This window comes from Pseudonaja textilis, chromosome 1, assembly GCF_049901715.1.
Source record: "Pseudonaja textilis isolate UNSWEBS1 chromosome 1, rPseTex1.2, whole genome shotgun sequence".
Lineage (NCBI taxonomy): Eukaryota > Metazoa > Chordata > Lepidosauria > Squamata > Elapidae > Pseudonaja > Pseudonaja textilis.
In genome coordinates, this window is record NC_141990.1 from 862,407 (window position 1) to 914,418 (window position 52,012).

Below are 52,012 nucleotides of genomic sequence, written 5' to 3' on the forward strand. Positions count from 1 at the left end.
GGGCAAGGGCTGGGGTGGGGTGGGGGCGCCTCCTGTGCCAGCGAGCTGAGAGAGGCCGGGAGCGGGGAGGCCCGGTTGGCATTTCCAGGGGGGACAAAGCCTCCCCAGCCGGTGGGGAGCGAAGGGGCGGATTTCCTGGGGCTCAGACCCCCCACCCCCACCCAAGTAGGTTGGGCCGAGGCCTGGCGCCCGGCCTTGGACCCAGAAGGCAGAGGGCGCAACTCAAGATATTCCTGGCATCCCGCTTGCCTGTCCCAGTTTCACAACTCCTTGGCGTCCTCTGGCCGGCCCTCCCCCCCCTCTTCCCCTCCCCCCTCTTCCCCTCCCCCAATTTGACTTCCCAGAATCTGAAGGCGGCTTTTGCATCCAGGACGCAACACATCAGCCCGGCTAGGCTAGCTGGAGCCAGCCGGGAACAACATCTGGGGAGATGGGTTGGGAAAAAGGGTCAAAGCAGAACCCCATTTGAGGGAGGGGGGACAGGGGGAAGGGGGCCCCTAAAAGATGGAGATGGGGGTGGGAGACCCCGGGGGTGAGTCCCTTTCTCCCCCCTCCCCAAAAGGTTTCTGGCAAGGCGGTGGGGTTAAAAGGGGCAGCTAGGTGGGGGCTGACCCCCTCAGGACCCCCCCAAGCAACTCCCGGGCCTTATTTTGGGGTCTGTCGGGAGCCAAGTAACGGGGGGGGTCCTGTGTCCCAGCTGGCCCACTGACCTCTTTCAGGGAGACGCCCTTCCCCCCCGCCCCAGGCCCAAAGGATTTTGGAAAACAGACGGGGTGGAGGGCACCAGTGCATAGTTAAATCCACTTTTATTCCTTCTCCATCCAGGCCAACCAAGCAGGTCTGGTCTTTTGCATCGGGCCTCCTGCTCAAACGGGGTTGGACTAGAAGACCTCCAAGGGTCCCTTCCCACTCTCTCGTCTAACAGAGATTCTCCCGGTCGTCCCAAAGGGTTTTTTCCCACAAGGCAACTTTTGGACTTTCTTGGCCCTTTTTTTCCCCTCCCCTTGACAACGTTTCGCTTCTCAGCCAAGAAGCTTCCTCGGTTCGCGAACGAGCTTCTTCCTGAACCGAGGAAGCTTCTTGGCTGAGAAGCGAAACGTTGTCAAGGGGAGGAAAAAAAGTCCAAAAGTTGCCTTGTGGGAAAAGCCCCTTTGGGACGGGAGTCTCTCTCCTTTCGGTCATCGCAGGGTCCTTCTGCCCAGCATTTTTGGGGGAGGGGGCGCTTTGCTCCTCCTTTACGCTGCCCCCTCCCTCCTCCAAGTCTCTGCCAGGCATGGAGAGCTTCTGGCGTCGTGGCGAGCTTTCCTCCTCCTTCTGCAGCTTCCCCCTCCTCTTCCTCCTCCCCCTCTTCGTCTTCCTCACCCCGGATGGGCCGGTGGTGGGGTGGCCCTTTGGCGGGACCGTCTGCATGCTCTCAGGCAGACCAGCAGCAGCAGCAGCAGCAGCATCCGTCTGGCTCCCCCCTCGGCCAGGCTCGTCGCTCAAGATGGCATTGAAAGAGTCCCCCTGCCCCGTGGGGGGGGCCTGGGCGCCCCCCTTCCCCAGTCCCCGCACAGCCAGCTGCTTGGGGGGGTGTCCCTCCCCAGTGGGGGGGTGCTGGGGGGCGAGCGGGGTTCGCACCCGGTCCCAGGGGCCTTTTTTCTTCCTCCGCTTCTTCGCCCCCTTCCCCTGCTGGCCTCGGCCTCCCTGCTTCCCTTTGCCCTTCCGAAGCCTGGGGGGCGAGGGGCTCCCCCTGGCCCGGCTGGGCTGCCAGGGGGGAGGGGGAAGAGGGGTCCCCCAGGGTCGGGAGGGGGTCTGGGGGGGCGGAGTGGTGGTGGTGGAAGAGGCCGGTTGGGGCCGGCGGGTGGCAGGGACGTCGATGCGCTCTCCTCCGTAGTCAAACATCACCGGCTCCTTCAGAACCGCCACGGCCGTCCGGCTGTAGTTCCTGCACCTAGGAAGGAAACAGCCAAGTAGCCGTGGGGTCCTTTGCAAAGGGGGGGGGAGGATACGGGGGGGGGGCTTTAAAGCGGGGGTGGGGGGGTCCAACCTTGCAACTTTGAGGCTTGTGGCAACTTCCAACTCCCAGAATTCCCCAGCCAGCGGAGCTCCCGGGACTGTGGGATTCTGGGAGTCGAAGTCTTTCAGGTTGCCAAGATTGGCCGCCCAGAACAGGGAGTCCTTGACTTACAACCACCTGCTCAGTGACTCGAGTTGCAACCGCACCGAAGAAAAGCGACTTAGCCCTGTTTTCACACTTAACAACCGCCGTGACTCTTGAATTGGTCTCACAGTTGTGACCATCGTTGCAATGTCCTGGGGGAGGGTGGGGGGTTTCCCAGGATCCGCTTCGGCGACCTTCCGACACCCAAAGGAAGCCAGATCCACTTCACGACCATGTGACTCACTTCAAGACTGCAGCAACTCACTTAATGACCGTGGCAAGGACGGTCGTGAATGGGGCAAAACTCCCTTAACTTTCCGTAAGCGGTGGAAAATTTGGTTGTAAGTCGAGGATCGCCTGGAGCCTTCCACACCCCCTTTTTAACAGCGTAACCAAGTCAGAAGGGACCTTGGAGGTCATCCAGTCCAACCCCCCTGCTTCCAAGGCAGGAAACCCAATCGCATTTCAGACAAAATGTCCGTGCTGCTTGCTAGTGGTGGGGCCTTGGCTTCTGCAGAGGAGACCTGGGGTGGAGTGGGGGCCAAGGGGGGGGCAGGGGCGGGAGACCCCCCCACTCACCAGACATAGAGGTAAGATTCCACGCAGGCTTCCTGGTAGACCAGCTCAAAACACGGCACCTGGATGATGTTGAAGAAGGCCTGTCCCACCACGCGGGAAGCGGTGCTGTTCACGGCGCTCAGACAGTCTTTCAGCCTGGAAGAGACCCGGCAGGAGATGGGGGTGGGGGGTACATTGGAGGTGGGGGGTCTCATCCTGGAACGGACTCTGCACCCAGCATGCACCGCGGTGCGATTCCCACGCTCCCGAGGCCTTCCGGTGAAAGCCTCCATTCAGACGACAGATTGGCAGGCGGGTTTCAGGGGGGGGGGGCCTGGGGGGGGGCAGGAGGGAGGGGGGTTGGTACTTTCTTTTATTAGCCCAAAGAAGGCCGGCAAATTATTTGAGCGTTTACACCAAGGGTGTGCCCCTTTAAGGCTTGTGGACTCCAACTCCCAGAATGCTGGCTGGGGAATTCTGGGAGTTGAAGTCTTCTGGTCTTAAAAAGTTGGATGCCCCTGGTTTTACTCTTTGCCATTGTTGGCCCCTCCCTTGAAGCAGGCCGTTGCAACAGAGCTGAGCCTGGATGGGCTTCGGAGTCACCTCGCCTGCCCTTTGAGTGGTGGCCTTGGGAGCCAAGCCAGGGCCCTCCCAGGCATGCTACTGGGGGGGCTGGATTGGGGCCTGATTTGCAAGGGGGAGGGTGTGTGTGTGGGATGGGGGGGTGTTTGATATTTGCACCTGGCTATTCCAGGCCAAGGAACACAGCTGACCTCAGATACCCTCCAGGGACAAACATGTTCAGCCACCATTCATGGCTTATTGCGCAAGCCCTGTTTTGTGCAGGATCTCAACTCCATACTGCAAGCAAAGAGGGATGATTGAATGGGCCCCAAACCCACCCACCCCTAAAACCATCTTGGGGGAAAGACTTAGGGGGGCCCAACCTAGGATGAGCTCCCAAGACATCCTGAAACCTGCTTGAAGGCTGACCAGGTTTGCTAAACCATAGTTGAGCTGAAGTGGGGGGACGACAAGAACTGGATCAGAGAGTTTGCCTGGTTCAAAGCCGACTTCTGGGGCCCCTCCATCCCTACCTCGTAGCCCCCCCAGCGATCATGGCTGATTCCCCCCTCCCCAAACCAAGAGGATTGAATCTGGTTATTAGGATGGGAGGCCACAAGGAGATCCCAAGGGTATAGAATCTCCCGGGAAAAGCCCCTCTGTGGGTGAAAGGAAGAGCTGAAGTATGGTTGCCATGGTGATGGTGGGGATGCATCCAGGCATCTTCCCTTTAGCCAAGAGGAGGGGAGGAGAGGGATGGGGAGGATTAAGAAGAGGAGAGGAGAGATAATAAAAGAATAGACTTAAGAAAATAGAGGAGGGGAGAATTACGAGAGAAGAATAGAAATGAGAATATAAAATGAGAGGAGAATTAAGAGAGAATAGAATAAAACAAGAAGAAAGAAGAGATGGAAGAATAGAATTAAGAAAAAGAAAAAGAAGAAGAATAGAACTGAGAAGATAAGAGAAGACAAGAGAAATAGAGTGGAATTAAGAAAGATAATAGAAGAATAGAATTAAGAAGAAAATAAGAGGAGAGGAGAATTAAGGGAGAAAAATAGAAATAATATAAAACAAGAAGAGAATTAAGAAGAGATAATAGAATAATAAGAAGAGATAAAAGAATAGAATTAAGATGAAAATAAAGGAGGAGAGAAAAGAGAAGAACAGAATTGAGAAGATACTAAGAGGATTAAGAGAAATAGAGTAGAATTAAGAAAGATAATAAAAGAATTAAGAAAATAGAATTGAGAAGATAATAAAATTTAGAATAGAATAATAATGAAATAGAATGGAATGGAATAGAATAAAATAAGGAATAAAAATTTAGAATAGAATGGAATAAGGAATAAGAATTAAGACTAGAATAGAATAGAATAAATAAGGAAAAAAGAATTAAAAAAATAAAGAAATTGGAATAGAACGGAATACTGTACAATGTGACAGAATGCTTTATTTGGCCAAGTGTGATTAGACACACAAGGAATTTGTCTCTGGTGTAGAAACTCGCAGTGTACTTGCAAAACAACAGAGAAAAACAGTGACACTGAAAGCCAGCAACCAGTAGAAAGGGGGAACCCAGAGGTCATAAAAGAATAAATAATATCAACAGCTGTGTTTTTATGGTCTGTTTTTCATTGCAGAGGGGCGGGGGCAGGGGGAGTTGCTGATTCCTTGGGGGGGGTCTCTCCTCCCTCCCTCTCCCTCTCCCCCCCCCACTCACCTCCTGTCGCAGTCGCAGTGGCTGATGGTGTGCCAGCGCAGGTTACGGTGGCCGTACTTGTAGGTGAAGGGATGGATGAGGTGCTGGCAATGGTCGTGTTCCCGGCAACACCTGTCCGTCTCCTGGTGTTCTCCTGCAATGGGGGGGGGGGGAGTGCTTAGATGGGGTGGGGAGCAGCCCCCAGACCCTTCCTCCTCCTGGCCACAATGCCCCTCCCCCAGGCAGCTCCGTTGCTGGCGATAAAAACACGTATTGATCAAAATGTACAATGCAAAAACACAAAAGAAAAACGAGGAGAATAATAGGAAAACAGGAGAAGGAGGAGAAGAGGAAAGAATGAAGGATAAAAGGGAAAAGCAAAGAAGTGACTTCCGGCTCTTTTTGGCCCAAGAAGAATAAAATAATAATGGGGCAACCTCAACCTTTTACTTCCGCACAATATATACGTGGAGTCCTCCGCTTATGGCAGGTCACTTAACATCCGAAGTTACAATGGCTCCGAAAAACGTCCATTATTCACACTTAATGACCATCGTAGCATTCCCCACGGTCCTGGGTATTTACCTTCGAAGGCTTGGCAACCGACTCGTATTTACGATGGTTGCAGCGACCGGGGGTGGGGGGGGGGGGGAGGAGTCACGTGATCCCCGTTTGCAACCTTTTGACAAACAAGTCAAGGAAGGAAGCCAGATTCACTTAACAACAATTAGGTTACTTAACAAGCTGTAAGGATTCGCTTAACAACGGTGGCAAGAAAGATCATGAAAAGGGGCAAAATTTACTTAGCAAATGTCTCCCTTAGCAGCATCCGTTTCAGACTCCACTGTGGGCATAAGTCGAGGACTCCGGGTCCTAGCCGTTTATGTAATAACCAAACCTACCTAAGCAGCAAAACCCAAAATCAACGTTTAATTTTTTTTTTTCCCCTCCCATCCGGACCACAAAGTCCAGAAACGGTTTCCGGGTGAAACAAAATTCACGGTGTCCTTTTCCTAAATCCAAGCTGACAATTTTGCCAACTCTGAACAACTTCACCAACTCCAGCAGCCTTTCGCCCCTTGTGGGAGTTGGAGAAACTTTCCGGGTTTTGCGCACAGAGCATTTTCAACATCCAAAACTCCCATTTTTTTCTCTCTCAAGTTCCTTACACACACACACACACACACACACACACACACACCCTTTCCCCCTTGTTATTAAGATTGTTGGCTGGACTTTATTTTATTTTATTTCTCAGGATTTGTCAAACAAAAACGAGAATCGGAGAAATAAAAATACAACGACGAGGACGACAGGCACGGCCCCTCTACTAGCCCCTTAAGTACGAAGTAAGGTCCACGGAAGTCCATGTGGGACTGAAATTGGGAAAAATCTGTAGTTGAAACAACCAGGTAGGGAATTCCAGATTTTGACAACTCTCTTACAGAAACCGTATTTTTTACTTTAGAGTTTAGGACGAAGTTTAGACTTTACAACGTTGTGGGTTTGTGTGTGTGTGTGTGTGTGTGTGTGGAGGACAGTAAAGGCAGTCTGTCGCCCCCCCAGAGCAGCCCCTGGCAGTTTTTCCCCTCCTCCTTGAAAAACCTGGCTTGTGTGACCTTGATAGCAGAGAATCGGAAGGGACCTTCTAGGTCATCTAGTCCAACCCCGCTCCCACCGCCTCATTTCTCAGCAGAGCCCTTCGCTCCGGCCACCAACTTCCCCCGGCGATTCCCCGAGGGAACTCCCCGCCACAAGGGACCCCTTCGCCTACCCAGCTGCTCGTAATCCTCCGCCATGTCTCCGGCGCCGCACCAGAGGGTCCCCGGGTAGGTGAAGCCTCGCTTGGCCCGACGACGACCCCCGGCCCAGCCCACATCTCGAGGCCGCTCCGAGGCGTCCCGGCTGCGCAGCAGCTCCAAAGCCGCCGGGCCGGTTTCCGCGCAGAGCCGCCCGTCGCTGCCCGGGCTGTCCAGCGAGCAAGGAGGCAGGCCGGCTCCGGACACCGCCAGTAGCGCCGCCGCCGCCGCCGCCAGCACCACCAAGCCCATGGTGCGCGGCGCCTACTGCTGCTCCCCTCCTGCCGGCCGCCGGACGACCCTCCTTCAGCACCACCGCGCAGAGACAGCGACCGCGGCCCCAGCCGCCTTTTGAGGCCCGCCGGGCGGTGGCCTGATTCCAGGGGGCGGGGGAGGAGCCCCTGCCGCCCCCTCCCCTCCCTTGGGGTGGGGGCTGTCCCAGCTCTGGGGGCTTGATGGGCGGCCTTGGTGACGGCAGGGAACTTTCCCAAAGGCAGAACAGCCGGAGGAAGACTTTCCAGGAAAAGCCGGCTCAGGGGGAGCCTCCAGGTCCAGCTGCAGTCTACCTGCAACTGCCAGCCAAGCAACCCACGAATCCGCTCAATGCATTCCCATCGTTTCAGGGCTCTTTGCGGGCTCCCGAAGGGGCAGAGCTTCCCTCCCACCGACCTGCCTGGCTTTGGAGAGGTGGGTGCCCACCGACCCCCCTTTCAGGGCACTCCGGGCCCATGTGGCTGCCGGCCAGTCCGAAAGATGTCACAGTGTTTGATCAAACCAGCGTCATCTTTCATTGGGGGTGGGGAAGTTTGGCAACGCCTGGACTTGGATCCGGCAAGGTCAGGAGTTGGCAAGGTCCAGATCTGCCAAGGACCGACAGATCTTTTAAGTCTCGCGACTCTTCTTCCGACCTCCCGGCCTTCCTTGTAACCAGCCTTGGCACCATCGTATCTTCGGCTTTGGCGTTTCCAGCCATTTACACACTTCTAAATGACGGGCATAAGTTTGAAAGCTGTTGGAAACCTGTTGAACACTTTGGAAAACTTTCAAACGCTTGTTGAACACTTTTAAAACAACCCCTATCAGTTTGAAAGCTGGTAAAAACTTTCTGAAAACTTTTTGAGAACTTTCCAAAACTGGTTGAAAACTTTTAAAACAACTTGTATCAAATTTAAAGCTGGTAAAAACTTTTTGAGAACTTTCCAAAACTGGTTGAAAACTTTTAAAACAACTCGTATCAGTTTGAAAGCTGGTAAAAACTTTCTGAAAACTTTTTGAGAACTTTCATAAACTGGTTGAAAACTTTTAAAACAACTTGTATCAAATTTAAAGCTGGTAAAAACTTTCTGAAAACTTTTTGAGAACTTTCATAAACTGGTTGAAAACTTTTAAAACAAGTTGTATCAAATTTAAAGCTGGTAAAAACTTTTTGAGAACTTTCCAAAACTGGTTGAAAACTTTTAAAACAACTTGTATCAGTTTGAAAGCTGGTAAAAACTTTCTGAAAACTTTTTGAGAACTTTCCAAAACTGGTTGAAAACTTTTAAAACAACTCGTATCAAATTTCGTGCTGGTAAAAACTTTTTGAAAACTTTCCAAAACTTTTTCAACAAACTTAAAAAAAAAAAAGCAAATTCCCTTAGTTGGCCAACCAGAAAGTTTTTCACCTGTTGCAAAGTTGGCACACACACACACACACACACACACACAAACACACACACACAAACACACCAAAAATCCCTCCCCAGCTGAAACCTGGCTTCAAATCGCCTCTTATGTAGCTATAAAACTCAGGCAAGGAGTCAGGAGAAAGGGGGGGGCATTTTCCTCTACTCCCCCCTCCCCGACCCCCCCACCCACCCCCAATAGATCCCCTTTTCTCCCTTCCCGCCTGTGCTACACAGAGTAGGAAAGGGCTAGTAAGGCTTCTGCCCGCTTTCCCTGCCTGACCGAGAGTTACCCCTTCCTCCCCCTCACGCCCCCCAGCCATCCCATCTCTTGAATTCATGCCTGCCTTCCAAGGCGGTGGGCTGAGGCCGGTTGCCACGGCAACCGCGGTGGGGTGATCTCGCTGGGCCCATAGGACGCAGCCTCCGATCAGAGAGAGTTCTCCCCCAAGGGCGGGGGGTCCTTTTCTTTGCTTGCCGGCAATGGAGTGCTTTGTCCCAGGATGGGGGCCTGTCCGTCATCGTCCCTCCCCCGGGTTCTACGGGGTGTGTGTCCCCTCTTGCCCCGGAGACTGACAGCTGTCAGGGAAGATGGAGGATTTTTGTGGACCATCTGCAGGGTGGGGGGCGCTTCGGGCGACGGATGCTGAAATATGCAGCCATTGATGTCGATGAGCGGAGTTGGAAGGGACCTTGGAGGTCATCTAGCCCAACCCCCCGCCCAAGCGGGAGACCCTACACCATTTCTGACCGATGGCAGTAGTCCAGTCTCTTCTTGAAAACCTCCAGTGATAGAGCACCCATGATTTCTGGTGGCCAGCAGTTCCACTGGTTAATTGTCCTCCCTGTTAGGAAATTCCTCCTTAGTTCCAGGTTGAATGTCTCCTGGGTCAGTTTCCATCCATTCTTCCTTGTCTGGCCTTCGGGTGCCTTGGAGAATCGCTTGCCCCACCCTCTTCTTTGGGGCAGCCCCCACCCCAGATACTGGAACACGCCTGTCCTGCCCCCCCCTCCACCAGTCCTTCTTTCCTCTGGACTGGCCAAACCCAAATCCTGCAGCTGTTTTTCGTATGTTTTGCTCTCCAGACCTTGTTGTGGTTCGCCGGCAGCAGGTGAGGACGGCTGAGGCCTCGTAGGGCGAGGACTCAGGTGAGGGGCCTGCCTGTGAGGCAGGGATGGGGCCAGGACCCTCAGGGGGTGGAGTGCTGCCTTCAGAGCTTGTGGGGGCTGCCAGCAGTGAGGAAGAGGACCCCGAGGAGCCTGTGCGCATGCACACAGGGCTGCTCGAAGGAAAGAGCAGCTGCAGCAGCCTGGGCGACTCGGGAGTAAGGCTGCAAGGTCATGGCCCCTCCCTTAAGAGATAAAAGCCAGCTGAGAATCGGGAGTTCTTTGCAGGAAGCAAAGAAGTTTTTGCACTCAAGTCTTGTGGACGTTCGGACTTAGTTTGCGTTTGGAGACTTTTTGTGTGTTTGAAATAGTTCTTGGCAACTTTGTCAAGTGTTCTTGGCAGCCTTGCACCAACTTGGCCAGGCTCGCTCTTATCAGAGATGATGAGTTCGAAACAGCCTTTGAACCGTGTATTCGCGGGATTTGCAGAGAAGCCTTAAAAGGTTTTGCTTTTATCTCTGTTTGGCGTTTGCTTCCTTGGAAGAAGGTTTGGGTCAGAACAGGCCTTTGATCCTCTTAGTTGCTCCCCTTCGCACTTTTCCCAAAGTCTCAACATCTTTTTTGTGATGTGGGGGACCAAAACAGGATGTTGTCATCCTCACACACACGCACACACACACACCGCCACCAAACTGGGTCGCAGGCAGAAGTGCCCGATCAGTTGCTTTAGGGCAGTGATGGCGACCCTTTTTCGGCACTGAATGCCCAAACTCGAAAACACACCTGCACACACGCCAGAGCGGTGGAAACTCAGACCCTGCGGCCACGGAGATGTGGCCACCACCTCTGGCACACAGCTTTGGGGTGTCAGCCCCCCTTTTGCCAAGAGATGACCAACAGAAGAGCCAACGGCTGCAGCGGAAGCCAAGAGAGGCCCAGCTGGTACCAGTGGTCGGGTTCAAATTTTCTTACTACCGGTTCTGTTGGGCGTGACTTGGTGGGCGTGGCAGGGGAAGGATATACTGCCAAATCCCCCTTCCCTCCCCACCCCACTAACCTGCTTTCCAGCTCTGTTCTCCTCTGCAGGGCAACGCAAGGAGACCCAACCGATCAACTGGGATTTGGGAGGCAGAGAATAGATGGGGGGGGGGCAGTCCGGGGTGGGATTTGCCAGTTCTCCCAACTACTCAAAATGTCCACTACCGGTTCTCCAGAACTGGTCAGAACCGTCTGAACGCCACCTCTGCAGCTCACCCCGTCAGCCCTAATGCAGGAGTCGGCAACCCGTGGCTCCAGAGCCCCATGTGGCTCTTTGGGCCTTCCACTGCGGTTCCCTGTCCTGTCAGTGGCTGGCCCCGCCCCTCCCACTCCCTCACCTGGCCTGAGAAGGTAAGGGCCGCAATGGAGAAGTGGGCGGGGCTGATTATTGGGCCCCTCCCTCTTGCTGGAGCTTCTTCCGGCCCTTATTGGTGAGAATGAGTGACAAGGAGTTGGCCGTGCCCGCCCAGGTTTTGTGGCTCATGGTGGGGTTTTTTTGGGTGCAAATGGCTCTTGGGAGTGTTTAAGGGTTGCCTGCCCGGCGCAAAGGGGTCTCCCCATTACCTTTGGGGGGAAAAGGCTGCTCCTGACCCCCCCCACCCCAGGGAGGCCCAGCCTCTCATCTCAGAGCCGCTGAGTGTCCAGGGGAGGGGTCAGCCAAGGGGTGAGGGGCCCTATGCAGAGATGGGCAGCCCCCACGGTGGCCCCTCCAAACTGGCTGGGGAGCCTCCCTCACGTTGCCCAGAGAACGGGGACCCCGCCTCCGCTGGTGGGGGGGGGTGGCGTCTTTACGCTGCCCTGGGAAGGAAGCCACTGGCGGCGCATGGAAGACGGCCAGAGCTAAAGCAGAGGGGGCATGTGGGGGAGGGGAGGGCAGGCAGGGTCCCCCTCCCCTCCCCAGTCCAAGGAAGAGGGAAGGCTGTGAGATGGGGCTCAGAGAGGACATCCAGCCTTCCTCTTTCCTTCCCTCTCCTCTCCTTCAAGAAAGGCCCAGCCTGGAAACGGAGGAGAAACTTCTTCACAGTGAGGACAACCAACCAGTGGAACTACTTGCCACCAGAAGTTGTGGGGGGGGGGCTCCATCCCCGGAGGTGTTTGAGGAAAAGATGGCAAGGGTGTATAGAGAGGGGGGCTGGGCTAGATGACCTCGGAGGCCCCTTCCCCTGCGGTCATTCCCTCGTTCCTTTCTTTCTCGCCTGCGCTGACCTCCTGCTACCTTCCGCCCGGGGCAACTGAGTCAGCAGCCGCGGAGGGGGAGGCCGGCCCGGCCCCGAGCCCACCTTCCCTCGCCTGGCAAGGACAGTGGGGAACATCGCCGCACGTCGGGAGGAAGGACGGCGCTGCCGCCTCGCTTCCTCCGAGTAGGAGGAGGAGGAGGAGGAGGCCTTGGTCCTTATCTCCTCGCCCGATAGCGGGGCACGCAAGCCGGGAAGAGGAGGAGGAGGACGGGGGGGTTGTTTCTAAGAGGGCACCCGCATCCGGGGTGGGCTGGGTGTTCCCACCAGGCCAAGGCCAAGGGGGGAGGGAGAGCAAGGAGGACGCCTGGCCTCCCACGGAAAATGCGGCTCCCGCGGCCTCTTCACAGCCTCCGATCTGGGTTGGGGGGCGCCGCCTCGCTCGCGGGAGCTGCTCCTGCTGGCGCCCCTTCTATTTGGGGGGGGGGTTGAGGAAGAAGAGCAGCCGCACCCCAAAGCCGAGTCCTTTGAACGCTGCTTTCATCCGCTTTCCAAACTCCGAAACTCCCCTTTGGTCCGTGAGAACGCGGACAGAGGGATGAATAGACTTGGAAGGGACCTTGGAGGTCATCTAGTCCAACCCTCCCCCCCTCCCCAAAAGCAGGAGACCCTCCACCATGGTTGACCGAGGGCAGTCCAGTCTCTTGTCGAAAGCCTCCAGGGCTGAAGCTCCCACCGCTTTAATTCATTCAGAATAGAGCCGGGAGGGGCCTTGGAGGTCATCTAGCCCAACCCCACGCCCAAGCAGGAGGAACCCACCCCCCCACGCCATTTCTGACACATAGTAGTGAAAGCCTCCAGGGACGAAGCTCCTCCTTAAGACGAGAATTAACCAGCGGGAGAGTTTTGTCTCCAGAAGTGGGGGCGGGGGCTCCATCCCTGGAGGTTTCCAAGGAGAGATGGGCCAGGGGGTTGGACTAGAAGACCTCCAAGGTCCCTTCCAACTCAGTTATTCTGTTAATTCACCAGGGGAACCGCTTGCCACCAGAGGGTGTGGGGGGGGGGCTCCATCCCTGGAGGTTTCCAAGAAAGAGATGGGGCAGCCAGCACTGCAATAGGGGGTCCCCAACATCTCTCTTCGGCTGGGGAACGGTTGGATGTCCCCCCCAACCCCCCGGTTCTCCGGCACACGAAGGAGGGACCTTGCTCTGAGCTAGCTTGGCAAAGTCACAGGCTGCCCAATTGAGAGCCAGTTCGCTTTTGTAGTTAAAGTCGTCGTGTTTCCCCCCACGCTCCCCGACGAGAAGGCAGGAGGCGGCGAGTTCTAGTCCTGCCTTAGGCATGATAGCCAGCTGGGTGACTTTGGGCCAATCTGTCTGTCTGTCTCTCTCTCTCTCCCTCTCAGGCCAGCCCACTTCACAGGGTTGTTGTTGTGGGGAAAATAGGAGGAGGAAGCAGCGCCGGTTGTTTGCCAACCTCGAGTTATTTGTAAAAATAATCAAATCAATCGATCAATCATTCAATAAGCCAGCAGAGCGAGTCCCTTTGCCCATGGAGGCACTTGGGGGGCACAAGAGGTGGGGGCTCCGGAGGCTGGATTTGGCTCTAGCTTGTTGTGCGACAAAGCTCCGAATTCACACATCAGGCTGAGCCACACACACACACACACACACGCACCCCGATGCCAAACAGCCGCCATGTTTATTTTATACCATTCCTGGGTTTATTGCATGTACGGCTTCTCCTCTGGGAGTTGCAGGCCGAGTTAAAAGGAGGGAGGGGGGCGTGATTTTTTTTGCCTAAATTGAATCATAGAATCACGGGGTTGGAAGGGACCCTGTGGGGTCATCTAGTCCAACCCCCTGCTCAAGGCAGAAGACCTTACAGCCGTCCCGGTCAAATAGTTGTCCCGCTTATTTCTGAAAATCCCTTTCGGGGGCGGACCGTCCACACCTCACCCTGGACCCTCTGAAACACAAGGGGTCCCCCTTTATGACTGGGGGCTTCAAGGCCCAGAATCCCCCCAGCCAACCTCCCCATCCTCTCTTGGATGCTAGGAGTTGGTTTCCTCCCTCACCCGGGAACTCAGAGGCCCCCGAGAGGAGAAGAGGAATTACCGCAGGGGCAGGATCCCAAGTTTTTAAAAACTGTGGGCAGTTTTTTTTATTTCTTAGCACCCCTTTGGCATTTTGGGGGGCCTCCTGGGCCTCAGGGAAGCCTCCTGGGGTGGGGGGCGTTTTTCTCCCAGGGAGCTTCCTGGGGCCCAGGAAGGCAAAAAACAGAGCACAGGAGGGGGCACAGGGGGGCCTCCTGGGGAAGCAGTAAGACAGCAGGGGATCCCGGCACAGCTGATCATCCTCTCTTTCCTTCCTTCCTTCCATCCTTCCTCCTCTCCTTCCTTCCTTCCTTCCTTCCTAACTTTCTTCCTTGCTTCCTCCTCTCCTTCCTTCCTTCCTTCCTAACTTTCTTCCTTCCTTCCTTCCTTCCTTCCTTCCTTCCTCCTCTCCTTCCTTGCTTCCTCCTCTCCTTCCTTCCTTCCTTCCTTACTTACTTTCTTCCTTCCTTCCTCCTCTCCCCCTTCCTCCTCTCCTCTCCTTCCTTCCTTCCTTCCTCCTCCTCTCCTTCCTTCCTTCCTCCTCTCTTTCCTTCCTTCCTTCCTTCCTTCCTTCCTTCCTTCCTTCCTTCCTTCCTTCCTTCCTCCTCTCCTCTCCTTCCTTCCTTCCTTCCTAACTTTCTTCCTTCCTTCCTTCCTTCCTTCCTCCTCTCCTTCCTTGCTTCCTCCTCTCCTTCCTTCCTTCCTCCTCTCCTTCCTTCCTTCCTTCCTTCCTTACTTTCTTCCTTCCTTCCTCCTCTCCCCCTTCCTCCTCTCCTCTCCTTCCTTCCTTCCTTCGTCCTCCTCTCCTTGAAGCTACAAGAGCACTGAAAACCCCGACTTATGACCGTTTTCCACACTGTTGCAACATCCCCACTGTCACCTGATCAAAATTCAGGTGCTTGGCAACTGACTCATACTTATGACGGTTGCAGTGTCCGGAAGTCACGTGATCCCCTTTGGCGACCTTCGGGGAAGCCAGATTCACTCAACAACCGTGTGGCCCACTTAACGACTGCTGCGATTCACTTAGCCCCAGCGGCAAGAAAGCTCCTAAAACGGGACAAAACTCACTTAACCGTCCTGCTTGGACACAGACCTTTGGGTGGGGGGGCGCCCAGTGGCCGTCGTAAGTCAGGGACTGCCTGGTGGTTCTTTTGCACAGCCAGCTCGCCTGACAGGAGCCGTTCCCAGCCTCCCTCTCGGAGCCAAAGCGTTTCTCCCTGCAGGAAGCCAAGGGGGTTCAAGGCCTCGGCCCTGGGGGCCGAATTCCTTGTGGCCAAAGGAGATAGCCAGGAGTTGCTTTTCTTCCGCTAACATCATGCCCCCCCCAAAAGAATTCTTTGTCCTCCAAACGGCTCTGACGAAGGACGTGACGAAGGGCGAGTCCAGCAATGCCAAGCGCAGAGCGATACGCTGTGTTCCTGAGGTCCAGGACACTCTGGCGGTGGGAGCGGGCGGGGTCTGCCCCTCCCCTGCTGGGAAGGCCGTTTTGCAGACTCCAAATTGAAACACACACACACACACACACACACAAACACACGGGAGAAGGGAGGGCTCTGCGCTACGAACCGGGGTGGTTTAAGGTCTCCAGCCTTGAAAGGGGGCTGGGCTAGATGACCTCTGAGGTCCCTTCCAGCCCTAGGGTTCAAAGTTCACAACCAGGGATCTCCACACTTTTGTAACTTTTTGTGGATTTAAACTCCCAGAATTCCCCAGACAGTATAACACTGATGACGTTACCTAGTTGGGTCATGAAATGTCTGCAAGAAACCTACCAAGCTCAGAGAGCATCCACGATAGTCCTCCTCCTCCTGCTCCTCTTCCTCTTCCTCCTCCTCTCCTCCTCCTTTCTGCAAACCCCACTCCCTTCTAGTAATGATAACATTACCTAGCTGGGTCACAAAATGTCTATAAGAAAACCACCAAGCTCAGAGAGCATCAAGGACCCCACATCATCTTCTTCTTCCTCCTCCTCCTCCTCCTCCTCCTCCTCCTCCTCCCTCCTCCTCCTCCTCCTCCTCCTCCTCCTCCTCTTCTTCTTCTTCTTCTTCTTCTTCTTCTTCTTCTTCTTCTATTTCTTCTTCTTCTTCCTCCTCTTCTTCCTCTTCTTCTTCTTCTTTTACTTCCTCTTCTTCTTCTCCTCCTCCTCTCCTCCTCCTCCTTTTCTTCTCTTCTTTCTCCTGCTCTTCCTGCTTTTCCTCCTCCCCTCCCCCTCCTCCTCCTCCTCTTCCTCTTCCTCTTCCCCTTCTCCTTCTCCTTCTCCTCCTTCTTCTTCTTCTTCCTCTTCCTCTTCTTCTTTTACTTCCTCTTCTTCCTCTTCTTCTTCTCCTCCTCCTCTCCTCGTTTTCTTCTCTTCTTTCTCCTGCTCCTCCTGCTCCTCTTCCTCCTCCCCTCCCCCTCCCCTCCTCCTCCTCTTCCTCTTCCCCTTCTCCTTCTCCTTCTCCTTCTCCTTCTCCTTCTCCTTCTTCTTCTTCTTCTTCCTCTTCTTCTTCTTCTTTTACTTCCTCTTCTTCCTCTTCTTCTTCTCCTCCTCCTCTCCTCCTTTTCTTCTCTTCTTTCTCCTGCTCCTCCTGCTCCTCTTCCTCCTCCCCCTCCCCTCCCCCCTCCTCCTCCTCTTCCTCTTCCTCTTCCCCTTCCCCTTCTCCTTCTCCTTCTCCTTCTCCTCCTCCTCCTTCTTCTTCTTCTTCCTCCTCTTCTTCCTCTTCTTCTTCTTCTTGTTTTACTTCCTCTTCTTCTCCTCCTCCTCCTCTCCTTTTCTTCTCTTCTTTCTCCTGCTCCTCCTGCTCCTCTTCTCCTCCTCCTCTTCTCCTTCTCCTTCTCCTTCTCCTCCTCCCTCCTCCTCCTCCTCCTCCTCCTCCTCCTCCTCCTCCTCCTCCTCCTCCTCCTCCTCCTCCTCTTCTCCTTCTCCTCCTCCTCCCTTCATAGCTGGCTAGGGAATTCTGAGAGAAGGTGCCGTGTTTGGAGACCCCCGCTCTATACTTTCTCCCTGGGACCCCAATAAACGAGGAAACACACTCGATAGGGAAGCAGAGGAACCCCCCAAATGCAGAGGGGGTGCTGGTGAAAAGGGCAGAGTAGGCCCAGGGAGGTAACTCGTGGATGTGCTACTACTCGGGGGGAGATTAAGCCTTCGGAGCCGTTTCTTCCAGGCCAACTCAGCCGTGCAGGATGCCCTCCGGAAGGGGGGATTCCCCCCAGATTTTAGCTGGCACAAGAATTGGGAAGAACAAGGAGGCTCTGTGGGTTGTGGGAACGCAGCCACTGCTCTGGGACGGGCCCAGCCGGTTCAGGCATAAGGGCAGGATTGCTTGGCTTGGACCCCGTAAGGTCTCCGGGGTTGGTTCTTGGCTGAGACAAGCGACACCCCAGCGCTTTCGAAATGAGGCCGACGGGCCGAAAGGCGTTTTTGGATCAGTAGAGATGAGCCAGGGGGATCGGCTGGCGTCTTACCAGAATCCTCGGATCAACAAACACGAGCAGGAAGACATTCCCACAGAAGGGAAAGTTTGCAGCTCAGGGTGGGGAACTACGGGGTCCTTGGCGCTGTGTGAGCTGGGCTGCGTTTTTGCAGGTGTTTCGTGACCCAACTAGGGAATTCTGCATCAGTGCTAGAAAGGAGTGGGTTGCTGGTGGGAGGAGGAGGAGGAGGAGGAGGAGGAGGGGGGGAGGAGGAAGGGAGCGAGGGAGGAAAAGAAAGGAAAAGGAGGAGTGTTGGAGGCTGGATTCCCATAACCAACAGAAAATTTATTTATTTATTTTATTTATTTATTTTGTTTCTTTGTCGAGCATGTATGAGAAAACCAGTGTAAGTATGAACATAACATATAAACACATACATATAAGCAGGTGTAAGTAGATACATAATCAAGGAAGGTGAATAAATGGGAACCGTAAGACAGAGAGGCACGCTGGTGCACTTATGCACGCCCCTTTTACAGGTCTCTTAGGAAGGGGATGAGGCCCACGGTAGATAGTTTGAGGTTGAAGTTTTGGGGGTTTGAGGATGTCACAACAGAGTCAGGGACTGAGTTCCAGGCATTGATCACTCTGTTGCTGAAGTCAGATTTTCTGTAATCGAGTTTGGAGTGGTTTACTTTGAGTTTGCATCTATTGTTCGCCCGTGTGTTACATTGCAGTTGAAACTGAAGTAGTTGTTGACAGGTAGAATGTTGTAGCAGACCATTTTGGGTACTAAGCTAAAATCAGACCATAGGCAGCATAGTTCTAGGTGGTCCAGGTCCAAAATTTCAAGCCTCGTAGCGTCTTCTCCCTATATACCAATGACTGCATCTCAAATGATCCATCTGTTAAAATATTGAAGTTTGCTGATGACACAACAGTGATTGGCCTCGTTCGAGACAACGACGAATCCGCATACAGATCAGAGGTTGTACAACTTGCCTCGTGGTGTAACTGGAACGATCTGGAACTGAACACACTCAAAACCGTAGAGATGGTGGTGGACTTTAGGAGAAACCCTCCTATACTACCACCTCTTATAATACTAGACAAAACTGTATCAACAGTAGAGACCTTCACATTTCTAGGTTCTACTATATCACATGACCTAAAATGGACACCTAACATCAAAAAACGTCATCAAAAAAGCCCAACAGAGAATGTTCTTTCTGCGCCAACTCAGGAAGCTCAAACTGCCCAAAAGGAGCTGCTGATCCAGTTCTACAGAGAAAGGATGGAGTCTGTCATCTGCACCTCTATCACTGTCTGGTTTGGTTCTGCAACCCAACAAGACAGGCACAGACTCCAGAGAATAAATTAGGACTGCAGAAAAAGCAATTACTACCAACCTGCCTTCCACGGAGGAGGACCTGTATCCTGCACGAGTCAAAAACAGGGCTGTGAAAATATTTACAGATCCCGTCACATATATTGCTTCAACTCCTTCCCTCAAAACGACGTTACAGAGCGCTGCACACCAGAACAACTAGACACAAGGGGAGTTTTTTCCCAAACGTCATCACTCTGCCAAACAAATCATTCCCTCAACACTGTCCAACTATTTACAAAGTCTGCACTACTATCACTATTAATCTTCTCATCACCCCTTATCACTTATCCCCCTCCCACTTGGGACTGTAGGACTGTAACTTGGTCGCTTGTGTCCTTACGATTTATATGGACTGTTTCCTAGTATGATTTGATGGCTTATTGTACCCTCTGACTGTCATTAAGCGTTGAACCTGATGATTCTTGACCCTTGACGAATGTCTCTTTTCTTTTATGTACACTGAGAGCATTTGCACCAAATTCCTCGTGGGTCCAATCACACTTGGCCAATAAAGAATTCTATTTTCTATTCTATTCTTATTGTACCCTCTGACTATCATTAAGTGTTGGACCTGATGATTCTTGACTCTTGACGAATGAATCTTTTATTTTATGGACACTGAGAGCATTTGCTCCAAGACAAATTCCTTGTGTGACCAATCACACTTGGCCATTAAAGAATTTTATTCTATTCTATTCTATTCTATTCTATTCTATTCTATTCTATTCTATTCTATTCTAATTCTAATTCTATTCTATTCTATTCTATTCTATTCTATTCTATTCTATTCTATTCTATTCTACTCTACTTACTCTACTCTACTCTATTCTACTCTACTCTATTCTATTCCTATTGTACCCTCTGACTATCACTAAGTGGTGTACCTGATGATTCTTGACTCTTGACGAATGTCTCTTTTCTTTTATGGACACTGAGAGCATTTGCACCAAGACAAATTCCTTGTGTGTCCAACTACACGTGGCAATAAAAGAATTCTATAAGGTATGTTCTACTGCGAGCAGGGGAGTGTAAGTACTCATCTTGTGAAATACTTCTGGACTCACTCAATTGTATTCATGTCTGTTATGTGGTGTGGATTCCAGGATTCACTTAACAACATTGGAAAGAAAGGTCATAAAATAGGGCAAAAACTAACTGAAGAAGTGGCTTGTTGAACAACAGAAATGTTGGGCCCAGTTGTGATGATAAGTACAGGACAACCTGAAATCTGAAGATTTTATGGAGCGGGGGGAGAGATAAGCTGAGCCCAGCCTTGGGGGAGGCAGGGGGGTTTCCCAGGCACCGGCAGCCCCTTCCCTTCCCTTCCCTTCCCTTCCTTCCTTCCCTCTGCCCTCTCTTCCGCCTAAATGCCTCAGAGGCAAAGCAGAACCTCCCTCTTAAAGCTGAACTACCATTTGTCAGAAATGAGGCAGGGTCTCCTGCTTAGGCGGGGTGGGGGGGGGGTTGGACTAGATGACCTACAATGTCCCTTCCAACTCTATATCTGTATCCGAAAAGCATCCAAACAGGGAAAACACCTGCTGGCCAAAGCAGTGTACGGCAGCCTTCCCGCCGCTAATGCCTTCAAAGGCTCCTCCTTGCACGTGGACCGGGAAGCTTGAGGGCATCTAGTCCAGCCTCCCTGCATGGTGCAGGACATCATTCTGGCAGGGAGCCCTCCAAACCCCACCCCCATTTGAAAAGAACCTCCCCCGAGGGGGAGTTGACCTATCAGCTCAGGGGTCTCCGAACTTGGCCACTTTAAGACTTGTGGACTTCAACTCCCAGAATTCCTCAGCCAGCAGAGCTGGCTGAGGAATTCTGGGAGTTGAAGTCCACAAGTCTTAAAGTGGCCAAGTTCGAGACCCCTGCATCAGCTGATCGGTTGATTGCGACTCTCAGCTGCCATGTGGGACATATTTACCCCTCCCCCACAGGAGGGTCTCTCTCTCCCCCTGGACCTTCAGGCCTTCCTGCGCCGGGGTCTCCCACCCACCCATTTTGTCAATAAATTCCACCCCAATTTTGCAGGCTGAACCTCCTCTTTTTAAGGGTTTCTCTCCCTTTCGGCTCACCAGAGATTCCAGATATGGTCAAAAAAGTCAAGAGGGCGGCCGCACAGACCCTCCCCCTCCCCCTTCTGTGACATGCCTTGGGACCACCCTGCCCCCCGCGCCTCGGCGTTTGGGACCCCCTCCCCGCTGTCCAAAGGGTCGCAAGACGAGTGCAAAGCAAATCCCAGAAACGGGAGAATTGGGGCAGTTTTCTCCTGGGTGGGGGGGGAAAAAATCTCCTTTTAGGGGTCTCCTTGCAGCCAGCGTCCCCTTCCCCTCCCCCCACACACCCGCGCTCCCCTTTGGAAGAAAAAAAAGTCGCGCTCAGGTGTGCTCGGACCACAGGTGTGGATCGGGGCTTCTCTGCAAAGCCCCCCCCTCCACCCGTCTCGCGTGGTGACCCCCTTCCTGGCCGAGGGCGCTGCCGGAGACCCTCCTTCCTCCCTCCTCCCTCCTTTGGCCCCGATTGAGAGAAGCCCCCCCTCACTCCGGAGTTCCTTTCCCTCCCCCGCCCACCCACTCTCGGCTTCCGATGGCCCCCGGGACGCCCCCCCGCCCCCACCGCCTCTGCCAGCCACCGCCGGGCACTGCCAGCCCCGCCGCTCTTCCCGCCCCGCCCCAAAGTCCAGCGGCCGCAGCAGAAGCCAACCTCCGCTGTGCCTCTCCCAGCATTTTCTGCCCTGGGGGCGGGGGGTCACGAAGGAAGCCAAGGGGTCCCGCCGTACTTGGGCTCCGGCCGAGGCGCACAGGTGGTCTTCTCCGGCAACGGCCCTTCGGCCAGGTAGGGTCACCGCGCGCGGGTGGGAGGGAGGGGGGGCTCACAGAGAAGCCCCGATCCACACCTGTTGTCCGAGCACACCTGAGCGCGACTTTTTTTTCCAAAGGGGAGCGCGGGGTGTGTGTGGGGGGAAGGGGACGCTGGCTGCAAGGAGACCCCTAAAAGGAGATTTTCCCCCCACCCAGGAGAAAACTGCCCCAATTCTCTCCTAGGTAGGACCTGGCCTTCGGAGCCCGGGGGGTTGGGGGTGGTCTTTCTCCCGGTAGGAACGCAGAGACACCCCCCCCCTCTGCAAAAGACCGGCTCCGTCCCGCGTATTCAATGCGTACGTGTCTCCAACCTTGGCCACTTTAAGACTGGGGGACTTCAACGCCCAGAATTCCCCTGGCCAGCGGAGCATGGGGACCTTGGAGGTCAATTAGTCCAACCCCCTGTCCAAGCGGGAGATCCTGTGCCAAGAGTTGGAAGTCTGCCAGTCTTCAGATGTCCAAGTTTGGGGACCCCTCCTGCTTTCTGGCGTGTATTGGCTGCCCGTCTTACCTCTGCAAATAAATTTGGTTGGGTCTCCTTGACCGCTGCCCATTGAAACACCGTCATATTTACATTTATGCTCATCGTATCATATCTTCATATTGTCATATTCAACACCCTCCAGTTGCTCAAGAAAGCTGGCTGGATCCAACCTCCACTTTCAAAAAAACCCCCAAAACTTTCGACTCCTGCAGATTTCAGACACAGACACTCCTGAGCGAGTTCGTTGGCCCAGGAAGTAACTGATAACAAATAACAGATAACAGGTCATCAGAGTTGGAAGAGACCTTGTAGGTCATCTAGTCCAACCCCGCCCCCAAGAGGGAGACCCTACACCATTTCTGACAGATGGCCGTCCAATCTCTTCTTGAAAGTCTCCAGAGATGGCTGGATCCAATCCTGCTGAGCTTTGGTGCCCAGCCCTGGGGCCCCTTCAGCAGCCCCCCAAAGCCTCCCCCACCCCCAAAGGCCTTGAGTCTGCAGCTAAAATGGCTTTATTTGGGGGCAGGGGGTTGGGCTCGGGTTGAAGTCCACTTCCTTGGGATCCTGTGGGGTGGGTAGGGGGTCTCTGGGGCGCTGCCTGTAATTGCCAGGTGACCAGTTGGAATTAATTCAGTTGGGGAAGGTTGAGGTGTTGCCATTTTGTTACCAGGGCAAATTGGCCTCTGTCTGCCTCAATGGTTTTATTTGTATTATTTCGTGCAGAGCGGATGTCCAACCTTGGCAACTTTAAGACAGGTGGACTTCAACTCCCAGAATTCCCCAACGGTCTTAAAGCTGGCTGGGGCATTCTGGGAGTTGAAGTCCGCCGGTCTTAGAGCTGGCTGGGGCATTCTGGGAGTTGAAGTCCGCCGGTCTTAAAGCTGGCTGGGGCATTCTGGGAGTTGAAGTCCACTGGCCTTAAAGCTGGCTGGGGCATTCTGGGAGTTGAAGTCCACTGGCCTTAAAGCTGGCTGGGGCATTTTGGGAGTTGAAGTCCGCCGGTCTTAAAGCTGGCTGGGGCATTCTGGGAGTTGAAGTCCGCCGGTCTTAGAGCTGGCTGGGGCATTCTGGGAGTTGAAGTCCGTCGGTCTTAAAGCTGACTGGGGCATTCTGGGAGTTGAAGTCCGCCGGTCTTAGAGCTGGCTGGGGCATTCTGGGAGTTGAAGTCCGTCGGTCTTAAAGCTGACTGGGGCATTCTGGGAGTTGAAGTCCGCCGGTCTTAGAGCTGGCTGGGGCATTTTGGGAGTTGAAGTCCGCCGGTCTTAAAGCTGGCTGGGGCATTCTGGGAGTTGAAGTCTGCCGGTCTTAGAGCTGGCTGGGGCATTTTGGGAGTTGAAGTCCGCCGGTCTTAAAGCTGGCTGGGGCATTCTGGGAGTTGAAGTCCGCCGGTCTTAGAGCTGGCTGGGGCATTCTGGGAGTTGAAGTCCGCCGGTCTTAAAGCTGGCTGGGGCATTCTGGGAGTTGAAGTCCGCCGGTCTTAGAGCTGGCTGGGGCATTCTGGGAGTTGAAGTCCGTCGGTCTTAAAGCTGACTGGGGCATTCTGGGAGTTGAAGTCCGCCGGTCTTAAAGTCACCAAGGTTGGACACCCCTAATTCAGTGAGCCTGCTCAGTTTTTACATATTCTCCACAATCCTCATTCCCCCTTTCCCCCCACCAGCCCTATTAACACCCCCCCCCCTCAGCTTCCCACAACCAGGTTGTCTTTTTTTAAATACCGTGCCTGGCTGCGCCATGTTTTTTCCAGCCTGGACCGATTCTTCCCGCCTGGTCTGAAGTGCCTCCCTCTGTGCCCCCCCGCCCCCTCCTCCAGTCCCATCCGCCGCCAGCAGAGCTTCTGCCCATGGACCTCAAGACGGTGCCAGCCTCCCGAGAGCAGGGTTGGTATTTGAAGCTGATGGCCCCCAACACCAAGGGCCCCTCCTACGCCTGGCTGGACCCCTCTCGTCTTTACTGCCACCCCCAGGTACGGAGAGGGAGGGGGCAGTGGTGGGATTCAATTTTTTTTACTACTGGTTCTGTGGTGGGTGTGGTTTGGTGGGCGTGACAGGGGAAGGATATATCTCAAAATCCCCTTCCCTCCCCACCCCACTGACCTGCTTTCCAGCTCTGTTCTCCTGGGTAGGGCAACCCAAGGAGACCCAGCCGATCAGCTGGGACTCGATGGGAGGCGGAGAAGAGATGGGGTTGGCAGGGCCGGTCAGAGGCAGGATTGGCTGATTCTCCCAACTACTCCAAATTTCCGTTTCCGTTTCTCCGGAACTGGTCAGAACTGGCTGAATCCCACCTCTAGGAGGGGGGGGGTCAAATCTCTGCAGGAAGGGGGTGTCTAGGGTCTGCACCCCCATAAACCTTCTGCTCTCTCCAGGGCGATGAGCCCTGGGCAGTGCCACCCACCTGCTTGACTGCAGTCACCGGTCTGAGGCTGACACGGGTGCCCTCCCCCATCGCTCCCAGTTGTAAACCACGTGTGCATGGCTGCCGCCCCTAATGCTCTGAGTTGTGAATCCCATTTCAGAGGGAGTCCCCCACCCAGATCTATTATTAACAGGGTCTAAAGTGTCTACACTTAAATGCTCTTGCAGGACGCCATGCGCAAAGGACTAAATTTAGCCCCAGGAATGAGTTAGCCCAGCCAAAGTCTGTGGAGGAGGGGTCCGTCTCCTGGGGAGCTGGGGATCATTCATCAGAATGATCGGGGGTGGTGGGGTGGATTCTCACCTGGTACTCCTATGCCTCCCCTAAGGGCACCGGTCAAACGGTCCTGCAGAAGAGTTAACAGAATAGAGTTGGAAGGGACCTTGGAGGTCTTCTAGTCCAGCCCCCTGCTCCAGCAGGAGACCCTAAACCATTTCACACAAGCGGCTGTTCAATCTCTCCTTCAAAACTTCCAGTGTTGGAGCATTTACAGCTTCTGGAGGCCAGCAGTTCCACTGGTTAATTGTCCTCCCTGTCAGAAAGTTTCTCCTTATTTCCAGGCTGAATCTCTCCCGGATCAGTTTCCACCCATTATTCCTTGTCTGGCCTTTGGGGGCTTTGGAAAATAGCTTGACCCCCTTCCTCCTCCTCTCTGGGGCAGCCCCTCCCTCAAATATTGGAAGATGCTCTCCTGTCTCCCCTGGTCCTTCTCCTCCCTAGATCAGCCAGGCCCAGTTCCTGCAACTGTCCGTCGTATGTTTGAGCCTCCAGTCCCCTCATCCTCCTGGTTGCTCTTCTCTGCACTTTTTCTAGAGCCTCAACATCTTTTTTATAGTGTGGTGGCCAAAACTGGATGCGGAACTCTAGGTGTGGCCTTACTAAGGAGAGAGGGAGAGAGACAGACAGACAGACTAGCCCAATTCCTGCAACCAGTCATTATATTTCTTAGCCTCCAGTCCCCCCGCCATAGATAGACAGACAGACAGAGATGAAAGATAGATGAGATAGATAGATAGATAGATAGATAGATAGATAGATAGATAGATAGATAGATAGACAGACAGACAGACAGACTAGACTAGACTAGACTAGCCAGACCCAGTTCCTGCATCCGTCGATCGTATGTTTGAGCCTCCAGACCCTCATCCTCCTGGTCGCTCTTCTCTGCACTTTTTCTAGAATCTCAACATCTTTTTTATAGTGTGGTGACCAAAACTGGACGCAGGACTCCAGGTGTGGTCTTACTAAGGGTAGGCAGACAGACAGACAGACAGACAGACAGACAGACATGTTACAGATCAGAGGTGGGATTCAGCAGGTTCTGACCAGTTCTGGAGAAGTGGTAGTGGAAATTTTGAGTAGTTCAAAGAACTGGCAAATATCACCTCTAACTGGAGATTCTGCAGTATTGTTTCCCTAAAGATAGAGATAGAGATATATAGACAGAGAAAGAGAGACAGACAGACAGAGATTATAAATATATACAAAGCTGGCTGGGGAATTCTGGGAGTCGAAGTCCCCAAGTCTTAAAGGGGCCAAGGTGGGAGACCCCTGCTTTAAATGTCGAAAGCTGGCCTGGATAACAAAAGCAGAAACTCAGCTCCTTGGTAACTAGGGGGATCCGTCCTTAGAGGAGCACGAGACCCTGCTCTGGGTGGTTTTTCCTCTGGGTCTGGGGGAGCCGTGCCCCCCACATAGCTGCCCCCTTCTCTTCTCCCCCCCACCCCCCAGGCCTTGCAGGACTGCGTGGAAGATTTGGTGCGACCGTTTCGGGACGATGCCATCGACCAAGTGGTTGGCATTGATGCCATGGGGTTTGTACTGGGTACGTCTCTCTTGCTTCTCTTTCGCTCCCCTCACCCAAGTCCTCAGCTTAGGGGAGGGGAGAGGGGAGACTCCCATTGGCAGGGCAATATAAACTGAGAGCAAAACCTCCCCCTTCTAGCACTGATGACGTTACCTAGTTGGGTCATGAAACGTTTGCAAGAAAACAGCCAAGCTCAGAGAGCACCAAGGACCCCTCCCTCATTTCAACCCTAAGCCACAAAGATTCTTCTCTATGGGGGAGACATGGACTCCCTCTCCAGCCACCACACTCCCTGGCCGGTGACCCTCCGTTTGCTCACTCCTCCTTACGGGGTTGTCACGGCCAGGATAAAGGCAGCCAGAAAAACACTGGCCATCAACCATTAAGCCAGAGGTCTCCAAACTTGCTGTGCTGGCTGGGGAATTCTGGGAGTTGAAGCTCACAAGCCTTAAAGGGGCCAAGTTTGGGGGACCCCTGCATTAAGCAATGGGCCCACTCTCCCTAGAGGCTTTCAAATGGGGGAAGTTCCCTGGATTCGGAGGTTGGTCTAGATGACCTCTGAGGTCCTTCTCATCCATCTCGTGATGACTCCAGGGAGGATTGAAGAAAAACCTGGCTAATGACCAGGATCTGCGGCTTCTCTTAGGAAGGATGAATGAAACCTCACCCCTCACCCCCAATATTTTCCTCCTACCCCCCCCCAGGTGCTGCCATTGCCCTCACCCTCCGAAAGGGCTTCGTGACTATCCGGAAAGCCGGCCACCTCTGCGTCGAGACTCGCACCCAGACCTACAGGGACTACACGGACCGTGAGAAAGTGATGGAAACCCGCACAGATGCCATCGGTCCAGGTAGAAGGGGACTCGGGGGAGCGGTGGAATTACAGATTCAATATATATATGTCACCCTCCTCGCCAATTCGTGGCAGGGGTGGGTGAGCGAGCGTTGAGCAGGCAGGCAGCGGGCGTGGCCAGCCAGAACTCGCTACCGGTTCGGCGACCCTGGCCAAATTGCCACTACCGGTTCGCCTGAACCGGTGCAAACCGGCTGAATACCACCTCTGGTCGGCATGTCAGTGGGTATCTGCAGGGGTTGAATTCTACCGGTTTGGACTGGTTCTATAGAACCGGTGGTTCTGATGCTGCGCAGTTCGGAGAACCGGCAAATCGTGTTCCTGGCTGGCCCCGCTCCTCTCCAACCACCGCCCAGTCAGTCCTTATAAAGGAAGTGCAACATCGCGTGTATGCCCGACATCGCAGACTGCCTTCCTCCTTCCTGCCCAGTCACTCCTTAAGGCAGTGGTTGCCAACTGGTGGGCCGGGGACCCCTGGTGGTCCGTGAAAGAATTTTTTGCTGGTCCGCAGAGAAATGTCCCCACCAAAGCAATTAATCCAGGCTGCGCAGGAACACAAAGCTTGCATCGCTTGCAATGCAGACAACACGAGGTAGTAAGGGGAGAGGGAAGGACGGAGTGGGGGGGGACTTGCCCCACGTGCCCCACGCGCCTGGCCTGGCCACGGGGCTGCTTCTTTCCGCTTCTTTATTCTTCTGCTTTTGGCTGCATGCGAGGAAAGCAGCCAAAGTCTTTCTTTCTCTCCCCCAAACTCCCCCAGAAATGAGTCTTTGGGGCCCTGCAAGGCCTCCTGCTCCAAGAGGCTCACAAAGACTCATTCCTGGTGGAGTTTTGGGGGAGAGAAAGAAAGACTTTGGCGGCTTCTGCTGCTTTCCTTGCATGAAGCCAAAAGTCTCTCCTCTCTCCCCCTGAGAACGGAGCTGGAGACGGAATCCTGCGATCCCAAATAAAGAACGATCGATCGGTAGGAAAACGGGGTGGGGGATTTCCCTGCAGACTTTTGGGGGCATTTTCCCAGAATCTCTGGTCCACAGGATTTAAAAGTATGGGTTTGGTGGTCCCTGAGGTCCAAAGTTTGGCGATCCCTGCCTTAAGGTATTTCTTTTCTTTTTTTCATCCCTCCTAACGATCACCTGCTCCAATGATCACCTGTGCTGGGATCCCCCTCATTGTTTCACTGCTTCACCCAGGAGGGTCCCCTGAGGCCCAGGAGGCAAAAAAATGGCGGCGGGGGGGGGTTTGTTTGCTGCAAAAAAGCCACGCCCACCCAGTCACATGGCCACGCCCACCTAGCCACGCCCAGAGAACTGGTTAAATAATTTGAATCCAACCCCTGGGCACCTGCCCAGGGATGGCACACAGGTGGCATCCAATGCTGGGCACACAGCCAGAAAGTGACCTGGACACCTCCCCCCTCCACCTGCCAGGACCCCCCTCTGTTAAGGGCTGGTGGGGGAAGACAGCTCGGTGAGAAAGACCCCAGACTCACCTTGGTTCTGCTCTCCCCCCCCGCTTCTCCAGGTGTCCAGGTTCTGCTGGTGGACCAGTGGGTAGAGACAGGGGGCACCATGCAGGCCGCCATCCAGCTGGTGGAACGTCAAGGTGGTGTGGTGGCAGGTAAGGAGAGGAAGGGGTGGAAGGGAGGGAGGGAGGAGTGAAGGAATGAAAGAATATAGATAGATGGATAAATAGGTGGAAGGGAGGGAGGGAGGGAGGGAGGAGTGAAGGAATGAAAGAATATAGATAGATGGATAAATAGGTGGAAGGGAGGGAGGGAGAAAGGAGTGAAGGAATGAAAGAATATAGATAGATGGATAAATAGGTGGAAGGGAGGGAGGGAGGGAGGAGTGAAGGAATGAAAGAATATAGATAGATGGATAAATAGGTGGAAGGGAGGGAGGGAGGGAGGGAGGAGTGAAGGAATGAAAGAATATAGATAGATGGATAAATAGGTGGAAGGGAGGGAGGGAGGAGTGAAGGAATGAAAGAATATAGATAGATGGATAAATAGGTGGAAGGGAGGGAGGGAGGGAGGAGTGAAGGAATGAAAGAATATAGATAGATGGATAAATAGGTGGAAGGGAGGGAGGGAGGGAGGGAGGAGTGAAGGAATGAAAGAATATAGATAGATGGATAAATAGGTGGAAGGGAGGGAGGGAGGAGTGAAGGAATGAAAGAATATAGATAGATGGATAAATAGGTGGAAGGGAGGGAGGGAGGGAGGAGTGAAGGAATGAAAGAATATAGATAGATGGATAAATAGGTGGAAGGGAGGGAGGGAGGGAGGGAGGAGTGAAGGAATGAAAGAATATAGATAGATGGATAAATAGGTGGAAGGGAGGGAGGGAGGGAGGGAGGAGTGAAGGAATGAAAGAATATAGATAGATGGATAAATAGGTGGAAGGGAGGGAGGGAGGAGTGAAGGAATGAAAGAATATAGATAGATGGATAAATAGGTGGAAGGGAGGGAGGGAGGAGTGAAGGAATGAAAGAATATAGATAGATGGATAAATAGGTGGAAGGGAGGAGGGAGGAGTGAAGGAATGAAAGAATATAGATAGATGGATAAATAGGTGGAAGGGAGGGAGGGAGGAGTGAAGGAATGAAAGAATATAGATAGATGGATAAATAGGTGGAAGGGAGGGAGGGAGGAGTGAAGGAATGAAAGAATATAGATAGATGGATAAATAGGTGGAAGGGAGGGAGGGAGGGAGGAGTGAAGGAATGAAAGAATATAGATAGATGGATAAATAGGTGGAAGGGAGGGAGGGAGGAAGGAGTGAAGGAATGAAAGAATATAGATAGATGGATAAATAGGTGGAAGGGAGGGAGGGAGAAAGGAGTGAAGGAATGAAAGAATATAGATAGATAAATAGGTAGATGGAAAGGAAGAGAAGGGGAAAAGAAGGGAGGGAGGGAGGAAGATGGCTAGATAAAAAGGTGGATGGGAAGGAAGGAAGGAAGGAAGGAAGGAAGGAAGGAAGGAAGGAAGGAAGGAAGGAAGGAGAGGGAGAAAGGGAGGAAGGATGGAAGGAGCAAGAAAGGAATGGATGGAAACTGACCAAGGAGAGAAGTACCCTAGAACTAAGGAGGAATTTCTTGACGGTGAAGGACAATTAACCAGTGGAACTGCTGGCCACTGGATGTTGCAGGCACTCTAACACTGGAGGTTTTGAAGAAGAAACAGGAGCGCGATTTGTCTGGGGTGGTATCAGGTTAAGAGGATCCAGCCTTGGGAACTTTAAGACTGGTGGACTTCAACTCCCAGAATTCCCCAGCCATTTGGCTGGGGAATTCTGGGAGTTGAAGTCCACCAGTCTTAAAGTTCCAAGGTTGGACACACACACACACACCCCAGTGTAAAATCTCTTCCTCGAGCAGGAAGGCTGGACTAGAAGACCTCCAAGGTCCCTTCCAACCCTGTCATTCTGTTACATCCCATCCGGCCGGGAAGGGAGCCAACTGGCCTGTGGGCTGTGAAGCCGGACCTGATACTTTGCCCTCTCTGCCTTCTAGGTATCGCTGCCATCTGCATCGAGGACAGTGACGGCGGCCGCTGGCTGAAGTCCCACTACAAGTGGTCCCACTGCGTGGACCCCTCCCTGATGCCCCAGTTCAACGCTCACCAGCTGGACTCCTTCCAGGCTTTCCGGACGAGCCTCCCCAGCCAGGAGCAGCCGGCAAGGCCCCCGAGCCAGGCCTTCGAACCAGGGGACGGCGGCAGCCCTGCTTAGCCTGGGGAGGCCCTTCCTGCCCCCCTGCACCGGTTCACCCCCTCCGCCCAGCCGCTTCTCCGGTCCCGCCAAATAAACCCCCTACCATACTGTAATTGTGCAGGCGTATTTAGGTCGATGTGTACAAGTCATCCTGGACTTACAATCATTCATTTAGTCACCATCATCATCGTTAAGACACCATCATCCCAGGCATTGGGGTGTAGTCTGGGCCACCGCATAGAGCATTTGAATGGCCGGATGCCCTTCCTGTCACCAATAGGGAGTTTTGTTTAGGAGATATATATTCTCATGGTTCCCAGGGAGAAAAACATTGGCCTCCACTGAGGATCGAACTCACAGCCTCCTAACTGAGAGGGGAGAGCTCCACCTCTAGGCCACCACGCCACTGCCTACAATCACTCATTTAGTGACCATTCAAAATGATGACATCATTGACAAAAAAGGGACCCATGGCCGTTTTCCACAGATACGACTGTTGTAGCACCCCCCAGTCACGTGATCAAAATTCAGCCGCTTGGCAACTGACTCATATTTATGACGGTTGCAGTGTCCCAGGGTCATGTGATTAATTTTTGCAAACTTCTGACAAGCAAAGTCATTGGAGAAGCCAGATTCACTTAACATGTTACTATCTATCTATCTTCTCTCTCTCTCTCTCTCTCTCTCTCCATCTATCTATCTATCCATCCATCTATGTAACTATCTGTCTATCTATCTGTCTGTCTATCTATCTATCTATCTATCCATCCATCCATCCATCCATCCATCCATCCATCCATCTATGTAACTATCTAACCGTCTATTCAACTATCTATCTATTTTACTATCTATCTATCTATCTATCTATCTATCTATCTATCTATCTATCTATCTATCTATATCTTTCTGTCTGTCTGTCTATCTATCCTATCTATCTTTCTATGTAACTAACGATCTATCTGTCTATGTAACTATCATCTATCTATCTATCTATCTATCTATCTATCTATCTATCTATCTATCCATCCATCCATCCATCCATCCATCCATCTAACCTATCTATCTATGTTGCGATCTACCTACCTACCTACCTACCTACCTACCTATGTATGTAACTATGTATGTATGTATGTATGTATGTATGTATGTACGTATCTATCTATCTATCTATCTATCTATCTATCTATCTATCTATCTATCTATCTATCATCTATCTATCTATCTATCTAATCTATCCATAGTATCTATCGATCATCTATCTATCTATCTGTCTATCTATCCATCCATCATCTATCTATCTATCTATCTATCTATCTATCTATCTATCTATCTATCTATCTATCATCTATCTATATCACTATCTATCTTAACTATCTAAGTAACTAACTAGCAAAGTAACTAGCTAATATCTACTTATATGGTTTACTTATTTAATATTTATTTATTATTTATTCACATCCAATTGCTGTAGATTTCTATCGTAAGCACCGCAGGGCTTCGCTTATCAGCTGTGGCATTTCAGGTTGTAAAATGGAGCAGCCAAACTCACTTAACAACGGTCTTGCTTAACCGCAGAAATTCAGGGGGTGGGGCTCAATGGTGTTTGTAAGTCGAGGACTGCTTATATGTCCTTATGGATCGGCTGATGCGCCATCAAATTGATCCTTAACTTTTAGCAGCCAGATTTTTTTTCCCCAAGGGGGGGGGGCGAAGTGTTTGCCCCCAGTCTGCCTCGAACTGGCACCGCTGCGCCAAACGCCTCCCCAGGACATTTACGGGGGAAGGGAAGAGCCCCTTTTCTGCTGCAATCCAATCCACCCCTTTGCTGGGGAGGGGGGGGCTTCCTGTGCCTTGGCCTGGCCTTCTCCCCGCCCCCAGTTGCCTTCCTCGGTGCTGCATTGCCCTGGGCAGGACCCCCGGCAGAATTGCAGGAAAAGGAGGCGCAATCGGGGATCCCCTGATATTGCAGTTCTTATGGGGGGGGAAAGGGACAAATTGTGCCCTGAAACCAGTGTGTGTGGGGGGGGGTTTGCTCCTGGCCCCCACCCAGCTGAGCCAAAGGCAGTTGGGGCCCTTCCAGTGCTCCAGGTTTTGCTTAACTTTTAGCCCACTTGGGGGGGGGAGGACTCTGGATTTGGGGGCAGGGAGGACGCCATCCATTTCCCAGCCAGCCAAGCCGGGGGTGGGGTCCCATCCAGGCCCCCGAAGGGCCCCCGGGGTCCAAACAGGCTGAAGCCAGCACTCCTCTTTGGGCTGAAGAGCTCCCCCCGTCTTCCTTTTCAAGACTGTCCCCCCCCCTCTTGACTCCCAGTCCTTCAGGGTCTCTGGGGCTGGTGCCAGAGGTGGGATTCAGCCCATTCGGATCGGTTCTACCGAACTGGGAGTGGAAATTTCGAGGAGTTGGGAGAACCAGCCAATCCCGCCTCTGAGTGGCCCCGCCAACCCCGTCTCTTCTCCGCCAGCTGATCGGCTGGGTCTCCTTGGGTTGCCCTGCCCAGGAGAACGGAGCTGGAAAGCAGGTCAGAGGGAAGTGGGGAGGAAATTCCCCTGCCACACCCACCAAGCCACACCCACAGAATGCCACGCCCACCAAGCCATGCCCACAAGCAATCAGTTGGGGGTCTCCTTGGGTTGCCCTGCCCAGGAGAACGGAGCTGGAAAGCAGGTCAGTAGGGTGGGGAGGAAGGGGATTTGGCAGCATATCCTTCCCCTGCCACGCCCACCAAGCCACGCCCACTAAGCCACGCCCACAGAACCGGTAGTAAAAAAAAAAATTGAATCTCACCACTGGTCAGTAGCCAGGTATGACCCCCCCCCGCCAACCCTCCCCTCCACCAGCTCAGCCCAAAAGAGACAAAAAAGGTACAACCAGGTACAAAAAAGCAACAAAGGTGTTTGAAAATCTCCGTAGACAAAAAGGTGTTTCTTCTTCGGTCAGCAGGAAGTGGCCGGCACAGTCCGAGCAAGGCTGGGGGGGGCTTCGGCTGACATGGGGGGGGGCGGGGGAGGGTCTCACAGGTGAGCATGCAGAGCCCTGGCGAGGGAAGGCGGAGGTGAGTCTGAAGCTTTGGTCAGGAGGAGAGGCCCTACAACATGGGGGTCCAAGCCTGGCAACTTTGAAGACCTGTGGACTTCGGCTCCCAGAATTCCCTAGCCCAATTCCAAAACTGATGGACCTCAACGCCCAGAATTCCTCAGCCATCTTGAAAACTTGTGGACTTCAACTCCCAGAATTCCCCAGCCAATTTCAAGACTTGCAAACTTCAGCTCCCAGAATTCCCCAGCCAATTTCAAGACTTGCAAACTTCAGCTCCCAGAATTCCCTAGCCAATTTCAAGACTTGCAAACTTCAGCTCCCAGAATCCCCAGCCAATTTCAAGACTTGAAAACTTCAGCTCCCAGAATCCCCAGCCAATTTCAAGACTTGAAAACTTCAGCTCCCAGAATTCCCCAGCCAATTTCAAGACTTGAAAACTTCAGCTCCCAGAATTCCCAGCCAATTTCAAGACTTGCAAACTTCAGCTCCCAGAATTCCCTAGCCAATTTCAAGACTTGCAAACTTCAGCTCCCAGAATCCCCCAGCCAATTTCAAGACTTGCAAACTTCAGCTCCCAGAATCCCCCAGCCAATTTCAAGACTTGAAAACTTCAGCTCCCAGAATTCCCCAGCCAATTTCAAGACTTGAAAACTTAAACTCCCAGAATTCCCCAGCCAATTTCAAGACTTGCAAACTTCGAATCCCAGAATTCCCTAGCCCACTTTAAGATGGACTTCTTGAAGACTGAAGACTTCTAACTCCCAGAATTTCACCGCTGACTTTTAACTCTCGTGTGCTTCACATTCCAGAATTCTGCAGCCAACTTTAAGACGGGTGGACTTCAACTCCCAGAATGCCCCAGCCAGCTCTGCTGGCTGGGGCATTCTGGGAATTGAAGTCCACAAGTCTTCAAAGTTGCCAAGTTTGGACACCTTCATTCTACAAGGAATCTTTGGTTTGGCACCGGGAAGATGGCTGCTTCTCCCGTGTCAGAAACGGGGAGGGGGCTTCCTTTGGTCTAGAAAAGAGTCCAGTGCAAATGCCAGGGGAGGGGTCTGTTCAGGGGGGTGGGGGACTTCGTCACGCGCAGCATTTGGTCCGCTTTCTCTTCTCCGTCGCGTACAAGTCTCGCTCGTCCCCATGAATCCCTGCAAAGAGAAACTGAGTTATGGGGGGGCATCCCGCAGCCCACCTGCCCACCCTCCCTCTGCCCAAGAGACTGAGGGAGGACCCCAGAGGTTTCTCTGGTGGTCTGGCAGAGAGCCCCCCCACCCCATAACACCCCAGGGGTCTTTACATCCCTTAGGGGTTTTCGCCCAAAGGCCCAGTCCTCCCTCCCCTGTTTCTTCCCGTACAATTACCCTGCAGGGTAGGCCAGGCCAAGAGAGGCAGACTGATCCACAACCCCTCACCGGGCTTCTGACACCAAGGGGGAATTGACGTAGGCCCTGAATGTTAGGTGCTCCCTGAGGCCATCCAACCTGACCTGCCTCTCTTCCCTGTGCCAGGGAAGCTCCCGTTCCCAAGGTAGCCTCACAGGTCTAGGCCAGCTTGTCTATCTGACGGTGAAGGCGGGACGGGGATAATCCTTTAAAAGTGGAGAATACAGTTTAACAGAGTTGGAAGGGGCCTTGTAGGTCATCTAGTCCCCCGGGGAATGACTGGTGGTGTCTCACTTATGGGGAAAGGGAGGGTTGCTTTTGTGCTATGGGGAGAGGACGCAGCTTGTGGAAATGGGAGGGGTGGGGGGGCTTTTGCTGTCTGTAGACCATGGCTGGGTTTTGAACCCATCACAACTGTAGCCAGGTCTGGGCGTCCCAGTGCCACATCACCACCACAGGGCAGCAAAGAGCCACTGAAAACTCTCTATGTAGATAAAGAGTTTTATTCATTCATTTGAAGGAATAATTCTGAAAAGAATGGGGATGAGATGAAATAAAGGTATAGATGGGTATTAATAAATAAAGATATATATATATTAATGAAATAAAGATATAGATGGGTATTAATAAATAAAGATATATATATTAATGAAATAAAGGTATAGATGGGTATTAATAAATAAAGATATATATATTAATGAAATAAAGATATAGATGGGTATTAATAAATAAAGATATATATATATTAGTGAAATAAAGGTATAGATGGGTATTAATAAATAAAGATATATATATATTAGTGAAATAAAGATATAGATGGGTATTAATAAATAAAGATATATATATTAATGAAATAAAGGTATAGATGGGTATTAATAAATAAAGATATATATATATATATTAATGAAATAAAGGTATAGATGGGTATTAATAAATAAAGATATATATATATATTAATGAAATAAAGATATAGATGGGTATTAATAAATAAAGATATATATATATTAATGAAATATATAGATGGGTATTAATAAATAAAGATATATATATTAATGAAATAAAGATATAGATGGGTATTAATAAATAAAGATATATATATTAGTGAAATAAAGATATAGGGTATTAATAAATAAAGATATATATATTAATGAAATAAAGATATAGATGGGTATTAATAAATAAAGATATATATATATTAATGAAATAAAGATATAGATGGGTATTAATAAAGATATATATATATATTAATGAAATAAAGATATAGATGGGTATTAATAAATAAAGATATATATATATTAATGAAATAAAGATATAGATGGGTATTAACAAATAAAGATATATATATTAGTAAAATAAAGATATAGATGGGTATTAATAAAGATATATAAATGAAATAAAGATATAGATGGTATTAATAAATATATATATTAATGAAATAAAGATATAGATGGGTATTAACAAATAAAGATATATATATTAATGAAATAAAGATATAGATGGGTATTAACAAATAAAGATACATATATTAATGAAATAAAGGTATAGATGGGTATTAAAGAAAACGAAACTCTCTACGGCTGATAATTTACCTTCAGATCTGGTCGTCCCATTGGCCCCTCCTCCCTCCCCACATCCCCCACGATAGTTTAAATTCACCCCCGTTGGGAGTCCGTTTAACTATCTTGCTAAAAATGCTTTGACCACTCTGCTGGTCAGCTCCAGAAAAAAACAGGCTTTGGTTTTTTAATGCTAAGTTTCTAGACCTTATGGGGAATGCCAGAGCAGGGGTCTCCCACCTTGGCCCCTTTAAGACTCGGGGACCTCAACTCCCAGAGTTCCCCAGTCTTAAGTTGCCAAGTTTGGGGACTCCCATTCTAGAGCATTCTAGAAGTCCTTAGTACCTTTAAGACTGGTGCACTTCAACTCCCAGAATTCAACTTTAAGACTTGTGGACTTCAACTCCCAGAATTCAACTTTAAGACTTGCGGACTTCAACTCCCAGAATTCAACTTTAAGACTTGTGGACTTCAACTCCCAGAATTCAACTTTAAGACTTGTGCACTTCAACTCCCAGAATTCAACTTTAAGATTTGTGGACTTCAACTCCCAGAATTCAACTTTAAGACTTGTGCACTTCAACTCCCAGAATTCAACTTTAAGACTTGTGCACTTCAAGTCCCAGAATTCAACTTTAAGACTTGTGCACTTCAACTCCCAGAATTCAACTTTAAGACTTGTGCACTTCAACTCCCAGAATTCAACTTTAAGATTTGTGGACTTCAACTCCCAGAATTGCTCAGCCAGCAAAGTTGGCTGAGGAATTCTGGGAGTTGAAGTCTCCAAGTCTTAAAGTGGACTTTCTCTCTAGGGACAGCCCTGCTGGCTGAGGAATTCTGGGAGTTGAAGTCCACAAATCTTAAAGTTGAATTCTGGGAGTTGAAGTGCACAAGTCTTAAAGGTACTAAGGTTGGAGACTCTTGCACTAGTAGACACACACAGATGGGTAATGAGGCTGAACATGTTTGCAGGATGATTGGGGCTGACCACAAAGAGGAGACCACAGAGTCACATGCCCCAAGGCCTGTGTGTGTGTGTGTGTGTGTGTGTGTTGTGTATGTATGCGTGCTCCACAAGTAGGGTTAAAGAAATGATAGAACGGCAACCACAATGAGTACAATTGATGCCCCAGTTCCAACTGTTATTTATTTGTTTATTAAATTTATAGACCTCCCATCTTACTGGTGAACCAACCCATCGAATTCATAGGCAATGAACCTATAAGAAACAGGCCTGAAACATCCATCGCACCATCCCGGCTGCCATTTCAATCCTTTTAGCCCACCGTCTGTTATAGCCCCCCAACCCGGGACCCTCTGGTCTCCCCCAGCCGGGAGGGGAGGGCTACTTACGCACAACGTCCCCAATCCGGCGTGCGTGGCTCTTCTCCAGCTCCGCCAGCACGCTGCCTTCGAAGGTGAGCGCGGCCAGGCGGAAGAAAAATTCCCGCACGTTCTCGCCTGGACGGAAGAGGGAGACCCCCGGTGAGGTCGGCAGGGGGGGCGGCTCGTCCTCTCCCCACCCCCGGCCAGGCAGAGGCAGGGGGCCCACCCACAAAGCGGAGGAGGGGGAGAGATTGGGAAAGGTGGAGGGCAGGGCCTCTGGGGGGAAGGGGAGAATATAGAGGCATGAGAGAGAGAGAGAGGTTTGTTAGAGAGAGAGAGAGAGAGAGAGAGAGAAATAGGTAGAGACAGAGATAGAGAGATAGAGATAGATGATAGATAGATATAGATAGATAGATATAGATAGATAAATAGATAGAGATAGAGATAGAAATAGAATATTTAACTATATCTGTCTATCTATCTATCTATCTTTCTATCTATATTTATATCAACAAATATATAGATAGATAGATAGATAGATAGATAGATAGATAGATAGATAGATAGATAGGTAGATAGATAGATGATAGATAGAGATAGAGATAGAAATAGAATATTTAACTATATCTATCTATCTATCTATCTATCTATCAACAAATATAGAGATAGAGAGAGAGAGAGATATGATAGATAGATAGAGATAGATAGAAATAGAATATTTAACTATATCTGTCTATCATCTATCTATCTATCTATATCAACAAATATAGAGATAGATAGATAGATAGATAGATAGATAGATAGATAGATAGATAGATGATAGATAGAGATAGAGATAGAAATAGAATATTTAACTATATCTATCTATCTATCTATCTATCTATCTATCTATCTATCTATCTATCTATCAACAAATATAGAGATAGAGAGAGAGAGAGATATGATAGATAGATAGAGATAGATAGAAATAGAATATTTAACTATATCTGTCTATCATCTATCTATCTATCTATCTATCTATCTATCTATCTATCTATCTATCTATCTATCTATATCAACAAATATAGAGATAGATAGATAGATAGATAGATAGATAGATAGATAGATAGATAGAAATAGAAATAGAGATAGATAGATAGATAGATAGATAGAGAGAGAGAGAGAGAGAGATAACAAAAAAGGTGACCTGCCAGCCCTTCCACAGAGACCAAGGGCCCCAAGGCTCTGCAGACAGGGATGGGTGATCCAGGTGCTGCTTACCTGTGAGTGAGGAGACGGCCCAGTACTCAGCCTGCATCTCCTTGGCCACCTTCCAGGCGTCCTGCTCTATCAGCTTGTACTGCGCAGGTGTCTGTGGAGAAAGGGGAAGGCTGAACGGGGGCACGGGGGGGGGGACCTGTGGTATGAAACACGGGAGCAGATCATGCAGGTAACAGACCCCTGGGTGAGGGGCAGGCAATGATGGCCACTGGACACCCTGTGGACTTCAACTCCCAGAATTCCTGAGCCAGGCTGGCTGAGGAATTCTGGGAGTAGAAGTCCACAGGGCGTCTGGCGGCCATTCTTTGCCCACCCCGCTCGGTAGCTTTGGTGCCCACCAGCCGCCTGGACTTCACTTCCCAGAATTCCCATCTGGTTAGGAATTCTGGGATCCGGAAGAGGCAGGTGGACAGTCCCCACGTCAGGAAATGCTGGCTTTTTATAAAGCGGCCTACATAAGTGTCCCATAATCCCTTCCTGACACCCCATGGATTGATTTTCGTTTATTTTTTATAAACCAATAAATTATTTATTAATCTTTATTTCAATGTATTTATTTTAATTTATATTTATTTTACTTTACTATTTTTTACAATAACTCAAAGGAGAGAACCTACCTAATCTTCCTCCTACTTTGCGCCAAACAACAACCCTGCGAGGTGGGCCAGGCTGAGGGAGAGCGACTGGCCCGAAGTCTCCTATCGAACTCATAGCCGTCATCCGAAGCAAAGAAGGGCTACCCGGGCATCTCCCCCTCCCCTCCTTCCCCCCCACTCACGCTGAGGTCCTTCTTGGTGCCCACCAGGAAAAGGAGGACGCTGGACGGGTCGTTCTCCTTCAGGGCATCGGCCAGCCACTGCCTGCAGAGGGAGGGGGGAACGTCAGCCCGAAGCCCCTCTGGCTCCCCCCGCCCCGTTTTCCTCCCTTGGGAGCCAGGGGGGCTGCCTCTCTAAATGGGCGGGTTGGGGGGGGGAAATAGGTTTTCTCAAACCTGGGCAACACCCTCCACCCCCCCCCCAGAAACACCCCTTGAAAGGTGACATCCCCAATTCTGGGGGGATCTGGCTGAATCAGATGGGTTGGGGGGCCTTCCCCTCCCCCAAATTGAGGGTCTTTGGGGGCATCAGCGGGAAAAGGTCTGGACCCCTTTGGACTTCCCAGTCTAACAGAAGCCCTGGGATCCCCAGGTTGATGGAAGGAAGGAAGGAAGGAAGGAAGGAAGGAAGGAAGGAAGGAAGGAAGGAAGGAAGGAAGGAAGGAAGGAAAAAGGGAGGGAGGGAGGAGCAAGAGGGAGGAAGAAGAGACCAAGAAGGAGGAAGAGAGGAAGGAATGAGTAAGAGGGAGGGGAAGGAGGGAGGGAGGGAGGGAGGAGCAAGAGGGAGGAAGGAAAGAAGGAAGGAGGGAGGGAGGGAGGGAGGAAGGAAGGAGCAAGAGAGAGGGGGAAGGAAGGAAGGAAGAAAAAGGGAGGGAGGAAGAAAAAGGGAGGCAGGGAGGAGCAAGAGGGAGGGATGAAAGGAAGGAAGGAAGGAAAAAAGGAAGGAAGGAAGGAAGGAAAAAAGGGAGGGAGGAAGGAAGGAAGGAAGGAAGGAAGGAAGGAAGGAAAAAGGGAGGGAGGGAGGAGCAAGAGGGAGGAAGAAGAGACCAAGAAGGAGGAAGAGAGGAAGGAATGAGTAAGAGGGAGGGGAAGGAGGGAGGGAGGGAGGGAGGAGCAAGAGGGAGGAAGCGGGGAAGGGAGGAGTACGAGGGAGAGGGAAGGAAGGAAGGAGCAAGAGAGAGGGGGAAGGAAGGAAGGAAGAAAAAGGGAGGGAGGAAGAAAAAGGGAGGCAGGGAGGAGCAAGAGGGAGGGATGAAAGGAAGGAAGGAAGGAAAAAGGAAGGAAGGAAGGAAGGAAAAAAGGGAGGGAGGAAGGAAGGAAGGAAGGAAGGAAAAAAGGGAGGGAGGGGAGGAAGGAAGGAAGGAAGGAAGGAAGGAAGGAAGGAAAAAAAAGGAGGAGGGAGGGAGGGAGGAAGGAAGGAAGGAAGGAAGGAAGGAAGGAAGGAAGGAAGGAAGGAAGGAAGGAAAAAAGGAGGGAGGGAGGGAGGGAGGAAGGAAGGAAGGAAGGAAGGAAGGAAAAAAAGGAGGGAGGGAGGGAGGAAGGAAGGAAGGAAGGAAGGAAGGAAGGAAAAAAAGGAGGAGGGAGGGAGGGAGGGAGGGAGGGAGGAAGGAAGGAAGGAAGGAAGGAAGGAAGGAAGGAAGGAAGGAAGGGAAAAAGGGAGGGAGGGAGGAAGGCCAACCAAATCAGACCCATCTCTGCCAGCACAGAAGGTTCTGAGTGGGGCTCCCAGCTGCTCACCTCGTGTGGTCCAGCGATGCCACGTCAGTCAAGTCAAAGACGATAATGATGGCTGCAAAGAGGGGTGTTTTTTTGCGGGGGGGGGGACACACAGAAAGGGAGGTTCACTTCCCTGAGGGGAGGGGCCTCCCCCTGCCCCTTTTCCTCCCCTGCATCTCGAGTTCTGCCAATCCAGGGAGGTGCAGAAAGAGGCAGGATAAACACCCCAGGTGCTGGGGGAGTCAAAATAGGTGCCCCCCAGGGAATTAGCCTCCCCCCACATGCAACCTCCCCAGCCCCAACCAGGAAGGACATTTGGCACGGGGGTGGGGGTGGGGCTCAAGGTCTCTCCTGCAGAGACCCCTCCCCATCGAGGCCTGGGGACCAATTCCCTGAGGGCCAGGGCAGTTCTGGCAGGCTCTTTTGGGGGGCAGGGGTCCTCCGTTGGGAGACCCTCCCCCTCCATGCCCCACCCCAAGGTTTCCCATAGTGCAGTCCTAGCTCTTCCAAACTCGGCCTTGGTCTGAAGCTCCGGCCAGCTGGGTTGGACACTCAGAAATAAGAATAGGAATGGAATGGAAATAGAACAAGGATAGGATAGAAAACGAATAGAATAGAATAGGAAATAGAATAGAAAATAGAATAGAATAGAGAATAAGAGAACATAGAATAGAACATAGAATAGAAATAGAATAGAAAAATAATAAAATAGAACAGAAAATAGAATAAAAATAGAAAATAGAATAGAAAAATAATAAAATAGAATAGAAAATAGAATAAAAAGAGAAAATAGAATAGAATAGAATAGGAAATAAATAGAATAGAATACAACATAGAATAGAATAGAGAATAAGAGAGAATAGAATAGAAAATAGAACAGAACAGAACAGAATAGGAGCTAGAAGGGACCCTGGAGGACATCTAGCCCAACCCCCTGCCCAAGCAGAGGAACTTATAGCAGTTATTTCAGACCAAGGGCTGCCCCAGCCTCTTCTTAAAATGATCGCCCTCCACACAGGATCTATTTTATGAGCTTTTACACACAGGGAGTCCTTGACCCACGACCACCGTTGCTAAGTGACAGCTAAGCGAGACGGTTGCTAAGTGAGGCTTCGCCCCACTCTACGACCTTCCTTGCCAGAGTTGTTCAGTTGTGGGTTGCCATTGATTGAAAAGGCTGAGATTATGGCTTTAAAGCAGGAGGTATCCAAGCTCGGCCCCTTCAACTCCCAGAATCCCCCAGCCAGCGCAGGCTGGGAGTTGAAATCCCCAAGTCTTAAAAGGGGCCAAGCTTGGATACCTCTGCTGGAAACCATCTTGGAAACCAGAGGAAAGAGAAGGAGCTGCGCCCAGGGTGGGCTGGGAGGCAGACCCTCCCCCCCCTCCCCAAAGTGCCCCCCACCGCTCTGCACCCTTACCTTGTGCTCCCCGATAGTAAGTGGAGGCAATGCATTTGAACCGCTCCTGGCCAGCCGTGTCCCACCTGGCAGGGAGCAAGGAAGGGGGGGGGTTAAAACAGGGAGGGGGGGAGGTGCTGGAGGGGGAACCGGGCCCTGTGGGGTGGGGTACTCACAGCTGGAGGCTGAAGGGGACCCCCAGAATCTCGAAGCGCTCCATCTCAAAGTCCACCCCGATGGTGGCCTTGTAATTCTTGTCGAAGGTGTCCTTGCAAAACCTGGAGGAAGGAATGAGGAAACAGGGACACCCCCTCCTCTCAAGGAAAGTCGCCTCGCCAGCAAAACCCCCACCCACCCCGAGCACGTTGGGAAGGGTGAGCAGGTCCCCGAGGTCATCTAGGTCCACCCGCTGCTCACAGCAAAGGGTCATAGCCACGCCCTGGCTGCATGGCCAGCTTGTGCCTGTCCGACTGCCCGCTTGCACCTGGCTCTTGCAGAAAGGCTCAGAGTGGAGGGGTCTCCAAATTGGGCCGCTTTAAGGCCGGTGGACTTCAACTCCCAGAATTCCTCACAGTGGTTGAGGAATTCTGGGAGTTGAAGTCCAGAAGGGGCCAAGTTTGGAAACCTCTGCTGAAGGGAATCTCTCATCTAGAAGATAGAAAAATGGATCAACCCCCTCCCCCGACCCTCTGCCATGCCATTGGGTCGTTCCCCTCCCCCGTACAAACTCTCACGGGACGGAACCCCCCCCACTCCCCGGTGTCACCCCCATCCTTACCGATTGATCAGGCAGGTTTTCCCCACCGACAGGTCCCCCACCGCAATGATCTTGGAGATTTTAAACCTGCTGGGAAGAAAAAGGGATGAAAGAGCCCGAACAACTCCGACCCCCTTGAACAAGGCAAGGAGATTTAGAAAGAAATGTAGAGATAGATTGATGGTAAAATAAAGAGAGGGAGAGAGAAGGAAGGAAGGAAGGAAGGAAGGAAGGAAGGAAGGAAGGAAGGAAGGAAGGAAGGAAGGAAGGAAGGAAGGAAGGAAGGAAGGAAGGAAGGAGAAAGATGGATAAAAAAGAGGAAGGAAGGAAGGAAGGAAAGAAGGAAAGAAAGGAGAAAGAAGGATGCAAGAAAGAGGAAGGAAGGGGTAAAAGAAGGGAACAAGGAAGAAAGGGAGGAAAGGAAGGAGGGAGGGAGGATGAAAGAAAGAGAGGAAGAAATGGATAAAGGGGAGGAAGGGAGGGAGAAAGGAAGGAAGGAGAAAGAAGGATGAAAAAGGAACAAGGGATAAAAGGAAGGAAGGAAGTCAGGGGTGGGATTCAAATTTTTAACAACCGGTTCTGTGAGCGTGGCTTAGTTGGTGGGCGTGGCTTGGTGGTCATGTGACTGGCTGGGTGTGGCCAACTCAACATCACTCACATCGAGACACGCATCTCCTCGCCTGGCCTCTCATGACTGTGGGGATGCTGCAACAGTCATAAGTGTGAAAAATGGTCATAAGTCACCTTTTTCAGTGCCATTGTAACGTTGAATGGTCCCTCCACACAAGCAAAGGACCAGCAAAGGAGGGGAAAAAAACTCCAGAGAAGTTCCTGAGACAGGAAGTCTAGTCCTGCCAAGAATGTAATAAGGGTCAACGTTGAGGCAGTTTCTGTAAGCAACCCCAGAATGTTTCCTTCCTGCCTTCCTTACAGGATTAGCCCTGTAATTTCTCCTAACAACCGGTTCTCCCAACTGCTTAGAAGGTTAACAACCGGTTCAAGCAAATAGGTGCCAACCGGTAGAATCCCACCCCTGAAGGAAGTGACAAAAGAAGGAAAGAAGGAAGAAGGAAGAGAGGTAGGGAGGAAGAATGAAAGAAAGATGAAGGAAAGGCTAAAAGGAAAGGAGGAAAGAAAGAGAGGAAGGAAGGAGGGAGGGAGGGAAGGAAGGAAGGGAGAAAGGGAGGGAGGGAGGGAGAGAGGAAGACCCCTAACCCCAGAGACTTCAGCCCCAGGGAATCCCCTCCCCATCTTGCTCACAGGGGCTTCAGGTGGAGAAATATGATTAGCGGCTTAGCAAATCTCCAAGAGAGAGAGGAGTTTTGGGTGGGGGGGACACACAACTGGCCCCTCCTCCCAGCGGGCCCCTTTCAAGCCAAGGAAATCTGAGCCGGATATACCCAGAGGGGTGGCTGGAAGGGGGCTGCTTTGCCCTGCCCTCCCCCCCACCAGCTGCATTCCTGCATTAGGCCGCCCTCCTCTGCCCCCCTGGACATCCCAGGAAGAGGGAGGGGGAGGGTCTCAGGAAGCCAGAAGAGGAAGCAGCTCAGCCTCCCCCTCCTCAAAACAAGCCAGCCCAGCCTGCCAATCCCACCCGCCTTCCCTTCAGCTCTGCAGCCGCCACCTTTGTCCTTGTTCCCGCCTTCTCCTTCCGGGAGGGAGGGCATCTACTTACCCCACGGTGCCCGTCCGCTGGGCCTGGCACGTGCCCACCACCTTGGAATGGAAGGATGTCCTGCCGTGCAGGGAGGCTTCTTTGCTGAAACACTGGGAGGGTGAGGAGCCATTAGCCACAAGGCAGCGGCCTCCCACCTTGGCCTGTGGACTTCAAGTCCCAGAATTCCCCAGCCAGAGATTGGGTACAGGCTGATCGTGCGGGCACACAGGCAAGGTGCCCACACACCCTCACACCCCACCCCAAATCCAGTGCCACACTCATCTTACTTGGGGCAGCTCACCAATGACCCGGTCCCTTCGCACAGGGGCCAGCATGTTCATTGCTGGTCTCCGAGGTTCACACCTGTGGGCACAGAAAGAGAGGAGGGGGGCGCTGAAGACCACTAAACCAACAGTGCCCAACTTTGGCGACTTTTAAGACTTTGTGGACTTCAAGTCCCAGAATTCCCTGGTCCCTTTAGGACTGTTGTGGTTGACCGGCAGCAGGTGAGGACAGCTGAGGCCTCGGAGGGCAAGGACTCAGGTGAGGGGCCTGTCTGTGAGGCAGAGAGGGGGCCAGGACCCTCAGGGGGTGGAGTGCTGCCTTTGGAGCTTGTGGGGGCTGGCAGCAGTGAGGAAGAGGACCCCGAGGAGCCTGTGCGCATGCACACAGGGCTGCTCGAAGGAAAGAGCAGCTGCAGTAGCACGGGCGACACGGGAGTAAGGCTGAAAGGTCATGGCTCCTCCTTCAAGAGATAAAAGCCAGCTGAGAATCAGGAGTTCTGTGCAGGAAGCAAAGAAGTTTTTGCACTCAAGCCTGGTGGACGTTCGGACTCTCTTAGTTGGTGTTCGGAAACTCTTTGTGTTTGGAATATTTCTTGGCAACTTTATCTAATGTTCTTGGCAGCCTTGCAGCAACTTGGCATGGCTCGTTCTTATCACAGACCATTAGTTCGAAGCAGCCTTTGAACCGGGAAGGCAGGAATCATTAAAAAGGTTTTTGCTGTTACCTCCATTTGATGTTTGTTTCCTTGGAACAAGGTTTGGGTCAAAACGACGACTTTGTGGACTTCAAGAGTCCCAGCATTCCCTGTCACTTTAAGGCTTTGTGGACTTCAAGTCCCAGCATTCCCTCTCACTTTAAGGCTTTGTGGACTTCAAGTCCCAGCATTCCCTCTCACTTTAAGGCTTTGTGGACTTCAAGTCCCAGCATTCCCTCTCACTTTAAGGCTTTGTGGACTTGAGTCCCAGCATTCCCCAGCCAGTTATGTGAATTAAAGTCCACGGGTCTTAAAAGCTGCCAAGGCTGCACAGCCCCGAGCTAAACAGTTGAATTTTCCTCCATCTGCCTGGGCATCCGTCTGCCCCCTCCGCCCGGGAAACCTTCCGTGAGGGTCCCACGTGGCAGAAAACGTGGGAGGGGCTGAAGGCCCCCTCCCTCAGAGGGCCGCAACCTGCCGTCATTCACTTAAGAACCATGGCAAGAAAGTTTGTAAAATGGGGCAAAACTCCCTTAACAAATGTCTCATTTAACAACAGAGATTTGGGGCTCCATTGTGGTCATAAATTGAGGATTGCCTGTATAAAAATAGTTGGAAGGGACCTTGGAGGTCCTCCAAACTAACCCCCTGTTCAAGCAGGGGGCCCTACGATGGTCTAGGGGTCTACACCCTTCCAGACAAATGGTTGACCCGTCTCTTGGAAACTTCCAGGGATGGAGCCCCCCCCCCCCCAGCACACCCTCTGGTGGCAAGCGGTTCCACTGGTGAATTAACAGAATAATTGAGTTGGAAGGGACCTTGGAGGTCTTCTAGTCCAACCCCCTGCCCCATCTCTCCTTGGAAACCTCCAGGGATGGAGCCCCCCCCCCCACTTCTGGGGACAAAACTGTCCCGCTGGTTAATTCTCGTCTGAAGGCAGAGGCTTTCACTACTATGTGTCAGAAATGGCGTGGGGGGGTGGGTTCCTCCTGCTTGGGCGTGGGGTTGGGCTAGATGACCTCCAAGGCCCCTCCCAGCTCTATTCTGAATGAATTAAAGCGGTGGGAGCTTCACCCCTGGAGGCTTTCGAGAAGAGACTGGACTGCCCTCGGTCAACCATGGTGGAGGGTCTCCTGCTTTGGGGGAGGGGAGGGTTGGACTAGATGACCTCCAAGGTCCCTTCCAAGTCTATTCATCCCTCTGTCCGCGTTCTCACGGACCAAAGGGGAGTTTCGGAGTTCGGAAAGCGGACGAAAGCAGCGTTCAAAGGACCCGGCTTTGGGGTGCGACTCTTCTTCCTCAACCCCCCCCCCCAAAAAAGAAGGGGCGCCAGCAGGAGCAGCTCCGGCGAGCGAGGCGGCGCCCCCCCCAACCCAGATCGGAGGCTGTGAAGAGGCCGCGGGAGCCGCGTTTTCCGTGGGCGGCGAAAAGTTCCTGGTGGGACGGCTGAGCCGGCGAGGGAGAGTCGGTCCCGAGCAACTCCCGGTCGGTCTGCCCCCCGCCCCCATTCCCCGCCCCGGGAGGGCCCCCTTGAGACCAGCCAGCGGGCGGCGACGGACGGGGAGCCCCGGATTCCTGCCAGATGGGGCGGGCGAGGAAGCCGGACGCGGGACGGGGACGGGGGTGGGGCGTCTCGAAGCCGTCCCGGGAGGGGCTTTGGGCCGGCACCCGCCAGCCCGGGCGGGCGGGGGTGGGGAGGGCGAGCAAGGCAAGAGGCGGGCGGAGGGAGGGTCGTCTCCGATCCCCGGAAATTCCAGCAGACGCCCCCCCCCTCCCCCCTCCCTCCCTGCTCCCTCCGCCCCGAACAAAGAGGGCCGGGCGGTCTCCCGCTCGCTACCGCCGGGGAGGCGCTTTGCATGGCCTCGGGGGGTCCCCTCGCCGTCGTGGGTGGTCCAAGTCTCTCTCGCGCGCGGGGGGGATGGGAGTGGGGGGACCACGCAGGGTCCCGCGGGGAAGGGGGAGGCCTCCACTCAGGAGGGATTAGGGGAAGGGAGGAAAGCGGGGGGTGTCCCTCCCGGGCGAGACCGACTGCCCTCCCCCCTCCCCCTCCCTACCTTCTCCCGGCGGCGCGCAGACAGGCGAGGCTGCAGCCGGCGGCATCTGCTCCGGAGTGACTCAGAGGGCTGGCCCGGGCGGCGGTGGGGCGGGCAGAGCCCCCCACGGGGCAGGCAGACCCGGGGAGGAGGAGGAGGAGAGGAGGAGGAGGAGCAGCCCGCCCAGGCAGGCTTGGAAGCGCCTCCGCCGTGGGCCGGCCGGAGTCCCTCCGCTGCCCTCTGCACGCGCTCAGACGCCCGCGGGACTTGGCCGGGGCAATAATCCAGTCCCCCCCCCAGGAAGCGCCCACTTTGGTGGGACTTGATGGACTCGGTGGTTGGTTTCTTCTTCGATGACCACCCTGCCATCCAGTCGGTCTCAGCTCTTGAACTGCCCTAGAAATGACCCCAGGATGATCTGCCCTCTACCTGGTTTTGGGGGCTTTTAACAGACCCCCATCCAGGAGGGTGGAGGGTGCTGGCCACCCCACCCCCCCCACTTTCACCAGGAGAGTTTTCGGGACGCACTGCGGGGGTCCCTGGGGCTCTCTGAGCCGGGTGGCTTTTCTTTTGCAGGCGTTTCATGACCTAACTAGGGAACACCATCAGTGCTGGAAGAGAGGGTGGCTGAGGAAGAGGAGGAAGGAGGAGGAGGAAGAAGGAGAAGTAGGAAGGAAGAGGAGGAGGAGGAGGAGGAGGAGGAGGAGGAGGAGGAGGAGGAGGAGAAGAAGAAGAAGAAGAAGAAGAAGAAGAAGAAGAAGAAGAAGAAGAAGAAGAAGAAGAAGAAGAAGAAGAAGAAGAAGAAGAAGAAGAAGAGGAAGAAGAGAGAGGAGGAGGAGGAGGAGGAGGAAGGGGAAGGAAAAGAAGAAGAAGAAGAAGAAGAAGGAGGAGGAGGAGGAGAGGAGAGAGAAGAAGAAGAAGAAGAAGAAGGAGGAGGGGAAGAAGAAGGAGGAGGAGAAGAAGAAGAAGAAGAAGAAGAAGAAGAAGAAGAAGAAGACGATGACAACGACTGTGGGGTCCTTGGGGCTCTCTGAGCTGAGTGTTTTTTCTTGCAGGCGTTTCGTGACCCAACTAGGGAACGTCATCAGGGCTAGGAGGGAATGAGGTCCATGGAGTGGAGGAGGAGGAGGACTGTGGGGTTCTTGGTGCTCTCTGAGCTTGGTTGTTGTCTTGTAGACAGGTTTGCAGTGGCGGGAGCGGGGCAGAGAGGGGGAGCCCACCTGAAAAGGCCTTTTGTGCCGCTTGGCGTGTTTTAGCCAGGAGCCAAGCCAGGAGGAAGGCGGCCAGGGCCTCCTCCTCCTCCTCCCCGCTCAGCTGCCAAGGAAGGAGGGGGAGGGTCCTTCTTGGAGGTCCAGTTGGGGCTGTGGGCCTCCCTGAGCTGGGCGGTTTCCTTGCAGGCGTTTCATGACCTCATCGGTGCTGGAGGAGGAAGATAGCAGCTGTGGGGCCCCTGGTGCTCTCGCAGCCGGACGGTTTCCTTGCAGGCGTTTCATGACCTAACTAGGGAACACCATCAGTGGTAGAAGAGGTGGGGGGTTGTGGAGAGGAGAAGGAGGAGAGGAAGGAACGAAGTGGGGGAGACGTAGAGGAGGAAGGAGGATTTGTGGGGTCTTGATCGATCTCTGAGTTTGGCTGTTTTCTTGCAGAGTTTTCATCACCCAACCGGGGAACGTCATCAGAGGTAGAAGAAAGGGGGCTGGAATGGAGGAGAGGAGAGGGTGTAAGGGGTAAAGTGGAGGAGGAGGAGGAGGAGAAGGAGGAGAAGAAGAAGAAGAAGAAGAAGAGGAGGAGGAGGAGGAGGAGGAGGTGGTCCTTGGTGCTCTCTGAGCTTGGTTGTTTTCTTGCAGATATTTTGTGACCCAACTAGGGAACATCATCAGGGCTAGGAGGGAATGAGGTCTATGGAGTGGAGGAGGAGGAGGAGGAGGAGGAGGAGGAGGAGGAGGAAGAGGAGGAGGAGGAGGAAAAGAAGAAAAGGAGGGAGGAGGAAGAAGGGGGGTCTCTGAGTTTGGTAATTTTCTTGCAAGCATTTCATGACCCAACTAGGGAAGGTTATCAATGCTGGAAGGAAGTGGAGTTGGAGGGAGGAGGAGGGGGAGAAAGGGAGAGGGGGAAAGAGGGGGAAGAGGAAGGGGGTGAGGAGGAGGAGGAGGAGGAGGAGGAGGAGGGCTGTGGAGTCCCTGCTGCTTCTCTGAGCTTGGTGGTTTTCTCGCGGACATTTCATGACCTGACAAGGTAACAGCATCAGTGTAAATGAGTACGGGGGGGTTTATTCCCTGTTTCTATACAGTAGTTTGACCAATCAAGCAGAAAACAGAACCCTGATCAAGGAGAAAACACACACCACAAACACACACACACACACAAATGCCAACAACAAGCAACATAAACAAGCAAGCCCTCCCTCCTTCACGTGGATGGTGTTACCTAGTCAGGTAACGAAACGTCTCCCAGGAAACGGCCAAGCTCAGAGACCCCCAAGGATCCCTTCCCTCTTTGGTGCCGTTATGGGCTACCCACTTTACAGATTTGGCCCAAAGGAAGAGGCGATGGCGCAGGCCCCAGTGCATTGTGGGAAGATGGTGGTAGGGGAGGGCGGGAATGCTTCTCTCTGTGGGTGGGGGTCAGAATTGCCAGGGGGGATTCTTCAATTTGGGGGGGTAATAGTGATTAAGGACATAGAAGTTGTACAAAATCATGTCTGGTCCTGGAGAAAGTTAAATGAGGGCTTTCTCTTTGTTTCTCTTTCTCTCTCTCTTTCTCTGACTCTTTTTTCTTCCTCTCCCTTTCTCTCTCTCTGTCTTTCCTTTCTTTCTCTTTCTTTTTCCCTTTTCTCTCTTCCCCTTTCTTTCTCTCTCTCTCTCTCTCTCTCCCCCACTTTCTCCTTTTTTGCTCTCTTTCCTTGCCTTTCTTTCTTTCTCTCTCTCTCTCTTTTTCCATGTCTTTCTCCCCCTTCTCTTTCTGTTTTTCTTTCTTTTTCTCTCTCTCTCTCTCTTTTCTTCCTTTCTCTCTCTCTCTTTCTCTCTGAGCACGATCCACTGAATTGACTAAGAAGGGGAGCTGGCAAGCACAAAAGCAATGGATGGAAAGTAATCAAGGAGAGAAACAACCTAGAACTGAGCAGGGGGCTGGACTAGAAGACCTCCAAGGTCCCTTCCAGCTCCGTTATTCCGTTATTCTGCGTCTTTGGGCCCTGTGGAATCTATTGCCTCAAGACAGTGAGATCCTAAGCTCTGCCTAGTTGTTACGTGTGGTGCTTCAGTCACACCCTTGTGCTGCCATCCTGACTTTTCTTCTGGCCACACATTGCAGACAACCGCAATTAAAACTCCACCTCTTCCTTATGCATAATGCTCAGTTCAGTGTTTCTCAACTTTGGCAGTTTGAAAGTGCGTGGACTTCAACTCCCAGAATTCCCCAGCCAGCATAGTTCAAAGGAATTCTGGGATTTGAAGTCCACGCACCTTCAAACTGCCAAGGTTGAAATGCACAGGCTCCGTGCGTTATAATAGGGCAGGCCTTCTGTCATTTTGGCCTCTCTGGTGTA

At 52.3% G+C, this 52,012-nt stretch overlaps 3 protein-coding genes across 5 annotated transcripts; 1 reads left to right on the forward strand and 2 right to left on the reverse strand.

Moving 5' to 3' along the window:
• Positions 1–789: 789 nt before the first annotated feature.
• PROCA1 (protein interacting with cyclin A1) lies at positions 790–7,091 on the reverse strand. Its single transcript, XM_026721180.2, has 4 exons — positions 6,742–7,091; positions 4,989–5,121; positions 2,723–2,857; positions 790–1,933 (listed from the first exon to the last, which is right to left on the reverse strand). Exons 1-4 carry the CDS (start codon positions 7,016–7,018, stop codon positions 919–921), a joined length of 1,560 nt encoding a protein of 519 aa, XP_026576965.2. The 5' UTR covers positions 7,019–7,091; the 3' UTR covers positions 790–918.
• A 14,129-nt stretch (positions 7,092–21,220) lies between these two features.
• Positions 21,221–30,883, forward strand: LOC113449998 (uncharacterized). The gene is made up of 6 exons (XM_087920532.1): positions 21,221–21,469; positions 23,790–23,942; positions 26,126–26,219; positions 26,906–27,052; positions 28,576–28,671; positions 30,571–30,883. The coding sequence occupies exons 1-6, from the start codon at positions 21,221–21,223 to the stop codon at positions 30,786–30,788; spliced, it is 957 nt and encodes a 318-aa protein (XP_087776658.1). The 3' UTR covers positions 30,789–30,883.
• Positions 30,884–33,643: 2,760 nt separating this feature from the next.
• On the reverse strand, positions 33,644–48,630 carry RAB34 (RAB34, member RAS oncogene family). Of its 3 annotated transcripts, none has more exons than XM_087924318.1 (12): positions 48,487–48,630; positions 45,741–45,816; positions 45,472–45,563; positions 43,818–43,883; positions 43,216–43,317; positions 43,061–43,125; positions 41,664–41,715; positions 40,110–40,191; positions 39,332–39,422; positions 38,099–38,206; positions 34,203–34,955; positions 33,644–34,117 (listed from the first exon to the last, which is right to left on the reverse strand). In XM_087924318.1, exons 2-11 carry the CDS (start codon positions 45,792–45,794, stop codon positions 34,888–34,890), a joined length of 780 nt encoding a protein of 259 aa, XP_087780444.1. In that variant the 5' UTR covers positions 45,795–45,816; positions 48,487–48,630; the 3' UTR covers positions 33,644–34,117; positions 34,203–34,887. The 3 variants fall into 3 exon arrangements, with proteins under 3 accessions (XP_087780444.1, XP_087780440.1, XP_087780433.1); XM_087924314.1 differs by having other exon boundaries at positions 33,644–34,074; positions 43,818–43,886; XM_087924307.1 differs by having other exon boundaries at positions 43,818–43,886.
• Positions 48,631–52,012: the final 3,382 nt, after the last annotated feature.

Coding starts and splice junctions, on each gene's coding strand:
- RAB34 (XM_087924314.1), bottom strand. CDS start 45,794: ATGAACATGCTGGCCCCTGTGCGAAGGGACCGGGTCATTGGTGAGCTG. Junction 40,192..41,663: donor GCATCGCTGGACCACACGAG/GTGAGCAGCTGG, acceptor CTCCCTCTGCAG/GCAGTGGCTGGCCGATGCCC. Junction 34,956..38,098: donor CCGGATTGGGGACGTTGTGC/GTAAGTAGCCCT, acceptor TTCTCTTTGCAG/GGATTCATGGGGACGAGCGA.
- LOC113449998 (XM_087920532.1), top strand. CDS start 21,221: ATGGCCCCCGGGACGCCCCCCCGCCCCCACCGCCTCTGCCAGCCACCG. Junction 27,053..28,575: donor CACAGATGCCATCGGTCCAG/GTAGAAGGGGAC, acceptor CCGCTTCTCCAG/GTGTCCAGGTTCTGCTGGTG. Junction 28,672..30,570: donor TCAAGGTGGTGTGGTGGCAG/GTAAGGAGAGGA, acceptor TCTGCCTTCTAG/GTATCGCTGCCATCTGCATC.
- PROCA1 (XM_026721180.2), bottom strand. CDS start 7,018: ATGGGCTTGGTGGTGCTGGCGGCGGCGGCGGCGGCGCTACTGGCGGTG. Junction 2,858..4,988: donor CACTGCGACTGCGACAGGAG/GTGAGTGGGGGG, acceptor GGTCTCTTCCAG/GCTGAAAGACTGTCTGAGCG. Junction 1,934..2,722: donor GAATCTTACCTCTATGTCTG/GTGAGTGGGGGG, acceptor TTTCCTTCCTAG/GTGCAGGAACTACAGCCGGA.